The sequence below is a fragment of the Sus scrofa genome, chromosome 14, assembly GCF_000003025.6.
Source record: "Sus scrofa isolate TJ Tabasco breed Duroc chromosome 14, Sscrofa11.1, whole genome shotgun sequence".
In the NCBI taxonomy this organism is placed as follows: domain Eukaryota; kingdom Metazoa; phylum Chordata; class Mammalia; order Artiodactyla; family Suidae; genus Sus; species Sus scrofa.
In genome coordinates this window covers 10,299,239-10,371,327 of record NC_010456.5, presented here as the reverse complement: position 1 = coordinate 10,371,327, position 72,089 = coordinate 10,299,239, and the positions used below count along the sequence as shown (strand labels likewise).

General features: G+C 41.8%; 1 protein-coding gene across 3 annotated transcripts; it reads right to left on the bottom strand.

The window, feature by feature from the left end:
- Positions 25,639-52,640, bottom strand: BNIP3L (BCL2 interacting protein 3 like). Of its 3 annotated transcripts, none has more exons than XM_021072218.1 (6): positions 45,995-48,221; positions 45,080-45,263; positions 39,909-39,981; positions 31,458-31,561; positions 31,187-31,336; positions 25,639-28,408 (listed from the first exon to the last, which is right to left on the bottom strand). In XM_021072218.1, the coding sequence occupies exons 2-6, from the start codon at positions 45,241-45,243 to the stop codon at positions 28,360-28,362; spliced, it is 540 nt and encodes a 179-aa protein (XP_020927877.1). In that variant the 5' UTR covers positions 45,244-45,263; positions 45,995-48,221; the 3' UTR covers positions 25,639-28,359. The 3 variants fall into 3 exon arrangements, with proteins under 3 accessions (XP_020927877.1, XP_020927876.1, XP_001927627.1); XM_021072217.1 differs by lacking the exon at positions 45,995-48,221 and adding an exon at positions 45,642-45,965; XM_001927592.4 differs by lacking the exon at positions 45,995-48,221 and adding an exon at positions 52,438-52,640 and having other exon boundaries at positions 25,647-28,408.

Genomic DNA, 72,089 nt, shown 5'->3' with positions numbered 1-72,089 from the left:
AAACAGCACTGGGATTCTCACGAGGGGGTCTGAGAGCCAGGAAGAGGGGGCACACAGGCCCAGGAGCCCCTTGCTGCTGGCACTGGTGGTGCTGGAGCTGGGAGGGCGCCTCCCAGGCTCCGCCCTCTCAAGCGCCACTGGAATGTGTCCCCTGACCTCTCAGAAGCCCCAGATGACCCCACTTCCCTGGACCATACAATAAACAAGCGCTGAGGCACTTCTAAGTAGGGTCAGCTGTGTCCCAGCTCCAGTTTTGTCAACAAAATGGACTGATTTATAACTAACTTTAAAAACTGCTGCGATCAAGTTAGCCAGTTCTGCTTGTTTTCCTGCAAAGAAAGAAAGACACTTGAGCAGTATTTACAGTGGCTACCAGGAGGTCATGGGTGGGGGGGTGGGGGCATGTAGGGAACGTGCCTAGATGATGGATTCTTAAGAACAGCTGTCGGAGTTCCCGTCGTGGCGCAGTGGTTAACGAATCCAACTAGGAACCATGAGGTTGCAGGTTCGATCCCTGCCCTTGCTCAGTGGGTTAACGATCCGGCGTTGCCGTGAACTGTGGTGTAGGTTGCAAATGCGGCTCGGATCCTGCGTTGTTGTGGCTCTGGCGTAGGCCGGTGGCTACAGCTCCGATTCGACCCCTAGCCTGGGAACCACCAAATGCCGCGGGAGCGGCCCAAGAAATAGCAAAAAGACAAAAAAAAAAAAAAAAAAAAAAGAACAGCTGTCCATAAAATGAGCATCTCTTTAAGGTGAATGTGTTCAGAAATAACAGTCACTGACATTCACTGAGCACTCCCGGGCCCTGTTCCACGTTCCTTAAGGGCGTTAACTCGGCCAGGCCTCCCAGTAAGTCTACAAGGCACATATTATTATCCCTTTTCCTTTTCTTTCTTTTTTTTTTTCATTGTAATAAAATAGACATAGCATAAATTCTACCATTTTAACCATTTTTAAACATATTTTAAAGTGTACCCATAACCATTTCTGTGGCATTCAGTACACATTTTGTATACATTCTATTCCCTTTAAACAACAAATTCCCATTCCTCCTCCCCGCAGTTCCTGGCAACCACCATCCTGCTTTCTGTCTCCATGGGTTAGACTATTCTAGGGACCTCATACCAGTGGAATCCAGCTTATCTCACTCAATATAATGTCTAAAAGGCTCATCCATGTTGTAGCACAGGTGAGAATTTCCTTCGTTTTTAAGGCTGAATAGTATTCTGTCATATGCATATACCACTTTTTTTTTTTTTTTTTAACTTTAGGGCCGCACCGGTGGCATATGGAGGTTCCCAGGCTAGGGGTCGAATCGGAGCTACAGCTGCCGTCCTACACCACAGCCACAGCAAAGTGGGATCTGAGCCGTGTCTGCGACCTACACCACAGTTCATGGCAATGCCAGATCCTTAACCCACTGAGACAGGCCAGGGATCGAACCCACATCCTCATGGATACTAGCTGGATTCGTTTCCCCCATGCCACAACGGGAACTCCAATTTCTTTAAATTTATGGTGATTTGTTACCTCAGCCACAGGAAACCCATACGCAAGCCAGACGCATCAGTGTCTCTGGGCATTTGCACCACACCTGTTCCTTCTCCACCCAAACTTTGCATGGTCAGCTCTTACCTGTCTTCAATTATCAGCACAAGTTTAAGTCTTAGCTCCTCAGAGAGGCCTTCCCCAACCCCACAGCCTCTCTTAGTGGGAGTTCCCTCCCCACTTTCTATTCTATCACCAGATTTATTTTCTTCCTCGTACTCTTCACGAATGTTATTAATATTTATAGCTTATTTTAAATAAGGCAGTTATAACAAGACACATATAGTGAGATATAGTACACAATAAATGTCTATTTCTTATTTATTTCTTCCTGCTCTAAGCCATAAGAGTGAGAATCTTTTTTTTTTTTTTTTTGTCTTTGTAGGGCCTCACCCATGACATATGGAGATTCCCAGGCTAGGGTTGAATCAGAGTGGTAGCCACTGGTCTACACCACAGCCACAGCAACACAGGATCCAAGCCGTGTCTGGGACCTACACCACAGCTCATGGCAACACTTAACCCACTGAGCAAGGCCAGGGATAGAATCTTCGTCCTCATGGATGCTAGTCAGATTTGTTAACCGCAGAGTCATGGCAGGAATTGCAAGAGCAAGAATCTTATCTGCCTTATTCAGATGCTTGAACACCAGTGCCCAGAACACAGCTGTGTTAATGTCCATAGACCGGGTGGCTTCGACGGTACGCATTTATTTTCTCTCAGTTCTAGAGGTTGGGAGTTCAAGATCAAGGTGTCAGCAGGCTTGGTTTCTTCTGAGACTTCTCTTGGCTTGCAGACAACCACCTTCTCTCCATGTCTCCACATCATCTTAACTATGTGTATTTATGTCCTAATCCCCTCTTCTTAGAAGGACACCAGTCGCATTAGCTTAGGGCCCACCCACACGACCTCATTTTATCTTAATTATCTCTTCCAAGAGCCTATCTCCAAACACAGTCAATTTCTGAGGGACTGGGAGCTTTCACATATGGATTTTAAGAGGACACAACGCAGCCTATAACAACTGCCCAGCATATAAATGGGCAAACAACAAATGCGCTATTGGGTGAAGGAGAAAACTAAGAATATCAATAAAAAACAAATGAAGGAGATAAATTGGAAAAATCAAAAAGAAAAGCTCAAGCTCATAAAAATATGCCCTATCTCCCTAGCATCAAAGAAACACAACTTAAGCCAACCCAGAGATACTATCATTTGCCTCTCAAGGCAGCCAAGGTTAAAAAGAATGGACAATATCAAATGGCCAATCTGAAGAAGAATGGACAATGGCCACCTGTAGGCAGGTGAACACGGGAAACCGGTCCTTTGAAGTCTTGCTGGTGAGCGTGGGTATGGAACATACCTTCTTCAGAGCAGCTTAGCATGACATACTTTTCAAAGTACAGTGTTCTCAAGGGTGAGCAGACTTCCTTAAGGAAGTGTCCTGAAGGGTAGTTTTTTGTAGTTGTTGTTTTTTGCCATTTCTTGGGCCGCTCCCACAGCATATGGAAGTTCCCAGGCTAGGGGTCGAATCAGAGCTGTAGCCACTGGCCTACACCAGAGCCACAGCAACTCGGGATCCAAGCCGCGTCTGCGACCTACACCACAGCTCATGGCAACGCCGGATCCTTAACCCACTGAGCAAAGCCAGAGATCGAACCTGCATCCTCATGGATGCTAGTCAGGTTTGTTAACCACTGAGCCACAATGGGAACTCCTGAAGGTAGATCTTAGTCAAGGGATGGGAAAGAGGGGAGCAAAGGAGGCAGAGGTAGAAGCTTGTGTGAAGACCTAGAAGTCAGGAAGCACGGTGCCCTCAGAGATGAGGGACTGCAGGGAAGGCAGATGCCCAAGCTCACTGTGCCTCATACACCAAGATTCTCACGAACGTCACACCTTCCTCCCCAAATCACACCTATACCAACATCTACCTGCACATCTAGTGCATCATCTTGTTTTCTTTTTCTTTCCTTTCCTTTTTTTTTTTTTTTTTTTTCTGGCAACTCTATGGCATACAGAATTCTGGGCCACAGTTGCAATCCACACCACAGCTGCTGCAATGCCAGATCCTTTAACCTACTCTGCTTGGCAGGGGATTGACCCTGCCTCCTGGTGTTGCAGAGATGTCATTGATCCCACTGCACCACAGCGGGAAGTCCTTGTTTTATCTTCTTTTTTTGCCACACTCGTGGCGTATAGAGGTTCCCAGGCTAGAGTTGAATCGGAGCTACAGCTGTTTGCCTATGCCACAGTCACAGCCACAGCAATGCATATCTGTGACCTACACCAGAGTTCATGACAGTGCCAGATCCTTAACCCACTGAGTGATGCCATGGATCGAAACTACATCCTTATGGATACTAGTCAGATTCATTTCAGCTGCACTACACCAGGAACTCCCCATTGATATTTTTTAAAACTCAGTATTGTATTTATTCTGGAGATGACCGTTGAGTATATGGGTATTTATAGGACACTGTGTCCTTTTTAAATACGTCTCAGGAAAAAAATCTTTCAGGCGTCACTAATCAGAACTACACACTTGGCTTGTTTTAATTTTTTGGACTGTGTAAAGATGTATTGAATTGTTTCCCCCTTTGCTCTGGACGCTAGGATGCTCAGATCCAATTTTTTTCCACACTTCCTTTAATAAAAATATATCTTGGAAGTTCCTATTGTGGCGCAGCAGAAGTGAATCTGACTAGGAACCATGAGGTTTCAGGTTTGATCCCTGGCCTCACTCAGTGGGTTAAGGATCTGGCACTGACACGAGCTGTGGTGTAGGTTGCAGACACTGCTCAGATCCTGTGTTGCTGTGGCTGTGGCGTAGGCTGGTGGCTGTAGCTCCGATTAGGTCCCTAGCCTGGGAACCTCCATATGCAGCAGGTGTGGCCCTAAAAAGCGGAAAAAAAAAAAAAGTATATCTTTACAAAACATGTGTTTGGGGAAATTTTATTTGCTCTGACTTTACATTTTTTTTTCTCTTTTTCATCTTTCCAATTGATCTTTTATACTCATAAAGTTCTTTTTGAAAGGGGAAGGGAAAGAAATGAAAGAACCAGAGAGAGAGAGAGAGAGAGAGAGAGAGCTGAGACAACTCTCCCCAAACATGTACTTAGCAATCGCATTAATTATTTACATTACCAAATTACATTTACCTTCACCGAGGGACTCCTTCATATAGCATTCTCTGAAAGCATTTATATTTTCATTTGCTTTATTAAAAAAACAGTTCTCTATGGACATAGTATCTCTTCAACACTTCTGCTATGTGAAGTGAATTTTTTCTGTATTTCAAAGTAGGGAAAACCACCCATATCCAGCAAAGTCTGTAACATGAACTCAGCCACATGCTGCACTTGGTCATGATCGAACTCAGCCCACTTGGGCTTTTCCCTTTATTTATTCTAGCTGGCCTTGTTACTAAGTGTTGCATACATGTCAGCCCCTGTTCTCTTATATGTATAGTTCTTTTAATCCTCACTATGAAGAGACTGAGACCCAGAGAATTTATATGAGCACTTATGAAACCCAAGTCAACGGCATGAAGACAAGAATTCCTCTCGCCACTGCCTAGGCTTTTGCTGTCACATTGAATCCTTCATTCTTTGTCTTTTGTCCTTTTAGAACCGTACCCATGACATATGGAGTTTCTCAGGCTAGGGGTCAAATCGGAGCTACCGCTGCCGGCCTACACCACAGCCACAGCAATGCCAGATCTGAGCTGCGTCTGTGCCCTACACTACAGCTCACGGCAATGCCAGATCCTTAACCCACTGAGCAAGGCCAGGGATCAAACCCAAAACCTCATGGTTCCTAGTCAGATTTGGTTCCACTGTGCCACGACGGGAACTCCTGAATCCTTCATTCTTAAATAATCCCAAATATATTCTCAGTGGTAATTAGCAAAAACAGGCAGTTTATACCTATGCAGTTTCCCCCAATATACACAAGGGACTTTTAACTGTGTTGTGTTATCTTACCTAATGTTAAGTCATTTCCAGGTAAAAGTTGAAATTTGTTGTTGTTGTTGTTGTTGTTGTTGTTGTTGCTATTTCTTGGGCCGCTCCCGCGGCATATGGAGGTTCCCAGGCTAGGGGTTGAATCGGAGCTGTAGCCACAGCTACACCAGAGCCACAGCAACGCGGGATCCGAGCCGCGTCTGCAACCTACACCACAGTTCACGGCAACGCCGGATCGTTAACCCACTGAGCAAGGGCAGGGATCGAACCCGCAACCTCATGGTTCCTAGTCGGATTCGTTAACCACTGCGCCACGACGGGAACTCCCTGAAATTTTAAACCCTGATCACTTCCCACTCATTTAGGGTGGCTACTGTAAAAAAAAAAAAAAAAAATCCACAGGAAATACAGGTTGGGGAGGATGTGGAGAAAGTGGAATGCTTGCACACTGCTGATGGGACTGTAAATTGGTGCAGCTGCTGTGGAAGATAGTAGGAAGGTTCCTCAAAAAATTAAAAATAGAACTGCCGTGTGACCCAGCAATTCCGCTTCTGGGTATCTATCCGAAGGAATTGAAAGTGAGGTCTCGAAGAGCTATTTGTACACCCATGTTCATAGCAGCATTATTCATAATAGCAAAGAGGTGGTATCAGGGCAAGTATCCGTTGACATTTGCATGGATAAAGAAAATGTGATATGCATGAATCATATCACATTTGAATATTATAATTGAATATTATATAGCTTTAAAAAGAAGGAAATTCTGTCAGTGCTACAATATGGATGAACCTTGAGGACATTATGCTAAGGAAAGTAAGCCAGTCACAAACAGTCAAATATTCTATGATTCTACATGCTTGCAGTACCTAGAGTACTCAAATTCATTAGGACAGAAAATAGAAGGGTGATTGTGAGAGGCTGGGGGTCAGGAGAAATGAAGACAGAGCGTTTAATGGATATGGACTTTGTTTTCTAGGATAAAAAATTTCTAGAGATGTTGCACAACAAGCATACACAGTGAACACTACTAACCCATACACTTAAAGAGGGTTAGCCTGACTCAAAATGGATCATAGACATAAATGTAAAATGTGAAACTATAAAATTCACAGTAATATGACATGAGGAGAAAATCTACATGGCCTTAGGCTTGATGGTGACTTTTTATTTTTGCACTTTTTCTTTTTTTGGCTTCACTTGCAGCATATGGAAGTTCCCTGGTCAGATATTGAACCCATGCCACCACAGAGACAAAGCCAGATCCTTATCCTGCAGTGCCACAGTGGGAATTCCTTGATGGTTACTTTTTAGATACAACACTGAAGGAACTATCCTTGAAAGAAAGAATTAATAAATGGGACTTCATTAAAATTAAAGTATTCTGCTATGTGAAAGACAATGTCAAGAGACGGAAAAGACAAACCACAGCCTCAGAGAAAATATTTATCAGACGCATATGATAAAGGACTGTCAACCAAAATATACAAGGACTCTTAAAACTTAGTAAGAAAACAGGAGTTCCCGTCGTGGCGCAGTGGTTAACGAATCCGACTAGGAACCATGAGGTTGCGGGTTCGGTCCCTGCCCTTGCTCAGTGGGTTAACGATCTGGCGTTGCCGTGAACTGTGGTGTAGGTTGCAGACACGGCTCGGATCCTGAGTTGCTGTGGCTCTGGCGTAGGCCGGTGGCTACAGCTCCGATTCAACCCCTAGCCTGGGAACCTCCATATGCCGCGGGAGCGGCCCAAGAAATAGCAACAACAACAACAACAAAAAAGACAAAAGACAAAAAAAAAAACTTAGTAAGAAAACAAAAAGCCAATTTAAAAATGGGTCAAAGACCTTAACAGACATTTTACCACAGATGATACACTGATGACAAATGAACACATATAAAGATGCTCCACATCGTATGTAATTAGGGAAATGCAAATTAAAATAACAGTGAGGACTTCCCATCATGGCTCAGTGGAAATGAATCTGACTAGTATCCATGAGGATGCATGTTCAATTCCTGGCTTCACTCAGTGGGTTATGGATCTGGTGTTGCCATGAGCTGTGGTGTAAGTTGCAGATGTGGCTTGGAGCTGCTTGTGGTGTAGGTGATCAGCTACAGTTTCGATTGGACTCCTAGCCCATGGAAATTCCATGTGCCTCGGCTTCAGCCCTAAAAACAAAAACAAAAAACTAAAACAACAGTGAGATACCATTGCACAACAATAAGAATGGCTACAACCCACTGACAACCTCAAATGCTGTAAAGGATGTGGGGCAACAGGAACTCTCTCATTCATTGCTGGTAGGAATGCAAAAATGGTGCAGCCACTTTGAAAGACAGGTTGGCAATTTCTTTCTTTTTTGTTTTTTTGCCTTTACTGGGGACGCTCCCGCGGCATATGGAGGTTCCCAGGCTAGGGGTCTAATTGGAGCCGTAGCCACCGGCCTATGCCAGAGCCACAGCAACACGGGATCCGAGCCGTGTCCTCGACCTACACCACAGCTCACGGCAACGTCGGATCCTTAACCCACTGAGCGAGGCCAGGGATCGAACCTGCAACCGCATGGTTCCTAGTTGGATTCGTTAACCACTGTGCCACAATGGGAACTGTGAGGTTGGCAATTTCTCACAAAACTAAACATACTCTTAGCACACAGCCTGTCAGGTGTGCTCCTTGGTGTTTAACCAAAGGAGTTGAAAACTTATGTCCACATGAAAAGCTGCACTCAGATGTTTATAGCAGGAGTTCCTGTTGTGGTGCAGTGGAAATGAATCTGACTAAGAACCATGAGGTTTCAGATTCTATCCCTGGCCTCAATCCGGGGGCTAAGGATCTGGCGTTGCTGTGGCTGCAATGTAGGCCAGCAACTGCAGATCTGATTTGACCCCTAGCCTGGGAACCTCTACATGCTGCAAGTGTGGCCCTAAAAAGCAAAAAAAAAAAAAAAAAAAATTAAAAAAAAGAAAAGAAACAAAACAAACAGATGTTTATAGCAGCTTTATTCATAATTATCAAAACTTGGAAGCAACCAAGATGTCATTGAGTAGGTGAATGAACAGATAAATTCTGGTATATCCAGATAATGGGATTTTATTTGGTGCTAAAAAGAAATGAGTCATCCAGCCATGACAAGACCTGGAGGAAACTTACATGCATACTACTGAGTGACAGAAGTCACTCTGAAACGGCTACGTTTGGTATGATTCTGGTTTTATTTTATTTTTATTTTTATTTATTTTTATTTTTTTTTTGTCTTTTGTCTTTTTGTTGTTGTTGTTGTTGTTGCTATTTCTTGGGCCGCTCCCGCGGCATATGGAGGTTCCCAGGCTAGGGGTTGAATCGGAGCTGGAGCCACCGGCCTACGCCAGAGCCACAGCAACGCGGGATCTGAGCCGCGTCTGCAACCTACACCACAGCTCACGGCAACGCCGGATCGTTAACCCACTGAGCAAGGGCAGGGACCGAACCCGCAACCTCATGGTTCCTAGTCGGATTCGTTAACCACTGCGCCACGACGGGAACTCCTGATTCTGGTTTTATGATATTCTGGAGAAGGCAAGACTTCATGAAGAAGGTAAAAAAAGACCACCGGTTGCCAAGGGTTAGGAGGGGAGGGAGAGAAGACCAGATGGATGATGGAGAATTTTGGGGGTAATGAAACTATGATACTGTAGATATGGATCCATGTTATTATATATCTGTCAACACCCATAGAATGTCCATAACAAAGAGTGAACTCTAATGTAAACTACGGACTTTGGGTGACCACTATGCTCAGTCTAAGTTCATTGATTGTAACAAATGTATGGCTTTACTGGAGTCTGTTGACATTGAGAGAGGCTTGATAGAGGAGGTCTCCTTACCTTCCATTCCATTTTGCTAGGAACCTAAAACTGCTCTAAAAAATAAAGTCAATTAAAAAGCAGTAATTTAAAAATGGTTGCAATGATACATTTTATGTTGTTTTACTGAAATTAAAAAAAAAAAAAAAAAAAAAAAGGAGTTCCCATTGTGGCTCAGTGGAAACCTGACTAGTATCCATGAGGATGTGGATCTGATCCCTGGCCCCGCTCAGTAGGTTAAGGATCCAGCGTTGGCACAAGCTTCCATGTAGGTTGCAAATGTGGCTCAGATCTGGCTTGGCTGTGGCTGTGGCGTAGGCCAGCAGCTGCAGCTCCCATTCGACCGCTAACCTGGGGACTTCCACATGCCTCGGGTGTGGCCCTAAAACAAACAAACAAACAAAGAGACACTCAACGAGGAAACTTACATGCACACTACTGAGTGACAGAAATAAGTTTACAGGAGTTCCCGTCGTGGCGCAGTGGTTAATGAATCCGACTAGGAACCATGAGGTTGCAGGTTCGGTCCCTGCCCTTGCTCAGTGGGTTAAGGATCCGGCGTTGCCGTGAGCTGTGGTGTAGGTTGCAGACGCAGCTCGGATCCCGTGTTGCTGTGGCTCTGGTGTAGGCCGGTGGCTACAGCTCCGATTCGACCCCTAGCCTGGGAACCTCCATATGCCGCAGGAGCGGCCCAAGAAATAGCAAAAAAAAAAGACAGAAAAAAAAAAAAAAAGAAATCAGTTTACATAAATGGGATTATATCAGATATGCTGTTTGGGGGCCCTGAACTTCCACGTCTCTCGCCTTCTTCTGTGTCACATCCATTACCACACCTCTCACTAGTCATTTTTCTCCAAAGTCGTAGCGCTTTTCACTCTGTATTTACATATGTATGTGTATATATAAATGAAGGTGAACACTATCAAATAAAAACAATAGTATTTACAGACTGCTTTGCATCACACTTCTCACTGAACGATACTTCATGGAATTCCTTGCAAGACATCTGACGTGGTCCTAATTTATGGGGTTTTTTTTTTTCCAGTTTTATTAAGATGTAATTGACATTCAGCCCTGTAGAATTTTAAGGTGTATAGCCTCACAATTTGACTTGCGTACATCATGAATTGACTATCCCAATAAGTTTAGTGAATATCATCTCATATGAATATAAAAAATTAAAGAAATAGAAAAAATGTTTGTCCTTGTGATGAAAACTCTTAAGATTTTACTCTCTTAACTATTTTCATATATAACATACAGCAGTTTCATTATATTTATCATGCCTAGTACCGATTTATCTTTTTTTTTTTTTTGTCTTTTTGCCATTTCTTGGGCCGCTCCTGTGGCATATGGAGGTTCCCGGGCTACGGCTGCCAGCCTACACCACAGCCACAGCAACACAGGATCAGAGCCACGTCTGTGAACTATACCACAACTGCTGACAAAGCCGGATCCTTAGCCCACTGAGCAAGGCCAGGGATCCAACCTGCAACCTCATGGTTTCTAGTCGGATTCATTTCTATTGCACCACAGGAACTCCTAAAAATTTCTTTTATTAAAGTTGATTTACAATGTTCTGTCAATTTCTGCTGTACAGCAAAGTGACCCAAAGTGAAAAAGATATGTTCTTTTTCTCATATCTTCCATCGTGTTCCATCACAAGCAGTTCAGTCTTGGCAGACTGTACAGTTCTAGAAATTTGAAGCTTTCATCTAGGTTGCCCATTTTATTGGCGTATAATTATTTGTAGTAATGTCTTATGACTCTTTGTATTTTTATGGTATTGGTTGAACTCTTTTATCATTTCTGATTTTATTTATTTGAGCCTTCTTTTTTACTTGTTAAATCTTGTTAAAGGTTGGAGTTCCCGTCGTGGTGCAGCGGAAACGAATCTGACTAGGAACCATGAGGTTGAAGGTTTGATCCCTGGCCTCACTCAGTGGTTTAAGGATCCAGCCATGCATGAGCTGTGGTGTAGGTCGCAGATGCGGCTTGGATCCTGAGTTGCTGTGGCTCTGGCGTAGGCCAGCAGTTGTAGTTCCGATTAGACCCTAGCCTGGGAACCTCCATATGCTGCGGGTGTGGCCCTAAAGAAAAAGCAGGAGTTCCCGTCGTGGCGCAGTGGTTGACGAATCCGACTAGGAACCACGAGGTTGAGGGTTTGATCCCTGGCCTTGCTCAGTGGGTTAAGGATCCGGCGTTGCCGGGAGCTGTGGTGTAGGTCACAGACGCGGCTCGGATCCTGCGTTGCTGTGACTCTGGTGTAGGACAGTGGCTACGGCTCCAATTAGACCCCTAGCCTGGGAACCTCCATATGCTGCGGGAGCGGCCCAAGAAATGGCAAAAAGACAAAAAAAAAAAAGCAAAAAAAATCTTGCTAAAGGTTTATCAATTTTGTTTTATCTTTTCAAAGAACTAGTTCTTAGTGTCGTCGATCTTTTTTTTTTTTTTAGTCTTTATTTCTGCTCTGATCTCTATGATTTCTTTCCTTCTGCTAACTTTAGGTTTTGTTGTTTTTCTAGTTCCTGGAGGAATAAGTTTAGGTTGTTTGAGATTTTTCTTGTTTCCTGGGATAGGCTCATATTTCAAGATAAACCTCCTTGTTAAAGCAGCTTCTGCTGCATCCCATAGATTTTGAATTGTTGTGTTTTCCCTTCCATCTGTTCCTGGGTTTTTTTTTTTTTTTTTGTCTTTTTGCCTATTCTAGGGCCGCTCCCGCGGCATATGGAGGTTCCCAGGCTAGGGGTTTAATCAGAGCTGTAGCCACTGGCCTACATCAGAGCCAGAGCAACTCCGGATCTGAGCCAAGTCTGCGACCTACACCATAGCTCACCGCAACGGAATCAACCCACTGAGCAAGGGCGGGATCGAACCCACAACCTCATGGTTCTTAGTCAGATTCGTTGACCACTGCGCCACCATGGGAACTCCTGTTTCTGGGTATTTTTTACTTTTTTTTTTTAGGGCCGTACCTACAGCATATAGAGGTTCCCAGGGTAGGGGTCAAATGGACTACGCCACAGCCATAGCCACACCAGATCCAAGCTGCATCTGTGACCTACAACTCAGCTCATGGCAACGTCAGATTCTTAACGTACTGATGGAAGCTAGGCATTAAACCCGAATCCTCATGGTTACTAGTTGGGTTTGTTATCAATGAGCCACAACTGGAACTTCCTCTCTGGATGTTTTTTAAATTTATTCTTTGATTTCTTCAGTGATCTATTGGCTGTTTAGTAGCATATTGGTTAGCCTCCATGTGTTTGTGGTTTGGGGTTTGTTTCTTTTTTTCTTGTTTTTTTTTTTTTTTTTTCCTTTTTAGGGCCACACTTGAGGCATATGGAGGTTCCCAGGCTAGGGGTTGGATCAGAGCTACAGCTGCCGGCCTACACCACAGCCACAGCAATGCAGGATCGGAGACTTGCCTGCGACCTACACCACAAGTCGCGACAATGCCGTATCTTTAACCCACTGAGCAAGGCCAGGGATCGAACCTGCAATCTCATGGTTCCTAGTTGGATTCATTGCCACTGTGCCACAATGGGAATTCCTGGGGTTTGTTTCTTGTGGTTGATTTCTTGTTAATAGTTGTTTAACATTCCAAGATGTGGGTGAAACATCACTGTTCAGCCATCTCTACTTACAGGCCTTCACATAGTTAAGTTTAGGCCTCTACAAACACCACTGGTTAAACATGCCTATACTCAGGTCATTACAAGCTTGGAATTTTTTTTTTCCCATGGGATAGATTCTCAAGAGTCAGATTCCAAGGCTGAAAGTTATATGTATGTCAAATGTTAATAAATGCTGCCAGATCCTCTCCCAAAGACTCCACCATTCCATTTTTCCTCTCCGCCTTTCTTGTAATGAGAAAGCTTTTCAAAATTTTTGCCAAATTGACAGATATAAAGTAGTAACCCATGTTTGCTTCAATTGCAATTTTCCTGATCACTTATAAATTCGATTTTCTTTTGTTTTTATTTAGCTTTATTTTATTGAAGTTTTTCATCTACGCAGTTCAACAGAGTCAGCTAGGGACCTCTGAATGACAATGGCAGATCCAATACACTCATCTAATTCTGTTGCCTCCTGAAATCCTATTAAAATGACAATGAAGATGTATTTCTTTTTATTTTTTTTTTGTCTTTTGTCTTTTTGTCTTTTTGTTGTTGTTGTTGTTGTTGTTGCTATTTCTTGGGCCGCTCCCACGGCATATGGAGGTTCCCAGGCTAGGGGTTGAATCAGAGCTGTAGCCACCGGCCTACACCAGAGGCACAGCAACGCGGGATCCGAGCCGCGTCTGCAACCTACACCACAGCTCACGGCAACGCCGGATCCCTCAACCCACTGAGTGAGGCCAGGGATCAAACCCTCAACCTCATGGTTCCTAGTCGGATTCGTTAACCACTGCGCCACGACGGGAACTCCAAGATGTATTTCTTAAAGAAACTCCCAAACAGTATTTGATTTTTTAAGCAGCCTGGTGGTATTCATGCTATTATTTTGTATATCTTTTTTGACTGCCCCACCGCATATGGAGTTCCCAGGCAAAGGATCAGATCCAAACTGCAGTTGCAACCCAAGCAGCTGCTGCAGAAATGCCAGATCCTTAACCCACCCTGCCTGGCTAGGGATTGAACCTGCGTCCCAGCACTCTGAAGACGCCATGGATCCCGTTGTCCCACAGCAGGAACTCTTTGCATATCTTTTTATATGTAAAAAATACCACATTTGTAAAAAATCTGGGGTATGTACATTTTTTAAACAAGAACATTATTCAGTCATAAATAGGAATGAAGTCCTAACACACATGACAATGCAGATGAACCTCAAAATGTTATGAAAGAAGCTAGAAACAAAAGGCCACATGTTGTGTAATTCCATTCATACGAAATAGATGGGGAGCAACTGCTTTATGATTACAGGGTTTCCTTTGGGGGTGATGAAATGCTTTGGAGCTGGACAGAGATAGTGATTGGACAACCCTGTGGATGTACCAAATGCTGCTGAATCGTTCCCTTTAAAAGGATTAATTGTATGTTATGTGAATTTCTTCACAATGAAAAGGAACAGTCTAGGGAGAGCAAGGGGGAAGACACCATTGGAGTCTTCAGGGGTTCAGAGCTAGTCATGCGGTGGGTTCGCTGAGCCAGGGAGGCTCTGCAGGGAGCATCAGGGGCAGAGCCGGGCAGACCCTCTCCCAGTTGGAGTTGGCCGAGCCTGCCCCAGGGCTACTCTGTGGACATCGGAGAGGTGGGGGAGACCCTGATATTTGTCTGCTGGAGTTAGGAAGAGAAAATGAATACAGATCCAATGCCTCCTGAGAACCACCCTAAGAAAACCCTATGCCCAGCAGCAGAGGCCACCAGCCACGTTGGCTGAAGTCATGCCAAGCCAGGGAGAGGTCCTGGCTCCTGGCCACCTCTGGCCAGCAGCAAGTATGAGGTCATTTAGACCAGATCGCTCCTCCTCTGTCTCCCTCCTTTCCCGGAAACCGGAGCGGGGGTGAAGGGCGTCCCCAGATGAGCACAGTGTAGAGGACGGATGATGGGAAGAGATGGGTTTTGCCTGACCTTAAGGGGTGTTTTACAGTGGATCTGACTGGATTTTTCTTTTTTTTTTTTTTGCTTTTCAGGGCCACACCCCATGGCATATGGAGATTCCCAGGCTAGGGGGTCACATTGGAGCTACAGCTGCTGGCCTACACCACAGCCACAGCAATGCCAGATCCGAGCCACTTCTGTGACCTACACCACCGCTCATGGCAATGCCAGAACCTTCACCCACTGAGCAAGGCCAGGGATCGAACCCACAATCTCATGGCTCCTAGTCAGATTCACTTCTGCTGCACCTCTACAGGAACCCCCCGATCGGATTTTTAATAACTGAAGCAAGTGGGAAATTATGGAATCTGCCCATGATGTTGGTTGAGAAGGAGCATGTGGTCCAGTGGAGAAAGAAGAGGCAAGAGTGAAAGAGTCATTTTTTTTTAATTAGCAAATAAACAGAAAAAATAAACATGGCATTTTTTTAATGCCAAGAGCAGTGGACAGATTGATACCCATGATTTCAAGAGCACTAGGGGGAAGTGTGCTGCATTTTTATTCAGCCCTGCTGGTCATACTGGACACATCAGAAGCAGTGAAATTCAGTCTGTCCTGTTGCTCAAATGACAAGTTCAATACAAAAGGAAGACCTTCAGAGTTCCCATTGTGGTTCAGCAGGTTAAGAACGCGACCAATGTCCGTGAGCATGTGGCTTCAATCCGGACCTCGTTCAGTGAGTTAAGGATCTGTCGTTGCCAAGAGCTGTGGTGTAGGTTGCAGACATGGCTTGGATCCTGTCTTGCTGTGGCTCTGGTGTAGGCCGGCAGCTGTAGCTCTGATTAGACTCCTAGCCTGGGAACCTCCATATGGCCCTAAAAAGACAAAAAGACCAAAAGGGGAGGGGCTGAAAGGAGATTTGAAATCCTGTCTGCCTTTAAATAAGGGATATTTGAGCATTAGAAAGAAAGCTCTCTGATGCTTAGTGATGCATTGTGCTGAATGTTCTAGCAGCATCTTCCAATGTACTAATTCTCTCTTTAGTCCTTGTTTATCACTCATCCTGTGTCTTTTTCCAGGGACTGTGGAATTCATTCTCAAGTGATTCTTTTTTCTTTCTCTCATATCCATTTGATTATGTTTTGTTACTGCAAAATTCAATTTATAATTTTTAATGGATGCTATTCCTCCATCTATCTCCTTGAGGATCCTAAACCTGTGTAACTCATGGTAAAACAATAAATGCTTACATAGCCCTTCTGTGCCAAATATTGTTCTAAGCACACATAATGTATCTATACAGTCTCACCTAATTACAACAACCATCTAAGGAAGGTACTGTTATCCTATTGTACAGGTGAGGGGACACAGGTACAGGAAGATAAGTGAATTGACCAAAATCCACAACTAGCACGTATCAAACCCAAGCTGTCTGGTTCCAGTCTGACTTTAAGATAAGTGAATTGACCAAAATCCACAACTAGCACGTATCAAACCCAAGCTGTCTGGTTCCAGTCTGACTTTTAATTATTATGCTATACTGCCTCTTAAAACAAACAAACAAAAAACCCTACAAAAAACAAAAGAGCCCTGCCATTTACAGAGATTTTGCACCTATTTTCATAGCAGCATTATCCAAGGGCTTAACATGAGCCCTTTGTCCTGAGGCAACCCAGGTGTCCATCAGCATACAATGGAATATTATTCAATCTTGAAAAGGAAGGAGATTCTGACACAGGTTACACCTTGGATAAACATAGAAGATGTTATGCTAAGTGAAATAAGACAAGTACTGTCAAATTCATAGAGACAGAAAGTAGGATAGTGGTTGCTAGGGGGAGGGGAGGGGAAAATTGGGGAGCGTTCACTGGATACAGTTTCAGCTTGGGAATATGGAAAATTCTGGAGATGGATGGTGGTGATGGTTGTACAACAATGTCAGTGTATTTAATGCCACTGAACTGCACACTTAACAATGGTTAAGATGGTAAATTTCATGTTATATATATATTCAAACACAATTTTTTTAAAACTATCTTTCCTTTGCATTTCCTCTGGAACCCATCTTCTGGGGGCTGTTTATGCTGGCAGCTTTATTTGAGCAGTAGGTATGTCTGTGCTTTGCATGGTCTGCAGGCTCCCATGAGGCTGGAGGTCTTTGCAGACTACACTGTACAGGGGCCTTCCTGCCTGTGTGGTTCATAGAATCTCCCCCAGGGTGACTGTAGAGATGGCCATGGGCCTCAGGAGCAGCCAGGCTGCAAGGCTGGGTCAGTCCTCCCTCCACCTCCCTTTCTACCAGCCAGGGCTGCTGCAGTGTCCGTAGGAGCCGGCCTCAGTGTTCTCTGCCCAGCAGGTGCCAAGCTATCTGGAGCTGGCTGACCTTGGCCCTGCGTGGACCACTGTGGAACAATGCTACTGCCCATCTCTATCCAGCTCCATCACCTGCTTTTGAACTAGAGCCCGCGAGGCCGGCAGTTTTCACCTCTGCTTATGGGTCTCCATAGAGATGTTTATCCTGTTTGGAGTTTGGCTTTGGCTTTACCTCAAAAAAAAAATTTTTTTTTAAATCTATTTGATTTGCTTAGAACAGATTGGAGAGAGCTCATTAGGACACCATCTAAGCCAATAAATGTTGTTTGTAAAATGATATCTAAAAACACATTTGTAATTTCATCCAACACTTGAAAGCACACACTGCAATCCCACTATAATTATTAAATCAATGTTAATTTCCTTCGCTTGCTCCCATTTTTTAAAAAAATGATTTTGTTGGGTGACTGCGATAAGCATTCAAAACCACCATTGACTGAGGTTGTTTCCAGTTTTCTAATGAGGATTTTGTTCTTTAGGTTAAGGGTAATATGAATGAGAGGAATTCCCTTGTCAGGAGATTAAGGAACTGGCATTGTCACTGCAGTGGCTCAGGTTACTGCTGCGGCATGGGTTCCACCCCTGGCCCAGGAACTTCCATGTTCTATGGATGCACACACCCCCCCCCGCCAAAAAAAAAAATTATGAATAACACAAGGATGTGAGAATTTGGAGGGTGGGTGATTGTGGTAGTGGTGATATAATTATATGCATTTGTCAAAGCTCTAAGAACTGTATACTGAAAAGTTTTACTTAATGTCAAATCAGCCTAAATTTTTTAACAGAGAAAAACAAGTTTACCCAGTAAGGATAGCTTTCTCCGAATTATAGTTTTGACCCAATTATGAAATACAACATCTCTTTGAGCGCCTCCCAAATACTCCACTCAGTCTCTGGAACAAGCAGGGCTGACTTCGCTGGAGAGTTTGGGAAAAAGATATTTACTTTTCAAAGTCCCTCTCAGCCAGAGAATATCAGTGGCCTCTTCTTCTCCCGGGCTCCTTCTCTGTCACCTAGGGATCTGACCTATACACTCAGCCCAGTTCCGCTGCCTGGATTATGAAGAGCTGCCTGCCTTGTGCTCTCAAATTCACATGCTAGGCGCAAGTGCAAGGTGGAGGTATTTGTAAACATGACTTTAAAAATCACTTTATAAGTAACATCAAATGCTATCATTTACATGTGGAATCTAAAAAAAGGACACAATGAACTTCTTTGCAGAACAGATACTGACTCAGAGACTTTGCAAAACGTATGGTTTCCAAATGAGACAGGTTGGGGCGGGGTGGGAGGATGCACTGAGAGTTTGGGTTGGAAATGCTATAAAATTTGGTTGTGGTGATTGTTGTATACCTATAAATGTAATAAAATTCATTGAGTAATTGAAAAATAAAAATAAAAAAACACAAAACAAAACAAAAAAGTAGGAAGAAACTTCCAAAATCATGTAAAGCTAATTTTTCCTAGGCATGGTGTCATTATAGAATTGAAAATCAGTAAGGACAGATCTAAAAAAAAAATTCACTTTATAAGGAGTTTTGGTTATGACACAGCAGGTTAAGAACCTAACTAGTATCTATGAGGATGCAGGTTCAATCCCTGGCCTCGCTCAGTAGGTTAAGGATCAGCAACTGTAATTTCCCTATGCCACAGGTACGACCCTAAAAAAATAAAATAAAATAAAATAAATATCACTTTATAAGGAGTATTCATTGGTTTAGTGTTGTTTGGTGCTCAGAAAAACTGCCCCTCCCCTTGGGGAAGGTGCTATTCATTGGCCTGATGATGTCATCAGGGGCTTGGAGGAGTGGGTCCCCGGGAAACATCCCAGCAGCTTCGTCCTGCTCAGGGCTGTGGATCTTAACGTGCCAAGAAAAAATCGAGCAAAACCCTGCCTGCTTGTATCTATTTGCATCTCTCATTTATCTTGAACTTCTTTTTCTACCAGATCCTTCTCTTAGGTATTTAAATATGCTCAAATCTGCTCATCTTTTTTTAAAAAAATCCTCCCTCAAGTCCCTCTCCCCCAGTCACCATCCTATGTCTTTCTTCTCCTTCCTGACCACGTGTTCCAGAAAGGGCTGTCCCCACTGCTCCTCCTCCTGCTCCGCAAAGCTCTCTCCTTGAGCGCCCATCCCCAGCCATCTCCCTACTGGGCCGTGCTTCCCATCAGTGTTTCCATGTGGATGAAACCGCCAAATGCTCTGCAGTCCCTCCTGTAAACTGATCTTGAAACAACACTGGGCATCAAGACTCCACAAATACGCTCTTCTCTCGGTTCCCACGCCTGGCTTTCCTCCATCTCCCTGGCTCTTCCTTTTCAACCTGGAGCCAAACTGGGTCATTAACCCTCTGTGCCACAGTAGGAACTCCCATTTATTTATTTTTCATTGACATCTTTTTTTTTTTGGCTGTAGAATAATGTAGGCTCTCAGTTCCCAGACTGTGGACAGAATCTGAGCTGCAGTAGTGAGCACCAGTCCTAACCACTGGACCATCAGGGAACGCCTCACCTTACATTTAAATGGCAAAAATCACCAAGGTAGACCAAAATTTGGAAAATATCACATTAAGTGATGTTGGAAATTCCCTTAAGACTGTGCCCATTGCGTTAATACATGATTGCTTCTCCCAGGAGAAAAAAAAAATCACATCCACTGCAGAATAAAAGGTTGACCCAGCAACCAGGTGTGTTATGGAAAGGACAGTTCGCCTGGAGCTAAGGGTCACCAGCGTATAGACTAAAACCTAAAGGGATTCAGAGCTGTTCTATGAGCACCAATGTGGGAGAGATCTGGGTCATTTATTGAACCTAGATTTTCTCTTCTGTAAAACCAAGAGAGGAACTACCTCCATGGGCCATTGTAAAGATTAAAGAATGTACGAGCATAGCAGGGAATAAAACACGGTCTTGTGTTGAGCCCTGGTTCAGCCCCTGGCCACAGTGAGACCTCTGTATAGGTCAGGGTCTATACACAATGTGAGCTTTCCGAGTTCTCGCCGTGACACAGTGGGCAAAGAATCCTACTGAAGCGGTCCAGGTGGCTGTGGAGGTGCAGGTTTGATCCCTGGCCTGGTGCAGAGGGTTATAGTGTTCAGTGTCGTCATAGCTGAGGCGTGGATGGCAACTGTGGCTCAGATTTGACCTCTGGCCCAGGAACTTCCATATGATGTGGGTGTGGCCATAAAATTAAAAATAAATACATATGAATGTAAGAGCTCAAGATTCCATTTCTGGCCCGTGCTACGTCCTCCACCAACGTTTCCATATTTCCTTCCTCTTTCTGCCCTCATTCTCTTTCTCCTCGCTCCCCACCCCAAACGCTGACTTGTTTAGTAAATCTCGTGGCTAACACGGCAGTGTTTCAGAAGCCAGCGATACCGACAGTTTCTTCACATTATTCACACCCTGAATTACACCCCACCCAAAATATGGATCCTTTGGCAGGAACATCATAACATGTATAAAGGCGCAGATGATATGAAAATTTCACTTTCAGAAATGGTTGAAACATGTATGGATTTTCTTTTTCAATTTATTCATGATGCTGAACTCAGTGATGCCCAAATGGATGGCTTGAAGCTTAAAATCTATCTATACATGAAGCTTGTTAGTGTTGCCAAATGTAACAAAATATGCCACCCATCCTGCAATACTGCCCAGGGTTTGCTCTGATTCTGTTATTTCCCACATCTACCATTAGGACAGTTGATGGAGTGTCCACCGTGGCTCAGTGGTTAAGAAACCTGACTAGTATCCATGAGGACGTGGGTTCAATCCCTGGCCTCGCTCAGTGGGTTAAAGATCCAGCGTTGCCGTGAGCTGTGGTGTAGGCTGCAGATGTGGCTTGGATCTTGCATTGCTGTGGCTGTGGTGTAGGCCAACAGCTGTAGCTCCGATTGGTTTTGAAATTGGTTCCTGGCTGGGAAGCTCCATATGCTGGGAGTGAGGCCCCAAAAAAGACAAAAAATAAATAAATTAATTAATTAGTTAATTAATAAAAAGTCTCATGTGGAGTTCCCTTTGTGGCTCAGCAGGTTAAGAACCTGACTGGTATCCATGAGGATATGGGTTTAATCCCTGGCCTCACTCAGTGAGTTAAGGATCCTGCTTTGTCACAAGCTGCAGCATAGGTCGCAGATGTGGCTTGGATCTGGCATGGCTGTGGCTGTGGTGTAGGCTGGCAGCTGCAGCTCTGTTTTGACCCCTAGCCTGGGAACTTTCATATGCTGCAGGTGCGGCTATGAAAGGAAAAAAAATAGTCTCACGAAATTTTGCCATTTCTAACAGCAGGGATGGACTGGGAGAGCATTATGTTAAGTGAAACAGAAATAGGGAAATACGGTATGATATCACCTATGTGAGATATCACTGATGAGTAAAAAAATACAACAAACTAATGAATATAACAAAAAAGAAGCAGACCATAGATCTAGAGAACACACTAGTGATTACCAGTGGTGTGGGGTAGGAGCGTAAGAGGTACAAGCTATTAGGTGTAAAATAAGCTACAAGGATATTGTACCACATGAGGAATATAGTCAATATTTCATAATAACTATAAATGGAATACGACCTTTAAAAAAGTCTCAGACTTGCCACACCTTTCTCTGTAGGCTGAATTGTAGTGGTAAGCAAACTATTTCTGATGCGATCTGTAGCTCTTCTTCCCTCACCCCAAGTTTCTGCCCTTATATCACTTAGGCAAACTTCGAATTTGCATATCGAAGTCTAAGAATTGATCAGCAGCATTACCATCCATTAGCACTTATTCAAAACCCTGGGAAACATGCTCAAATGCTCTTTTCAGTTATTTATGGATTTGCCATTGCCACTGACTTCTGATTGAGCTCCGTTGGGCCTCTCAACTGGAAGAAAGCTTTTGGGAAAACAGTTTTTCCTTTTATTTGCATTTACAAACTGACACACTTCATGAGCTTTAGATTTCTGTTTCTTGAGTTTTTTTATTCTGTCTTTTCTAGGGCTGCACCTGTGGCACATGGAGATTCCCAGGCTAGGGGTCTAGTCGGAGCTGTAGCCGCCAGCCTATGCCACAGCCACAGCAATGCAGGATCCGAGCTGCGTCTGCAACCTACACCACAGCTCACAGCAACGTCAGATCCTTAACCCACTGAGCAAGGCCAGGGATCGAACCTGCAACCTCATGGTTCCTAGCTGGATTCGCAAACCACTGAGCCACAACAGAAACTCCCATATTTGTGTTTCTAAGTAAGACATAACAATAGAGGAAGTAGAGACGTGGTATTCTTTACAAATTGTACTCCCCTCTCCAAAGATTTTAATGATTTTATAATTAATCTAGCAAAGGGCTTAAAACTTGAACTACACATCCTTCATGGAGCAGAGGTATGGTAAGTCATCCTAGGGCTAAAACAGGTAAAAGTTTAAGTATCAGGAATGGAGCTTACTAATTTATTAAAGATTAATCATTTGTGATTTGGAACCCTAGCTCATCTACCCGTAGACTTTATAGTTTTTCCTCTAGCATTCTGGTTTGTTATCTGGTTTGTTTACCAAGAGACATAAAGGAGACACTCAGAAAAACGTACACTTTCCTGTTCCACTAGTAAAGTAATACTTATAAGAGGTTCGCAATGCCTATACCTAATTCGGCCATCCTCAATCTGCTTTTTAGACTGAAGTGTAATTTATTGACAGCAATTACAGAATTTAAAGGTCACAAGAGATCATTTAGTCCAATCCGAGACAGCTGAAATTCCAAAAGCATCAATCATGCTGAAATGTGGTGGTGCCCTGTTCAGACTTTCAGCCTGCTCAACATCAAGTTCACTGGGGAAAATGCCAGGAGCAATGAGAAAACTCCAAGACTCTTAGCTTTAGTTCTGGTTCTTTTTTTTTTTTTTTTTTTTAAACATTTTATTTCGAAGTGAACATATGATCTTGATTTCAATTCCTTTTTTTTTTTTTTTTTTTTTTTGTCTTTTTGCTATTTCTTTGGGCCGCTTCTGCGGCATATGGAGGTTCCCAGGCTAGGGGTCAAATTGGAGCCGTAGCCACCGGCCTACGCCAGAGCCACAGCAACGTGCGATCCGAGCCGCGTCTGCAACCTACACCACAGCTCACGGCAACGCTGGATCGTTAACCCGCTGAGCAAGGGCAGGGACCGAACCCGCAACCTCATGGTTCCTAGACGGATTCGTTAACCACCGCGCCTAGTTCTGGCTCTTTTTAGATCAGGAGATATTGATGGAAAACAATCCCATCTCCTTCAGCATCCACCACCATCCGCATCATCAAAGACCTCGTCTTCTTGGAGAACACAGAGCCATCAGATGTGGATTTTCTCAACTGACTGCTCCTTTGCTCCTAGCCTCTTTTCATCTTTTCTCACTTACCTCTATTTCCTATGAAAAACGTCTGTGAATTTTAAATGGTCCTGAAAGCCCACTCCCCTTTTCCAAGGTTAATGTCCCCTCTGAGTCCTTGATACATCCCACCTAGTCCCCTCAAGGTCTTACCCCTTTACTTACCTGCTCCTTCATATCTTCTTTTTTTTCTAAGGGTCATACCCACAGCATATGAAAGTCCCCAGATTAGGGGTTGAACCAGAGCTACAGCTGCCGGCCTACACCACAGCCACAGCAACATAGGATCTGAGCCTCGTCTGTGACTTACACCATACCTCATGTCATCTACGGATCCTTAACCCACTGAGAAGGCCAGGGATTGAACCTGAATCCTCATGGATACTAGCTTAACTCCCTGAGCCACAATGGGAACTCCTTGCATCTTTAATATTTCCCTTTGTGCTTTCCTCTTAGCCTACAAACTACACCTCCTAACCCTATACCCCAACCCTAGCAAACTATCCTACCATCCTGTCTCCTCTTGGAAATCTTCCCTCTAATTTTTTTCATCTCTGAATTTACCGAGCAAAGCCAACACTCCCTTACTTGTTATTCACTCCTTGACCCTCTCATCCCGGACTCCTCTTTTGCTCCTACAGAAAATACTCTTGCAAAGATCAGTAGTGATTCAACTGCCAAGTTCAAAACTCTTCAATTCACCTTCCTCAGCCACTAAATGGGTCAGGATAGGTCACCGCCTCCTCTTTTGGGGGAGGGGTGCTTCTCCTACTACACTATTAGCTACTCACCTTTCTGAGCTTCCGCTCAGTCTTCAAGGGCTGCACTTCACTGTGTTTTGCTGACTCCTTTCATCTGCCCTCATGGTCACAACCTCAAATATGATACATGATACTCATGCATGTATGTCTCTCAGCATGCTTCATTTTTACTCCAGACCTTTCTCCTGAGCTCTGGTTCTAAGAAGTTGTCTGCTGGTTACGTTCAAACTAGGTCAAATGTATTCAAAATTGAAATCATCTCACTCTCCACCGCTCCCCCCCTCCACTCCTCCTCTGGTCCTTACTTTCTTGGTTTATGGCATCAATAAATATGCAGGCCAAGGAAAAAAGAGATCACGCGTGCCTTCTTCCTCTCAACGATTTCACTATGGACTCACCTCTACCTTGCCCGCCCACCTCTCCCACCCCTAGGGCAGGGCCCCACTCCTTCGTTACAGAATTTTGTCTCCTGAACTCCACCCAAAACTTAAGTCTTCATTTCCCTGCCTTTTCTTTTTCTTTTTAGGGCCACAGCTGCGGAAAATGGCAGTCCCCAGACCAGGGGTTGAATTGGACTGCAGCTGCTGGCCTATGTCACAGCCACAGTAACTTGGGCTCCTTAACCCTCTGAGTGAGACTAGGGTTTGAACCCATATCCTCATGGATACTAGTCCATGGATACTAGTTAACCCGCTGAGCTGCAACAGGAGCTCCATTCATTTCCCTGCTTTAAATAACCCCCTGAAACGTACCCCACTGTTCATCCAAGTAAGTTCAACCCCTCCAAAGGGCACGCAGACTTCAGTCGGGTTCAACATGACGCTTCATCTTTTGGGTCCTCTCTACCCGTCATGTTTTCCAGCTGCAGTGAGCTTCGTTATTTCTGGAATGTCTTTTCACATGTCAGTTCCTGCCATTCCCGTTATGGGCATGCTCTTATCACTCCCTTGTGCATTTGCTGAACACACCAGCCCTTCCATTGAGCCCTCCTCTGTGGGCGATGTCCTGCGAGCTCTAGCAGAACAAGGGTTCTGAACTGTTACGGCTCCACCCTAACTCATCGACAATAAATAACTGCAGGGGGGCAGGGGCGGCGGTCTCCCCAAGAGCAGTTGCCTCAGGAGAGCAGGAGTACCATTTACTCCGTGTGCTTGGCACCCTGGTAGGTCCTCCAGCGTCCGAGAACCTCGGTGATGGAAAACTGGTGGAGATCCGGGCCTCATCTCAACTCCCAGGCAACACACAGGACATAAAATGATATACTGACAGAGTTTTGTGAGAGCTTTAATGGCACAAAATGTTGGTAGCTACAAGTTATACATGTAATTGTAAACTGTATATGATGATACAAAGTGCGAACTAAATAGATGAAGAATGCATAATCACTTTGGCTCAGTTAATTCCAATAATTTCAACAACTGGTTCGTTTGAAAATTCATCTGACTGGCTAGGTCTTCCGTTTTCATTTTTTAGACAGTAAATGTTTTTGCTGCAATCAAAGTAACTTGCTGCACTTTTCAACGTGCGATTTTGTGCAGTTTTGCTCTTGATTATATTTACAAATGTTTTAAGCCAGTTTCCATCAAACATAAGAAAAATGAAGCCTGTCTTTTCGTCCCCAAATTGTAAACAGGTGTAAAGCTTTTTAAACATTAATCTTTAAAATGTCAACTGTTAATTGTTGAGTTCTCCTTTCCAATGACACAATCTATTTCCATTCAACACAAATCTGGGTAGGAACATAAACATTTCTCCCATACATTAGGGTTATCAATAAATACGGCATGATTTCATCTTATGATTAAGTCCTACTTGTGATCATGCGTTCATGTTTTAAGCAATTGTCCAAAATTTCACAGCTATTTTAAGAAAAGGGGCAGGACTAAATTTATTTTCCATGTTGAAAAAATTCATACATATACTCAAATTCAATCACACCCTGAAAGGATTACTACTGCATTTCAAAAGAAAGCAATGTGTTGCCTGTAAAAAACTGCTTTTTCTGTTAAGTATAGTTTTACTTTCCCCTCCCATGATACAAACTGCAGTGCAAACTGTACATTATAACAGTTTAGCTATTTAGTTCTCTTTACCAGCCTTTCCAATTTTATTCAGGCTTTTAAAAAAATCAATGGGCCACCAAATTTACTTCCTTCCCAAAGAAATTAAAATATGAAGATTTGAAATAAATAGGTTTTAGAAGGCAAATCAAGTGTTATCAGATTTGCGTATAAGACAGAGAAAAAGGTATGATAAAAAGATGTCCAAACGTATTTAGACACCAAAATCTACAAAGAAAAAGTAAATGAATTCAGAATACTATTTGGATATATCATCTTTCTTAAAGATAGCCAGCTATATTCTTGAATAAAGAGTTAGAAATAATTTTTTTTGTTTAATCTGTTATTTTCCACTATAACACATCAACTTTATAAAACTTGATGTGAGGGAGAGAAGAGTTAGTTTCTGCAAACTAGCAAACCTGGTTGTCACGGTGCTTTTATTCAAGTCAACCTGATACTCCTTATTGGCTGAATAGAGAGACTGCTAGTTTTCAAATTAACAATGGTTCTCTAAATATTCAACAGTAATGTCTATACCATAAAAAGTAATTATTTATATATAAAACATAGAACAGTATCCTTCAGAGTCATGCTATGTGCTCATAAATCCAATAAACCTACTTGAAATAATCCATAACCCTGAAACTTTCTAACAATTTGGTCCTAAGGCTTCACATTTGAAAAACGAACACAAAAAGTGTATCATTAGAGGAAGTTGCTGAGTGTTCTGGAAATTCAGGGGTGAACAAAACTGAAACGATGGCTACAGGGGGAGATGGCCAGCGTCTGCAGACTCAACAGGGGATCGCCCTCGGGAAGGGTGTACAGTAAAAACCAGGAAAGGGGCGAGCAGAATGGCATCTCTATGGAACTCTGTCAACTGTTCCCACAACCCAAGTTTGGTTTTCAAAGTTGCCCAAGTGCTTGGAATAACTCTGAAACAATTATCTTCAGAGTTTAAAGGCTTTGGAGTGTAAGTGATGCTTCCTGAAACAAGAAGCCAGTACTTATACCACATATTGGGACTCATTCCAAAGCCTCTTAGGAAACAAAGTAAAAAAAAAGGAAAGAAAAAACTTAAAGTCAGGAAAAATTCACATGCACTGAATAAAGACGTAAAAATACCAAATGCACACAAACAAATCCCCAAGACAATTTCATAGATTTCTAGGCCTGAGACATTCCTTACCAGAAATAAAAGATTCTACACCATAGAAAAGACAGCATTATAACATACTAGTATTAAAATCTGCTGATGTATTTTGGTTCTTCTATTTCACACCTATCTTTTATATAGCCTGCCTCCTACAAATTAAAAGGCGCCATTAAGAGGCTTAGACAGAAAGTGGCTCCAAAGCTGGTTTAAAATAATGTTTTATTGCCCAGGATATTTTTTTCCTTGTGTCTTGTTTTTGTTTTCTTTTTTAATAACTATAAAGTCAAGCTCAGGGAAGCTTGCCTTTGTCTAGAAAAACAAAACAACTAAGCTTTTATACATCATTTGCTCACCTGATCTTGTTTTCCGAGAGAGATGGGAGTTACCTTGCAAGAGTAAAATTTATACCATGAATGATGCAGGTCTAAGTCTGGTGGTACTAAAAGGAGACAACAGCACTGTTGACAAAATCATAATCTGCTGGTGGCATTTGCGGAAAAGAAGCCCTTGCAAATTTCTAAACAACAGGAAACTCTGTTAGGAAATTCTAAAGTGTTTTACAGGCCAAAAAGGGAATGAGGTTAGTAAAATGCCTCAACAGAGTCTGAATAAAATACTGGATTTGAGAGTTACTGTAACTTGGATATGTAAAAACTGGGTGGTCGGTTGGGTCATGCTTACAATGGTCTCAAGTTCAAATAAACTACTGCGACAATACACCACTTCACAAGTCACACGCTTTCCCAGGGGCTCTTCTTTCCCTCAGTAGGTGCTGGCAGAAGGTGTACTCAGTCGTTTTCCAATGTAGATGCTGAAAGGAAAGAGAGTGCATGTTTCATCTGTGTCAGCTGTTCTATACCAACCAGTCCACAGATTGAACTGCACTCACAAACTAATGTTCAGTCCTTGTAAAAGGGCACAGTTCCTGAACACCCTGAAATCATCCCTGACTTACTGAAAACTAGTCACCAGCCAGCTCAACTGGTTTCATATGATTGTTTACCCCCTGGGCAGGACTGGACAACAGGGGCAGTGATTAGACAGAAACAAAGCCAGAGAGCCCTCCAAAGAGTAAACGACAGCCAACCTCCTCTGAGAGGGACAAAAACTTCTACTGATATTTCCGATAAAAAAAGCAGAGTAATACACCAAATTATAAAGCTGCCAGTGCTTTTATTATTTTATTTGTTTGCTTTTTACGGCCGACTGTGTGGCCTATGGAAGTTCTCAAGCTAGGGGCCAAATCAGAGCTGCATCCCCAGCAACACGGGATCTAAGCTGCACCTGCGGCCTACACTGCAGCTCACAGCAGTGCAGGATCCTTAACCCACTAAGGGAGGCCACGGATTGAACCCTCATCCTCATAGATACTAGTCAGGTTTGTTACCACTGAGCCACAATGGGAACTCTCAAGCTGCCAGTGTTTTAAAGGGTTTTTACTAACAGTTGAACTCCTAAAGATTAAGAGGCTAATTTTACTTTTCCATGCAGAGTGTTTTATCCTTCAATAACATAGGCAGAAAGGAAGTTAAGGAAAATACGGAACCAGCCCCATCCCCAGTGGAATATAACCAACCGTACTTTTTAAAATCCTTTTCTCTACATGCAACAGTTACACTTACACCAGCAAGAGAATCACTCTGAGGATTCATAAAAGGAAGAGCCACTCCGAGGTACAAAAGCTGACTAACCGCCTGAGGGCAAATGAACTACTGCCTAGTCACTACTGCGGGGGAATGTGAACTGCTAGCCCTGCCTCCACACCAACCCCACACACACTCACACACTCCCTCCCTCCACAAACACCTTCTGTTCTGCGTAAGGTCACAACCGTGACTGACTCTCCCATATGTTGAACTCTTTAAAAGGAATAGAGGAGTTCCTGTCGTGGCGCAGTGGTTAACCTGACTAGGAACCATAAGGTTGTGGGTTCGATCCCTGGCCTTGCTCAGTGGATTAAGGATCTGGTGTTGCCGTGAGCTGTGGTGTAGGTTGCAGACGTGGCTCGGATCCTGCGTTGCTGTGGCTGTGGTGTAGGCTGGCAGCTACAGCTCTGATTCGACCCCTAGCCTGGGAACCTCCATATGCCATGGGTGTGGCCCTAGAAAAGACAAAAATAAATAAATGAATAAATAAATAAAGTACAAGGATAGAAGAGATGGTGTATCTTTTGTGTATTACATACAGAAAACGACCCACTGGCATGCTTAAAGGGAATAACAGATTATGTCTTGAAAAAAAATTAACAGCTGCTAGTGTTTAACCCCTAAAATATTTCAAATATATATTTCCTCAATTGTCCAAATCAAGGGAAAAAAAATTTGGAGTTCCTGTCGTGGCTCAGTGGTTAATGAATCCGACTAGGAATCATGAGGTTGCGGGTTCAATCCCTGGCCTTGCTCAGTGGGTTAAGGATCTGGCACTGCCATGAGCTGTGGTGTCAGCTGCAGACGTAGCTTGGATCTGGCGTTGCTGTGGCTGTGGTGTAGGCTGGTAGCAACAGCTCTGACTGGACCCCTAGCCTGGGAACCTTCATATGCTGTGGGCACAGCCCTAAAAAGGACAAAAGACAAAAAAAAAAAAAAAAAAAAAAATTAACAGACATCCCTGAAAAATTAATGCGTTACAGATAAATGTGGGGTCAATTTTAGAAGAACAAACAAACAAAAAATGCTAAAAAAAAAAACAAAAACAAAACAGTATCTCCAACCAACTTTCCAGTTTTCACTCAAGGGCTAGTCAATAAAATATTTTCTGATTTTGGAAAAAGAAACATTTACATCTTTAGTGTGTAAACCCCAACTTTACACACTAAAGATGGTAAGATTTAGCTAATCCTGAGTAATTTACAAACAAGAGAAACAAAACCCCAAAAGAAAAATACAGAAGAGCCCACCTAAAAATGATTATTTAGGGGATTAATATGAACGACTTATTTTTAAGAAAAAAACCCCTACTATTAAAAATATTTTATGGAACAGGTATCCCCTGCTCTTCAAAAGTCAGCTTTATGTCACTTCACTAGGTAGATGAGACCTATATTAGTCCCTGTTTTTGCTGAGAGAAATTTGAAGAGAATTTTTACTTTTATAAAAAAAGGTGAAAAGTAAAAACAGCATTTAGCACTGGTCTTGCAGCAGCTGTTACAGAGGCAGTGCCCCCCCGCCCCCCAGCAGTGAGGGTGGCCCTGCCAAGCTCCTTCCAGGGAACCACTCAGCATCTCAGCATCCAGCCGCCAGAGCTCTGAACTGAGTCTGAGAGCATCTGTGCTTAACCCGCAAGTAAATTCTCTGCATCCGTTAGCAAGGTGTGCCCTAAGGTTAATTGCCTCTTTGCTTTACGTCCTTTCGGCTTATGGAAGGTTTCACAGGAAAGCTTGACTTTTAGAGAGCGGGGCTGGGCGTGGGGAGAACTTTATATACCAACAGTACATCAACCTTTAACAATTCTTTGAAGTGCACCCCATTTGTACTAAAATATTAAAAGCACAAACAAGACAAACTGCTTTTACATGTATTTCTTACATCTGGACATAAACGTACATGAAAAAAATGAATGCAAGAAACTTCAAGTGCTGACAAGTACTTACCCTAGCCCCAAAGCCAAAACATGAGAGAGGAAGAGAGATGGAATGAACACCTTAAGAAATTCTGCGGAGAAAATCCCCCCTTTCTTCATGGCTCCACTTTTCCTCATGCTTAGAGAAACGGAACGTTTAGGGTGCCTGAAGTGGAACTCCCTGGGGGAAAGAAGTGCAGAGGCAGGTTCAGAAATGCATTTGCTGAAAATGTCTTGGGAATCAGCATGTCCACACTACACCCACTGTGTCCACCTCTGAAAAGAGACATGTACCGACTTACTTAGGTGGAATGTTTTCAGGTCTACTGGACCAATCAGACACCCAGTCTACGCTTTTCTTCAAAGCATCCACTTCTTTCTCTCCTTCTACAACTTCTTCTTCTGACTATAAAGAAGAATTCACACTTGAAAAAAGGAAAAAAGGAAGGCCAATCCTTCCTACTACAAAAGATACATCTAGACAGAAAATATACAAAAGCCATAAGCTTGTGCATCAATAATTTTTATTAAGTATGTCATTTGCCTAAAAAGGCTGACAAACGATCTAAGATCAGAGTATTTGGTATCTTAAAAAAAGACTTGAGTTTCACTGTTGTTATATCTACCCATAGAAAATGAACCTGAAACTTGAAGTGTATCTCAATTCAAAAAAAAGTAAATGGGAGTTCCCGTTGTGGCGCAGTGGTTAACGAATCCGACTAGGAACCATGAGGTTGAGGGTTCGGTCCCTGCCCTTGCTCAGTGGGTTAAGGATCCGGCGTTGCCATGAGCTGTAGTGTAGGTCGCAGATGTGGCTCGGATCTCGTGTTGCTGTGGCTCTGGTGTAGGCTGGCGGCTACAGCTCCGATTAGACCCCTAGCCTGGGAATCTCCATATGCCGAGGGAGCGGCCTAAGAAATAGCAAAAAAACAAAAAAACAAAACAAAACAAAAAAAAAGACAAAAAAAAAAAAGGAAATGGATCCAAACAAAGTGTACTTTGGGTTATGTTAACAAAAGTGTGGAAAACACTGATAATTGTTGAATCTGAGTGAAATGTATATGGAGGGCAACTGAACTATCCTTTTTACTTTTGTATATATTCAAATTTTTTCATGATAAAAATAAAAGGGAACATATCAGGAAGTATATGTTAACAAATATAAAGTGATGGGAGATGTGGGAAGAAATAAATAATAGTATTTATTAAGCATTTCTTGAGAGATAAGCATCAGTCTAAGCACTTTATATGCATTAACCTCTACCTTACAGTAACACTGTAAAAACAGGAACTATTAATGCTCTATTTTGCAGATGAGGAAACTGGGACATTAAGTAAGTAACTGCCTAAGGTTCCATAAGTAATAAGTAGCAGGGCCAGTATTCACACCCAGGTCTGTCTTTGGAACTTCAACTTTCTTTTTGTCTTTTTCAGGCCGCACCCACGGCATATGTTAAGTTCTCAGGCTAGGGATCAAATTGGAGCTACAGCTGCCAGCCTACACCACAGTCACAGCCACACGTGATCTGAGCCAGGTCTGTGACCTACACCACAGCTCACAGCAATGCCTGATCCTTAACCCACTGAGCGAGGCTGGGGATCGAACCCTCATCTTCATGGTTACTAGTTGGTTTCACAACCCACTGAGCCACAACAGGAACTCTCCAGAACCCCAAATTTTTTTTTTTTTTTTTTTTGGTCTTTTTAGGGCCGCACCTACGGCATATGGAAGTTTCTAGGCTAGGGACTGAATCGGAACTACAGGTGCCGGCCTATACCACAACTACAGTAATGTGGGATCCGAGCCACATCTGTAAGCTACACAGCAGCTCCTGGCAACGCCGGATCCTTAACCCACTGAGTGAGGCCAGGGGTCGAACCCACATCTTCATCTTCAGGTTCGTTACCACTGAGCCATGATGGGAAATCCTTGGAACCCCAATTTCTTGGGCTGCTCCCAAGGCATGTGGAGGTTCTCAGGCTAGGGGTCGAATCAGAGCTGTAGCCACTGGCCTATGCCAGAGCCACAGCCACACGGGATCCAAGCCGCATCTGCCACCTACACCACAGTTCACGACAACGCCAGATCCTTAACCCACTGAGCAAGGCCAGGGACCGAACCTGCAACCTCATGGTTCCTAGTCGGATTCGTTAACCACTGAGCCACGATGGGAACTCCTGGAACCCCAACTCTTAAGCATTAGGTCTTACTCCCTGGAAGGAGATTTTTAAAAATAAATTGTTATTCAAATTTTCTAAGGCTGGAGCTCCTGCGGTGGCTCAGTGGAAACAAATCTGAATAGCATCCATGAGGATGCAGGTTCGATCCCTGGCCTCGCTCAGTGGATTAAGGATCCAGCATTGCCATGAGTCGTGGTGTAGGTTGCAGATGTGGCTTGGATCTGGCGCTGCTGTGGCTGTGGTGTGGGCCAGCAGCTATGGCTTCAAATTAGACCCTTAGCCTGGGAATTTCCACAAGCCATGGGTGCAGCCCTAAAAAGACAAAAAAAAAAAAAAAAAAAAAAAAAAAAAAAGAGAAAATTCCAAGGCTTATTCAAAACCGCTTAAGCCAGCAGTTTTTTATGAGTAGTTTATTTAATACTGAGTAAGAATTTGAAATCTTTCATATCAAATAAATAAAAAAGAAATCCTTTTTTCTTGCTAATGACAACCTAAGTTATAGGCTAAGTAAGAACAATCCAAACTTCCAACAGCTTCTCTTTCAACAGAACCCACAGGGATGCGAAATTCCTGAAAAATGAAATAGCATTATTTATTCAGGTTTAAAGAATTTGATGTTATGACCTCAAACCGAAGGGTCTCAAAAGCTATGAATTATTTTGATTTTGTTTGGAGAGAAGTCACTCTTTGACTCAAGCTTTCACTCCTTTCAGTAGGTAGTTGTGAAAATCTATGATACAGCTGCCCCAGGAAGGTAGCTTCAGAGAGTCTCTAGACAGAGAGAGTCCCTTTTACTGTCAAATGGTAAGTAAGATCACTGTAGATTTTTGCCACTCTGGTACCCTCATTCTTATTTAGTTCTGCTGGACTTGGCAAATTCCACTGAATGACACAATGTAGCCTTTGGGATTAAGCCTGTTCCACTGGGTACTGAGATTACTCAGAATCATGAACTGGCTCTGTGGAGTATATCTGAAAAACTCCTAAATCAAAAACGATAAAGTGTTAACAATTTACTTATAGACCAGCTTCTGTCACACAATATCTCATGATATTCAACACATTGCAGATCACTTCTGTTTCATTTCCATCTTTGGTCTCAAATTCTCTCTCTAAAACTGCTCCAAGATTTTAGGTTTAAATTTGTTAATAAGGTAATATTTCACATTTTCCAAGAGAATGAAAACATAATAAAATTTTATGCTAATTTTTAAAGATGGTGATCTTTGGAGTTCCCATCGTGGCGCAGCAGAAACACACCCGACTAGGAACCATGAGGTTGCCGGTTCCATCCCTGGCCCTGCTCAGTGGGTTAAGGATCCAGCGTTGCCGTGAACTGTGGGGTAGGTCGCAGATGCAGCTCAGATCTGGTGTTGCTGTGGCTGTGGTGTAGGCCAGCAGCTGTAGCCCTAGGAACCTCCATATGCTGTGGGTGTGGCCCTAAAAAGCAAATAAAAAAGATGGTGATCTTTGAACTATTTTTTTTTTTTTAAATCTTAAATCAGTTTAGAATGCTTAAGGATAAGAACTGTAAGCTCTCCTCATTCACCACTGCTCTGTGATTCCTTTTATTTATTTATTTTTTTGTAGGCCATGCATGTGACATATGGAAGTTCCCAGGCCAGGGAGTGAACCCATGCCACAGCAGTGATCTGAGATACAGCAGTGATGACGCCAGATCCTTAACCCATTGTGCCACCAGAAAACTCCCATCAATCTTAAATTCAACACTTTTAGGTTTTATTTATATTTTTATGGCCCCACCCATGGCATATGGAAGTTCCTGAGCCAGGGACTGAATCCAACCCGCAGGTGTGATCTATGCTGCAGCTGTGGCAACATTGGATTCTTTAACCCACTGTGCTGGGCCAAGGATCAAACCCACACCTCCACAGTGACCTGAGCTGCTGCAGTCAGATTCTTAATCCACTGTGCCACAGTGGAAACTCTGCCAGTTTTAGGTTTTAAATTGCCTTCTGATTCTTGGACTTTTGGAATATGGTAAAAACGTACTTAATCTTATTAAGAAATATTCATGCCTTTAACCAAATCACTAACCCTCATTCCACATGTACATCTATTCTGGTCATTTTAGCCTTTTGTCATGTGGAAGTCCCCTAGCTTCTAATCACTTACATTTTCCTTCTCTGGCCCAGCTCAAGCTCTCTGAGGTCTCTAAATGAGGATATTAAACTATATACTGTGGTACAGATAAACCACAGCTTTATAAGAGGGCAAAGACGACATTTTCAGTTTGCATCATTTTCCAACGATACACAACCCTGTGCTGGCCTCTCTGGTCCCAGAAACACCCTATAAAAATGCCTCCAAGAGATAATCCACAGTCTATTTTCTGCAACAAAACTAAGGCTCTTGAGGACCATCATCCTAAGACTCCAGTGGGAACCATCTTTTCCCTAAATGCACTGCAGCTCAGGCTTCCTTGTACCACAACTCACTAGACATGTTTTACCACGACCCTAAGAGCTCTCCTGAAATCAATCCCATTCACTGACTTATTTTAGTAGAAGGAACAGGGGTCACAGGCTCAGACAGCCCTGGTTTCAATCCTGGCTCTTATTACTTACTTGCTTTGAGATCTCAGACAAGTAACTTAAGACAAAGCTTCACTTTCCCCATGTGTTCACAGGGATATCACTTCTTTCACTGGACTAAAAACACCAAAATAAATAAATAAATAAATTTAGCACCTGTAATATCTCTAATAAATATTACTGCCTTTCCTTCCTCCTCCTAGAAAAGGTTAAAAATGTCATACAGTCCTCATGTAGACATATAAAAGTATTCACTAAGAGCAAGTATCATAACAGTCCTTTGTTACTGTTTTTAACTGTTTCCTAACCCTAATCTTGCTTCTCATTCATAAAAAAACCCATCCTCCCAAAGCCTAAAGTAATTAATTTTTCAACGATCATTTCTTCTGTTGAGAACAAGCAATGTAAAAGGCTTTTTATTTTATTATTATTATTTTTTTGCTATTTCTTTGGGCCGCTCGCACGGCATATGGAGGTTCCCAGGCTAGGGGTCGAATCGGAGCTGTAGCCACCGGCCTACGCCAGAGCCACAGCAATGCGGGATCTGAGCCGCGTCTGAAACCTACACCACAGCTCACGGCAACGCCGGATCGTTAACCCACTGAGCAATGGCAGGGACTGAACCCGCAACCTCATGGTTCCTAGTCGGATTCGTTAACCACTGCGCCACGACGGGAACTCCGTAAAAGGGTTTTTAAAAGCTTAATTACACCTATTGATTGCTCCCTTACTAAAAGTCTTACTCTAAAAGATAAAATGGTTTTCTTTTCTTTTTCTTTTTTTTTTTTTTTTGTCTTTTTAGGGTTGCACCTGTGGCATATGGAGGTTCCCAGGCTAGGGGTGAAATTGGCCCATGCCACAGCCACACCAGTGCCAAATCTGAGCTGCATCCGAGACCTACACTACATGGTAATGCCCGATCCTTAACCCACTGAGCGAGGCCAGGGATTGAACCCATGTCCTCATGGATACTGGTCAGGTTCATTACCACTGAGCCATGATATTAACTTCCTAAAATGTTTTTCGTAGAGGAGTTAGACAGCTTTTCAAAAAACATCAGCTGATTTAAACTGACTGATCTTTTAACATTGGTTATCCAGTACTTGATGATACCCAGTGTTCTCTTAGGTTCTTGAACAGGGATCACAGGAGCAATCCTATCACAGTCTGACACAGAGGCCCTGACCTTCCATTTTCTCTCTTGAGTCTCACAAACTCCTTTGGAATTCCAGGATGGATGCAGTCAGCTCTAAAATGCCCTTGAAATTTAGTTCTCAAGTGAGTCTAATTGTACACCTGCCACCCCATGAGCCAGCACAGTTCTTGCCTGTGTTATTAGTTATTAGGTAGATTTTTTTGGGGAAAAAAGTATGTGTGGAGGGGGAGAGAGGTCTAAGGTCAAAAAGGCTTGGGAAACAAGGAACATGGAGGCAACTGTACTTCACCATTTTACGTAAGGGCCTTGAGCATCTGTGGATTATGGTACTGGGGCCGGGGGGTGCTCCTACAACCAATCCCTTGAGGATACTGAGGAATGACTGTCCTTAGTTTATTTTTTACTTTTTTGGTCTTTTTGTCTTTTTAGGGCCGTACCTGCGGCATATGGAGGTTCCCAGGCTAGGGGTCTAACCTCAGCTGTAGCTGCCAGCCTGCACCACAGCCACAGCAATGCAGGATCCTTAACTCACTGAGCAAGGGCAGGCATCGAACCTGTAACCTCATGGTTCCTAGTCAGATTCATTAACCACTGAGTCACAATGGGAACTCCATGTCCTTAATTTGTTTGTTTGTTTATTTAGTTGTCTTTTCTCAGGCCGCACCTGAGGCATATGGTCGTTCCCAGGCTAGAGGTCTAAATGGAGCTACAGTTGCTGGCCTACACCACAGCCACAGCTATACCAGATCTGAGCCTCATCTTCGACCCACACTACAGCTCATGGCAACGCCGGATCCTTAACCCACTGAACGAGGCCAGGGATCAAACCTGCAACCTCATGGTTCCTAGTCGGATTCATTAGCCACTGAGCCATGACGGGAACTCCTCCATGTCCTTAGTTTAAATCAATAGGTTTCTTTACTGCAGTAATTGTCAGAGCCTTTAATATGCTACTATGCACTGTCGGACCACTGGGGTGGGCGGGTGAGCGAGCCCAGGGCTGAAGTATTTCCCATTTATTTGACTTCAGAACTATCTTATGGAGCTTTACATTGAGCAAATGTTCCTCAAAACACATTTTGGAAAACGTTACCCTGGATTCTCAACTTCTCTGTTCAAAAAACAATGTGAATGGAGACATCTTCCTCAGGCAAGACCATAGCAAAGCATCAATTTCATTTCTCCATTTTGGAATTTCCTAGTATACTCTATTCAACGGACACTTTATATGCTGCACTCTTTATTGGCTATAGCCACCACACATGACAAAACTGACCTACATAAGTGAGCAATTCCACGGTTCCAGTCAGACAACTCCCTGCAGGACAGACTTGCTACTGCAAGCTTCTCTACAGTGTAAAGGTCATCACAAAATACCATTAGTATTCGGGCCCATAGATTTTCTAGATTTCAGAAATCAGCACAAATAAAAGCACAGCAGGGAGAAAGTGTGCAGCCTCCAAAACAGAATACTGAGTGGATCCAAGGTAGCGTGCAAAATATTTCCCATGCAAAGGGATTCAAGACACTGTACAGAGAGAACCCCACAAAACAAAGTTTTCGTTAGCATTCGTTTAAACATTCATTCAATATATATTCTTCAAGTACCTTAACACAGGAGAAAAAGACAATGAATTTGCACTCTGACACTTGCAGGTGATCTGACACATCAATAAATTCAAGGGCTGGCTATGGACACTATAAATCACTAACAATTATTTATCACAAGTTTTATAATAAAAACCTTTGCAAGCTTTTCATACTATATCCATCTACACTGCCAACAATGTCAACTCCTGGTGAACTATATTTCTTTTTTTTCTTTTTCTTCTTTTTAGGGTTGCACCTGCAGCATATGGAAATTCCCAGGCTAGGGTTCAAATCAGAGATGCAGCTGCTGGCCTAGGCCACATCAATGCGGGATCTGAGTGGTGTCTGCGACCTACACCACAGCTCACGGCAATGCCAGATCCTTAACCCAATAAGCAAGGCCAGGGATCCAACCTGTGACCTCATGGGTAGTAGTCAGGTTTGTTACCACTGAGCCACAATGGGAACTCTGTGACCTACATTTACCTTCCTTACTTTAAGGAACTCTGCATAATATAGGTGAATTTTATCTCAAGCTATGGAGAGTCATCTCAAAAGTTTTTGATTTCAGGTGCAAAAATGTTTTCACACCTGGTACCTGGTTCTACAACAACTTCCCTTTTCATTTATTCTGTGACCATAAATAAGACATTCTGTGATGGTAAATAAAACATGTGTCTCAGTTTTCTATTTATAAACTCAAGAAACCAACCTGGAATATTGGAATGATACATTAGGGACAAGAATTTTCCAATTCTTTTTTTTTTTTTTTTGTCTTTTTTGCTATTTCTTGGGCCACTCCTGCGGCATATGGAGGTTCCCAGGCTAGGGGTCCAATCAGAGCTGTAGCCACCGGCCTACACCAGAGCCACAGCAATGCGGGATCTGAGCCGCGTCTGCAACCTACACCACAGCTCACGGCAACGCCGGATCCTTAACCCACTGAGCAAGGGCAGGTACCGAACCCGCAACCTCATGGTTCCTAGTCGGATTCGTTAGCCACTGCGCCACGACGGGAACTCCAAGAATTTTCCAATTCTTTTAGGGTGATAGGACCCAAAATTCTTGCTTGTAAAGGAGTACAATGACAACCATATCAGCATAAGTAAATTCCAACACCAGAAACCGAATAACTTAAAACTGCTTCGAACTATTTCTTTAGTCTTCATACTCTCTACTACATATTTTAGCAAAACAGCTTTTGATAGAGAGTTGCATTTTTCCTAATTATCTACTGTAAATGAGAAAAATAAATAAACATACACACACACCTGAGAGCTATGGTCCCTGCTGGTGTGCATTTCCACATCAAACATGATCTGCCCGTCTTCTTGTGGGGAAGGGCTAGAAGAGATATTAGCCATTAGTTTTAATTCTCATTTTGTCAAATATATTAGCTTCTACTGGAAATCAGAAAATTAAAAGTTACAGTAGTATGGCTTTGAAAGCAGCAAATCAGAAAGTATACCATAACCCCATGTAAGAAAAAAATGAAATTGATCATTCTTAATTCCCCAAATGTTCTAGAATTTTTCAGTGGTGATAAATTCCTTTGCAATAGAAATCTGCAATAGAAATAGTACCTAAAGACACAAGATTGTCATTCTTTTCCTTAAAATCCTTTCATCATTAAACAATTCACCACCAGTGGTCCTCAAGTGGGAAAACAGCCCTTAGAGACTCTTTCAAAGAGTCTTGGAGGTTAAAATTGTTTTTATAATACTAGTATGATTTACTTGCCTTTTTCATTCTCATTTTCTCAGGAGTGTACAGTGAAATTTTCTAAAGGCTATATTACATGTAATTTCACAACAGAAAGAATGCAGAAGCAGATGAGAAGCCAGTTGTTTTCTACTAAGCTAGATATTTAAGAGATTTATATCAATGTAAAGCACTGCCACTATTCTTACTAATTTTTTTTGGTTATGGAAAATAATTACTTTTTGTTTAAAAAAGTTACTTATGTTAAAATGTAACAGGTTTAAAGTTCCCGTCGTGGCTCAGTAGTTAACGAATATGACTAGGAACCATGAGGTTGCAGGTTTGATCCCTGGCCTTGCTCAGTGGGTTAAGGATCTGGTGTTGCCATGAGCTGTGGTGTAGGTTGCAGAAGTAGCTTGGATCCCAAGTTGCTGTGGCTCTGGTGTAGGCTGGCGGCTACAGCTCTGATTGGACCCCTAGCCTGGGAACCTCTGTATGCTGTGGGTACAGCCCTAGGAAAGGCAAAAATACAAAAAAAAAAAAAAAAAAAAAAAAAAGTAACAGGTTTATTATTGTTGAATAAATGAATACGTATTTTTAATGTTCCCAGTTTTCTTACACAGTAAATATCAAAATATATAACCCATGGAAACAAAAGATCTTTGGGGTCTCTAGCGGTTTTTACGAGTGCAAAGCAGTTCTGAAACCAAAAAGTTTGAAAATCGCTGTTTTACTTATTTCAAAAATAGTGACTCTGAGATATTTCAGTCAATTATATAAGCCTACATATGAACGTATAACCTTTAACAAAAAGTGCAAGATATATTCCCAGGGAGTTCCCATCATGGCTCAGCAGAAATGAATTTGACTAGCATCCATGAAGACACAGGTTCGATCCCTGGCCTGACTCAGTGGGTTAAGGATCCAGTGCTGCTGTGAGCCATGGTGTGAGCCATGGTGTAGGTTGCAGACTCGGCATGGATCTGACGTTGCTGTGGCTGTGGTGTAGGCCGGCAGCTGCAGCTCCAATTTGACCTCTAGCCAGGGAACCTCCATATGTTGCAGGTGCAGCCCTAAAAAGATTTAAAAAAAAAAAAAAAGATATATTCCAGGAACTATAACAATCTATAGATCAATTTTTAGAAAAAAACAAACATAATTACCAGCTGTACTTGATACAATAGATGAGTACGATGTGCTGCTATTCTCAGCTTTATCAATGATTCCTTGTATAATCACAGCAAGTCACTGGATCTTCCACTACCCATCCACCCCCCAGTGTAAACTCAATTGAGCACGAATAATGTTCCAGGCTTAACTTGCCCCAAGGAACAGAGAGTAACTATTAAAGTTAGCAAGAGCATCTGTACAATATTAACATATAGAGATGCTGGTGAGACTGACGGGAAAGTAAGATCACCAGGAATGTTTCAGACTGATCAGGCCTTGGAAGTCTTGGATTATAGACATAGGAGATTCTAAAATGGGGATAGGAAAATCGAAAAGCTGCTTCCATATCAAACCACCATATTAATGTATTGAGAAAATTTTTGTCTTGAACAAGAAATCTCAGGCTCTAGAGCACAGGAACAAAGTAGAACAAGGTACTCTTTTGTCCTTAGTTTACTGCCGTTATGCTCGTAGTGCTGTTGGATTCACAGCCAGAGATGAAGGTAAGGGCCAGCCTCGCACAGCCATGACCAGGTCAGGGCAGGAGAAGGACCAAGCCATGAATCCAGAGAGGCCTGGCTCTACTTTACAGTCTTCTTACCATTAGCAGTGAGCTAACTTCAAAAAATACTCAACCCTTTACTCATAAACCGTTCCTAACACTTTGGAATACATTATTATCCTGGCTCATGGTAGGATTAGCCAGGGCTCTTTTAAAATTGCCTCAAGTTCTGACAACAGAATGAGAATCTCTAGGGATGGGTTCTGTGCACGGGTCTTTTTAAAAGCTCCCTGGGTCAATCTACTGTGTAGGTTGAAAACTCCAACAGGCTGGAACACAAAGCACGACACATAGGGGTTATCTTCCAACAACCACCACCATGAGGAAAACAGAACAATTTTTAAGCTGAAAATATACCTAAATTAGCTTTGGGACTAATATCCAACAATCCTCAAACATTTCCACCCACAAGAAACATTTCTTAACAACTTCAAATATAGAGATGCTGGCAATTCAAATGATGTGAATTTTGAAGACATTTAAAAAAAAAAAACAAAAAAACCTGTTTTTAACCACACCCGAGGCATGCACAAGTTCCAGGGCCAGGGATCAAACCTACGCCACAGCAGTGACAACACTGGATCCTTAACCTGCTGTGCCACCAAGGAACTCCTTGAAGACATTTAAAAATGTTAACGTACAGTTTCTGTTGTGGCTCAGCAGTAAGAAATCCAACTATTATCCATGAGGATGAAGGTTCGAAGCCTGGCCCTGTTTAGTGGGTTGAGGATTTAGCGTTGCCATGAGCTGTGGTGTAGGACTCAGACAAGCCTTGGATCCCGAGTTGCTGTGGCTGTGGTGTAGGCCAGCAGCTATAGCCTGGTTCCACCTATAGCCTGGGAATGTCCATTTGTTGCGGATGCAGCCTTAAAGAGCAAAAACAAACAAACAAGTAAATACAAATTCAAAAAATAAAAATATTAAAGTGTGAGATATCCCAGGACAGTCTTACTGAGTCAGAGTTCTAGGCCTCCGCTGGGGGGATGACCAGTAACTCAGAGCCTGAAGATGCATAATTATTGAATAGGAAAGTGTTCAGAGCATCTGCCAGACCTCGATTTACATGTTTAGAAGCTGAAACAAGATTATGGGAAGGTGAATTCGCATTCAGTCACGAGTATAACCGCAACCATAAATGACATAAGATGACCAGAAAAACAAGCGGGTGACCTCCCTACTCAATGACGGCACCAAGGGAACAGGTTCAAGGACACACCGGTAGTGATGACCAAGGGTCATATACTTGAACATACAATAAAAGCCTTATCAACAGGCCCATAACAAGCAGAACACTTCAGAAAACCATCAGTGAGTCCCACATCATAAATGTAACATGATATAAATTTGATTCTCAAAAGCCAGACTACTGCTGTAGTTACTGGAATCAGTGGCAAGCTGCTCAGAGAAAAGCCCATCTGCTCCGCTTCTGCTCATGACAACAGCCATCCCTGGCTCTTAAGAAGCACAGGGACAAGTGAGAGATGAGCTGGGGCGGCGGGGGTGCACAGTGTGCCACAGAGCCGTCAGACCAGTCCTCTGCTGCCTTGGTAACATCAGTGTATCGCAAGTCACGCAGGAACTTCCAACATGATTTAACTCTTGAGTCTCCTTTTGTACTTCTTCTGATAAGTACTAATATGTGCTAGAGACACAATTTTTATAAAGTATAAAAATATTTGGGGAGTTCCCCTGTGGCGCATCAGGTTAAGGATCCAGTGTTGTCACTGCAGTGGCTCGTGTGGCTGCTGTGACAAGGGTTCAATCCCTGGCCTGGGAACTTCGACATGCCGTGAGCACAGCCAAAGAAAAAAAAATACTTGGAAGAAGAAAAATAGCTGTTATCCTATCGCCCAGAGATAATCACTTTGTACGTTTTTGTATGTTTCCTTAATGCATTTCCTGTGCATTTGCGTTTTCTACGTGGCCAATATCAGTTAACTCTTAATTAATCAGAAGATTACCCAGAACCCCAGAATGTTAAGACTATGGCTGTCAATGGTCTAAGTATTGTTCAACATACCACTATGCCAGTTAATACGCAGTCCCTCTGGAAGAAAGAGAAGCTTACAGTGAAAAGCAAACTAACAACTCAGGTTCATTCTCCTTACACACATATTCTTAACTTTCTCATCATGGGCCACCCTTAATTAGAAGAATTAGTTTCCCCAAGCCAAATATGGACAAGTGAGGTCTGAAATAAAACCTCCTCTGAGCTCTGAGGAAACACACAGCCTTCGAAATCAACTCTCTTTACAGACCCTTGGTTGGTGCTTCTACTATGCAAATACTGCTGAAACTCGAATCAACCTGTAGTTCCTATGACTCATTTACTGAGTGTCTACTATATGCCAGCACCATTGCTGTCAAGGGTACAGGAGAGGAAATGTGAGCCCTGCCCTCAATCTAGAAGGAGGACAGAGACAGAGAGTACTGTACTCGAGGCAGAAAGAGATCTCTGAAAGGACAAAGGAAAATGGGAGAAAGAGTAATTCTAAAAGCAAACATTTATGCCATTGACTTTTAAATTGGTAAACATCTAAAAATGACACAATCTGAATAAAGAAACTGATTTAATCTAAGGAAAAAGTGCGCACTCGTCTTTTCAATTGGCTGTCTGATGTAAATACACACATTGCAAGAAATCAGGGGTTGTGTTTTCTCAAATGAAGATGTAAGCAATATTTATTTATTTTTGCTTTTTAGGGCCGTGCTGGAGACATATGGAAGTTCGCAAGCTAGGGGTTGAACAGGAGCTACAGCTGCCAGCCTACATCTCAGCCACAGCAATGTGGGATCCAAGCCAGATCTGCAACCTACACCACAGCTCACGGCAACACTGGATCCTTAACCCACTGAGCGAGGCCAGGGATCAAACCCAGGTCCTCACAGATACTAGTTGGGTTTGGTACCGCTGAGCCATAATGGTAACTCCAGTTTACTTTTCCAATGGGAATTAACCTTGTGACCCATCTATTTTCTGAATTCCACCAAAACATGGATCTCACTTACCTGTCACAGTGGGAACTGCCTCTGGAACTACTCTGTCCAGATTCGTGTTGTGCATCCAAAAGAATCTTCTCCATGTCTCCATTGTGGATAGAGGATGAGGAAGGTACATGTTCTAGCCCCCCATTTTTCCCATTGCCATTATCATTGCCATTGCTGCTATTCATGGGTAGCTCCACCCAGGAACCTGTTGGGCAAGTCAGATAACTGCAGTTAACCACAGCAGAACCGAAGTCTCTCATGTGCGCACAAGATGTGAATATGGTGGATGCAGATAAGAATCCTGGCTCGCCTCAAACCAAATGCAAAAGGATTCTAAAGAAAATAAACAAGGGGCAACAAAAGTCTAAAAATCTATACAGTTCTGTTCCTGAAAGACCTCATGCAATCAACCAATTTAGAAGAAGCTGGAACTCTGAAACGAGTATCTGAGAAAATGTGTCTTTCAGCCCATTTCCTCTCCGGCTATATACCTTAGTGTCTATACAAACAAAACTTTACTGAAAACTTTTAGGTCGCTTTTCAAAAAACAAACAGCTACTTTATTACCAGACAGGCTACTTACCTTTAATATTTTAGTTCCTTTCTTTTTTCTCCATAGTTCATCTCAGCTTTTTAATTGTATCCTCTCCATCTGGCTTAGAAACTTCATAAGGTCTCCTAAGTACTTTAACAACTGTGCTCTAGTCAGCACAAACCATTGAGAAGCTCCCAGAAGGGGAACTGAAATTTAATCATAAACATTTCAATTTGGGCACAAGTCTGGAGCATAAAATGAATGCAGCTGGCTCTTCACTAAATCAGGTGCGAATGCAGAAAGACTCTGAAAAAAGCTTTATCCCTATCCCACAAATTAATATCTTCCTTTCCTTTATACTTCACTCTTTCTGTTCTCCTTTCTCTAAGCACTAAACATACCTTGCAAAGATGTCTTTTCTCTCTTCTCTCCCACAGGTTCCCACCTTCTAGGGTTTTCATTAAGTCTCGCGGGTTTGGGGGAGAACACCACGCATCTGCTACAGACAACACTGACGTTTTTCTCAGTCGAACAGTCAAAGAGGGTGGAGCCACAGGAAAGGGGACGTGGCCCTGGTAACTTGGATAGGTCTTGAAAATCCTGGCTCCATGAAGCTGCTGAATATGTGAAGGTACTTTCATTTTACTTGATTTATTTATTTATTTATTGTCTTTTTAGGGCCGCACCTGTGGCGTATGGAGGTTCCCAGGCTAGGGATCGAACTGAAGCTGTAGATGCTGGCCTGCACCACAGCCACAGCAATGCCAGATCTGAGCTGCATCTGTGACCTACACCACAGCTCATGGCAATGCCGAGCCCTTAACCCACTGAGTGGGGCCCCAGGATCGAACCTGCATCCTCATGGATGCTAGTCGGATTTGTTCCCCCTGAGCCACGATGGGAACTCCAGGTACTTTCATTTTAGTAAGAACTGACAACAGTGGCCAAGAAACCAACTTCGCGCCAACAACAACAAAAAAGACAGTGGTGTCATTTTCCCATAATTTCCATTCCTTACCACAAATTTTGCTTTAGGAAACCAGGATGGTGGAGCTATTCTTCTAAATTGCATGCAGAAGTGTTAGAGTTCTGTGGCTGAAGAGTCTTCCATCAGTAAATCAGAATAATTACCAGAACAGGTCACACCCTAAAATGTACTCTAAATGAGGTGATGGCTAATTCTGATCCAAAAGTGAAGTCAACATCACCCATCTGAAGGAAAAGGTCAAAGGTAGTCCTGGCTGGAAATCTGACTCTCCCACTCACTATGACTTTCTGAGCTTCAGTTTCCTCATTTGTAAAACAGAGACGATAAGCTAGTACCTTCCTCCCAGGGTTGCTGTGAAAATTAGAGGAACACAAGTACACTGCCTTGTAAGCAGGAGATGCTCAGTGATACACCAGTTAAAAGAATTGGTATTTGTAACAGGCTTAGAACAGTATTTGCTCCATAAAAATGAAGTTACCCCTTCCTTTCTGTCCTTCCAAGGGGGTCCCAGTGACTGTCACTTTCCCATTGTCACCACCAATTCTTTGGGACTGTATGTCAAACAACAAAACTGCATGGCATCTCCCTGGTCTCCTGTACACACACAAAAATGGACCCAGACTACACAGAACTCCAAATGGATTAACACATTCAGCTGGCAAAGCTAAGATCTACCACTGAAGGTCATTTAACTAAATACTTGGAGTGCCTCTGGAGGGTATAAGAAATGTACCAAAAGCATCCCTACATTCATAGAGCTCTGCAAAATATTTTAACCAAAATGAGTGACAGAGAGAGGTATATGATGAACAAACTGTTTTTCTACTCCCTCTTTCTAGGACTGTCACACTTACTTTAAAACAATGGGACCAGTTCTTCCTGCGGGCAGAAGCCCAAAGAGAAAAATAAACAAACAAAATGCCAAAGCTGCTCTGGCAGAAGAACTAAGAACCGAGGAGTTCTCGATGGATCTCTGCGAAGCTGGTCTTCTCTAAAATACAACTCATGTTCACTTGAAGCAGCTGATCAAAGTGATCAGCAGCAGGCTGTAACAATAGCAGATTTTTGAGACTTTGCTTTTCTGGACTTCCAAACCCACAGCTTAACTGCTACTTTCTGCATTAAATAGATGTAAGCAATCATAGCGTAGGAACTTGAGGAGACAAACCCAGAAGAGCTTAGTAAAACTGATCTCCAATTGCCTTACCACCCTGTGGCGTAACTGAGGGCACCTCTACTCGAGGCAGACACTATCTATCCGGCATGTACTTGGTAAAGGCGCCAAGAGCACAGACTGAAGCCAGACCTCCCTTATACCATGTCCGGTTGTCACAGCCTCTAGAGGTCACTTAACCTCTCTGGGTCTCAGTTCTCTCATCTGTAAAATAGGTACAGTAACTCCATCTACCTGGAGGTGGTCGAAAGGTACAAACTCCCAGTTAGGAGACAATAAATCTTAGGAATGAAGTGTACAGCACGGTGACTAGCATTATAACTGTATTGCGTATCTGAAGGAAAAGAAAGTAGATCTTAAAAGTTCTCATCCTAAGTTTTTGTAACTCTGTGGTGATCACTTCTATATATATATAGAATCATGATCTTGTCCATCTGGAACGAATATAATATTGTATGTCAATTATATCTCAATTTTTTAAAAAGGCCAGAATGGCTGCCCATGCATAGTAAAAAAGAGAAAGAGGAAAAAAAAAAGCTTCTACCTCATAGCACTGTGGGAGGATGGCAGGAATAAAGCACAAAGAAAAGTAAGAAAAGTCCCTAGAATATGAAAAGTGCTAAGTGTTAGTTACTCAAATGATACTCAGTACCTTTTCCAAATTTTTCTTATTACAAAATTAATGTGTACACTGAACATGTAAATATCAGCACATGAAGTGAAAACTAAGACCTCTCCTCCCAACCTCTCATTCCTACTCTGAAAGGAAACTGGTTTTAAGCTTCATATGCAGACTTTCAGAGGATACATTCAATGAAATAGTATTCTGTGTTTTGCTTTTGTTTTTACCAAAAAAAAAAAGACTTGTACAGCACACATTTATCTGTAAACAGTTTCTTACCTAACAACTTGTCTTTCAATGTCAATATGTATCGCCTTACTTCATTCTTTTGAACTGCACTGCATCCCATCATAAAGATATACCATACTTTAACCATTATCCAAATGGTAATGGTTAATCATTACTCAAATGATTGTTTCTAATATTTTGTTATTACAACTAGGACTTCCGTGAACATTCTGGAGGGTAATCTGGCAATATCCATTAAAAGCCTTAGGAAGGCAGATTTCCTTTAACTCTTAATTCTCTTCCAGAAATTTCACCTATAGAAATATACAGTGCTGCAGAGAAAGTCAGTACACAGATATCCATTAAGAGTTTACAATGAGCTTTATCTTTTGAGTAAATGGGGAAAAAAGCAAACTGGTCTTTCTCAATAGATGAACTCCACATGCCTTTTTCTCATCACTTACTTCATTCCTGATTTATAGCCTCAGAATTTCTTGATGTTCTAATTCTACCAATCCTCCAAAGTCCGTTTTTCTTTGGAAAGGAAAGACGGCAAAATATGAGGACTGTGCTGTCCAAGCAATGCAGAGTAGAGAAAAATCGCAGAGTGAATTTTCTTCCTAATAATCATGCTTTAAAATTAAAAACCAGAAACTCGATTATATCAAAAGACTATTTACAAACTAAAAACAATTCTCTTAGGCCAGGTTGCATATAGACACAAAACATGAGATATTTTCTGGTTAAGACTGAGAGTTGCTAAGAGGATTCAGAGCACGTGCCTACATTCTGTAACACACCTGTGGTTCATCACGAAGGCTGGTCCAGTAACGGTGATTACATTCACAACCGTATGCCATATTCATGCTTTATAATTTTATAATCACCAGTTCAATCCTCTTGCATGAAGGGGAGTGGGGGGAAGGGAGAAAAGGAAAAAGTATTTCTCACTCTCTCCCCAAGTTTTCAAGGTCCCACATGTAACTCATCCTAACTAGGGAGTGAAACATGTCATTACGTCTTATCTTCTTTCCTCAAAACCTTTATTTCATCTCAAGTACCTGATGCTGGAATCTGGAATGAGAACAGTCACTAATACTCTTCTCAAAAAAGGTTGACCTTCTTGCACAAGTACCTGCTTATACACCACTTAGGTGTTCAAAACAATATCATAAGGCATTGAAATTTCATGTGTCATGGCCTTGAAAGCCTTCTTGCCATCCTGGGGAAGCAAGTGCAACACAGTAGATGCTTAAAAAGATAAAAAAGGGCTGTAATTCCAACATGCACAAATTATTACCATAATTTTCCTTATATTACTTACTGAATTTTATGACATAAATTCCCAATACAAATATTTGTAAGTGACCTGATAGTTTTCTCTAGAATAAAACTATCAACTGAAAAATGTCCTTTTAATTTTGGAAGTAGTTCAGATATTTGTCCACTAATTTGTAATGAAAGTGAACAGTTCCCTTACAAGGATAAACTTTTTAAAAAAATCAAAGAAAGCTTTCATTATTCCAAATATTTCAATAACTTGCTATTAAAACTCTGCTTTGACCCCTGCACTAAAGATAAAATCCCAAGCCAGAGATAATCTGTACAATGAGTTCATCTCCTGTTTTTTTTCAGAGTTGTGCAACTTTACCCAACAAAGAACTTCAACTTATCAGCAATTTGGATAGTATTAGATGCCTGAATAAGTTGTTCTGCTCAGTGCCCAAAATCACTTGAAGGAATCAATAAGGCTTGTTTTTGTTCAGTCTAGTGTTGTATAATGAGCTAAAAAAACAGTAAAAGGCATGAGGAAAGTAATGAAATATGGCACTATCTAAAAGCTTTTCAGTAACATTGAAAAGCAGCTCACCCTAGCTTAAATAAAATACTTTCTATGTAGCAGACTTCCCAAAATGTGCAACATTTTGATAGCACACACAGGCTGAGTGTTCTTCCACTTCTGTAAGACTGAATACAAATGGAGCAGCAACTGATTGGCCAAGGACATCAAACATAGGTCTGTCAGGACATGGAGAAAAACCATCCCATATAGCTCATCCCCATTTTCCTGTCACATGATCAAAAGAAAATAAAAATCCCTTCACTTTCTGTGAAATTGTGTATACATATTAACCAAATAACCAACTTGTATCATAGGAAAACTGGAATACAATTAGGAAACAGTGTACTAAAAAGAGACAGATCAGCAGGCTACCTCTAAATAACAGGTAGGGTAACAGAGAATAAGAAACACACATAATCAGGGGATAGTGGGCCCCTGAAAAGATGTGTCCTGAAAGGAATGCCAGACGGGGTGAAAGTAAAACCTCCACTTTAGGACATAACCTGCTGTGAACATGGACAACACACTTTACTCTAGGCCTCTTTCTCTACCAGTAAATAAGAGTAGACAGTTACCTCTAAAGTTTCTTCTCATCCTAAAACCACATCCTTCTAAAAGAGGAGGCTAAAAACTGGTAAGTAATGTTAAAATGCATATTCATATTTGAAGCAAGTAATGTTTAAAGACACAAACATTAACCCTAATTTACTGTAGGAATTAATATATAAACCTTACGTTCTAGAACACTTCAAAAAGTTTTTAAAAGTCAACATTTAAGGAATTATCCATCAGAAGGAGCAGCAGCAATAAGGAATGAAAACATCTTGAAAATACTCAAATTCTATCCCCATCTTGTGAGGACAGGAACTCGCTTCCCTAAAATTTTTAGGCCATGCTGAAACACCTCCCTAGGATGAAAGATACTTAAGTGCCTTTGAATGTCATTTAAGCATCCAAATGATTTTTAAACGACTTCATCTGGCCATATGCTAACTGTCCCAACCACCTCTTCCAGGAGATGAATTACAGGAAGGTTAGGCAAGAACCTTTCCAAGACTTGCAGCCAGCTTTAAAGACAACTGGAAATAACCTTAGGACGTGATGTCTAAGCACCAGGATGTTAGGAAAAGCAACTGTAGTTGGTCGTAATTCGATACTGCCCTTAACTTTCAACTGCCCCGGTGTACGAAATTCATTGCCCCAGTCACTGTGATTTGTGCGATCTTGGATGGTTCAAGAGCTGTTCATAATCAGGTTTACAGGGCAAATAACCTCATCGTTTAAAAAAAAAAAAATTACTTGAGCAACTCTGAAACCTCTCAAAAAAAAAGTATCATAGCTTCCTCACCCCCCCTCACGTGATACAAGTAACCACTAAATTACCAAATAATTTTCCTAACCAGTCTGTGCTAACAAAGGGACGCAACAAGAGGGCTCACGTTCCGAGCCCTGGAGGGAAGGCCGACCCAGTGAGGGGTGGTCACCGGGCCTGGCCCAAGCTCCGCTGCACACTGGACCACCCGCCAGTCCCTCGGTCGCCCCCTCCCCTAAAACCGGCGCCTGCGTCCATCCCCCGGCGTCCCCGTCGCACGTCCCCATCCCTGCCCACGTCCCCTAGGCGGCCCGCTCCGCCCACCCTCCCTCCCCGCGCCCCAAGGCCCGCCCCTCCACGCCCCGATTGGCTGCACTCAGGGGCTCACCACAGGTGCGATCGGCTCGACCCCCTGATCTTCCCACCCACCTACCCTTCCCAAAGGCGAACCCAACAGCCCATCACCCAAGAACTCAGAAGGGAAAAGAGAGAGGTCAGGAGGAAGATAAGAGCAACTCCTCCTGACGGGTGATGGGAGCTGTCAATCACCCGCACATCCTCGACCTCGACCAATGGGCTGCCTTCTTTTCCCGCCCCCAGCGCGGAGCTGGCGGCGGCGGCCCGAGCAGCTCCTCCTCCCCCATCCCCTTTACCGAGCCCGCCGGGCCAGCACTTACTGTTGAGGCCGGCTGGCGGGGGCAGAGACTGTTCACCTTCCTCACAGTTGTTGTTGTTGTTGTGCAGAGGAGGCGGCTGCTCTACTAAGTGAGACATTGTCAGGCGGCTGGAAGAGCTGCGACCGCAGCAGTACCGTCTCTGGTTCTCCGGCAGCAACACAACAAGCCGAGTCCCCCGCCCCCTTTTCTGCGCCTGCGCAGTCCCTCCCCCGCCCCTGACGTCAGGGCCCGCCCCAGCCACGTGATGACAACACAACTGGCGACGGGGCGGGGCGCAGGCGTGCCCAGGAGAGCCACGGACTTGGAGACGCGCGAGTCACGGTGACGCCCGCGCCAGGAATGAATTCTTGCATGTCATTTGTATTGGCCGGATGGAGTGAGGTATGCGGCTGGAACCAGGATAGAGGATGGGCACAAGTGTGTCATGAGGAAGTGCAAGGCGCTCAGGCGCTGGCGCCCAAATCTCCCACACCTACAGTATCAACATTGTTTTATCCAATCTGTGAGCATTTCTTTTTTAATATCTGTAAGGACTCAGTCAGTAATAGGTATTGTGCTGACACAAAGAAAGCAAAAGAAGCCCTGGTGCCTCCCCGTCGTAAACCTAAAATAAAGCTGGTGGAACATTGACACTCCAGGCAGGGAACAATAAAGGCAGGCCAGACTTTCTAGTTGTTAAATAATGCAAAAATTTTTCATTACAGACCCCACGCAATCTTTGTTTTAAAAAGATGGAAAAGTTCAGGAAAACATAGAGAAGAAAACAATCATCCACATTCCATCACTTAACAATTTCTAGGACATAACATGGGAAGCCATGTTTCTTATACGTGAGTGACAGTAAACTATGTTCCAGAACACTCGCCCTGCTTCGTATCTCCATGACTTGTCGTTTCCTTGGTCTCATTTATGTGTGGCATTTATCTCAGCCTATCGCTTGTCCTTTAACCCTGTTTCATTCCTCAGAAGTTAAAATTTTCAGGCAATCACATCTATTATTTTCATATGCCTTGGGAACACCCTCACAGCAAGATACTGAATCCAGTCCCTATATATTTTTATAATTTTCTTATAGGTTTAATTTTTGTATTTATACCCTTAATCCATCTGAAATTTATTTTTATGTGTTGTGAATTGCTTAACTTCAGTTGTTCCCAATTGACCCAACAATATTAATTTTTGAGTCATCCTTTTCACACCAAAATGGCACCTCTATCAAATTCTAAATGAGTCCATTTCAGGTTTCTCTACAGTAGCTCTATCAGATAAATATTAGAGAAAGGACCTCCTTTTTTGTCTTTAAAAATTTTTTCATGACTAATTACTCTTCAGATGAACTTTGGGGAGATAATCGACATATTTACAAAGTTGTATACCATTCAGGCTGATATCCCTCCTTATTCTATCCTAAGTTTTTTAAAATGTTTGTATTAAAGTATAGTTGATTTACAACGTTGTGCCAGTTTCTGCTGTCAGAAAAGTGACTCGGTTGTACATATAAGTACATTCTTTTTTATGTTCTTTTCCATCATAGTCTGTCCCAGGAGATTGGATATAGTTCCCTGTGCTGTAACAGTAGGACCTCATTGCTTTTCCATTCCAAGGGTAATAGTTTGCATCTACTAACCCCAAACTCCCAGTTCATCCTTCTCCTTCCCCCTCCCTCACCTTGGCGACCACAAGGCTGTTCTCTAGTCTGTGACTCTGTTTCTGTTTTGTAGATGGGTTCATGAATTTTTTAAAAAGATGTTCTTCAAGGAGTTCCCGTCATGGCTCAGCAGTTAACAGAACCCAAATAACATCCATGAGGATGCAGGTTCCATCCCTGGCTCTCACTCAGTGGGTTATGGATCCAGAGTTGCTGTGAGCTGTAGTGTAGGTCAGTGGCTACAGCTCAGATTGGACCCCTAGCCTGGGAACCTCCATATGCTTTGAGTGCAGCCCTAAAGAGAAAAAGGGTGTGCTTCAAAAAGGTCGTAAACATTTCTTCATCTTTTTATACTCATTTTTTTTTAATGAGAAAGTTTCATTTTCTATGGTTTAAATAGATAAAATTGAAATTACTTTTTTTTCTCTTAAGGAAACATCCAGACCTAGTGCTTTTTCTAGGGGGAGGGGTTAGCTCTGTTTCTGTAGGATGTTACCTTTATTCCTTATATTGTGTTATATGTCCTCTCTTTTCTCAGGATTATGTTAGGTAATGGTTTATATCTGTTTTATTGACTTTTTATAATCTAATTCCTTCTCTCTCTCTTTCTCTCTCTCTCTCTCTCTTTTTTTTTTTTTTTTGCATTTTAGGGCCAAACCCACAGCATATGGAAGTTCTCAGGCTAGGGGTTGAATTGGAACTGTAGCTCCTGGCCAATGCCACAGCTAGAACAACTTGGGATCCGAGCCACATTTGCGACCTACACCACAGTTCACGGCAACGTTGGATCCCTAACCCACTGAGCAAGGCCACAGATTGAACCTGCATCCTCATGGACACTAGTTGGGTTTGTTTCCACTGTGCCACAATGGGAACTCCCTCTAATTCCTTCTTCCAAACTGTATTATTCTTAAAGCCTTTTTTATCAGATTAATTGAGATATACTTCACATACCTTACAATTAATCCATTTAGAGTTCACAGTTCAATGTTTTTGTTATATTCACAAAGTTGTGCAGCCGTTAATCTAATTTTGAACTTTTGTCACCCCAAAAAGAAACCCTGTGCTCATTAGTTGTTATGTTTCCTCTTTCCTAACTACTTATATCTGATGCTTATTTCATTTTTTTTTTATTTAGGTGTTTGAGAATTTTTCCCTGGTTAGAGTATATTTTTGTACTATTTCAAGTTTGGAGTTTTTGTTTTTGTTTTTGTTTTGTTTTTTTGTCTTTTTGCCATTTCTTGGGCTGCTCCAGAGGCATATGGAGGTTCCCAGGCCAGGGGTCGAATTGGAGCTGTAGCTGCCAGCCTATGCCAGAGCCACAGCAACTTGGGATCTGCGACCTACACCGCAGCTCATGGCAACGCCAGATGGTTAACCCACTGAGCAAGGGCAGGAATCGAACCTGCAACTTCATGGTTCCTAGTCGGATTCATTAACCACTGCGCCACAACGGGAACTCCTGGAGATTTTTTTCTTAGGTTTTCTTTGAAACCTAATATGTAATTCCTTTTTTAGGAATGTTTTATGAGTATTTGAAAGAAAGTATAGTTTCTGTGTTCAGGGCAGCAAGTTTGATGTATCTAATGGAACTACCTTAATAATAATGTCATATAAATTTTTTATATTTTTCACCTTTGTATGTCTCGTGGATTTCAATTTATATTTCCCATTCCTAATGTTTCTATTTCTTCTATCTCTTTTGTTATGGTTGATGCTTCATTTATTTGATACATAGATATTCATAACTATCATTATGAATTTGTCATAATTTTGTCCTCAGTCCAACTTTGTCTGATATTAAAATCATAATGCTGATTTTTATTATTGTTATTATCCTTATCTTGTTTAGTCCCAACATTTTTTAATAGTTCTACCCATTCTTTTAAGTTCCTTCCGTTATAAATCACTTCCTATTTGGTGTGCCGCTTGATAACTGCAAAAAAGTAGTCTTTGCATTTGGGTCTAATCAGAGTTTCTTTTTCTTTTAATAGAGCAATTTAACACATTTATTAAGAGTTTATTTTTTAATTATATATTTTTAAATTTTTACTGAGTAGATATACAGTGTTGTGTAGTTATTGATAGTTGGGATGTATGTGGATTTAATATTGTCATTTTATAACATGCTTTCCAGTTAATACCTTGAAGCATCTTTCAATTTGGGCCTATTTGTTTTCCAGTGTATTTCATCGTATAACCTAGAAATTTAAAGTTGTGTTCAGTCAGTCCTTTTTATAACTATGTATTTGTATAATTCCTCAATGTCTCTAGTTGGTTTCTTTTGATGCTCCAAAAGGAACGATAGTGAGCTTAGTAGAATGCCTCTTCTTCCTCCTTTCCCTCTACTATCCCCCCTCGCTTTTTTTTTTTTTTTGGCAGCAACCCACCACTGCAGTGACAACAGTGGATCCTTACCCTGCTGCACCACAAGAGAACTCCTATTTATATATTTTGGAGATTAATCCCTTGTTGGTCACTTCAATGGCAAATATTTCCTCCCATTCTGTGGGCTGTCATTTTGTTTTGTTTGTGGTTTCCTTTGCTATGCAAAAGCTTTTAAGTTTAATTAGGTCCCATTTGTTTATGTATGTATGTATGTGTTTATTTATTTAGTCTTTTTAGGGCTGCACCCACAGCTTGTGGAAGTTCCCAGGCTAGGGGTCGAATCGGAGCTGCAGCTGCCAGCCTACGCCACAGCCACAGCAACACCAGATCATTAACCCACTGAACAAGGCTGATAATCAAACCCATGTCTTCATAGATACTAGTCAGGTTTGTTACCACTGAGCCATGATGTGAACTCCCTATTTTTTTCTTTTCATTACTCTAGGAGGTGGATCCAAAAAAATATTACTACAGTTTATATCAAAGAGTGTTCTTCCTATGATTTTCTTTTAAACATTTTATCTTACATTTAGATACATTTTGAGTATATTTTTGTCTATGGTGTTAGAGAGTGGTCTGATTTCATTCTTTAACATATAGCTGTCTAGTTTTCTTAGCACCACTTATTGAAGAGACTGTCTTTTCCCCACAGTATATTCTTGCCTCCTTTGTCATAGATTAGTTGACCATAGGTACATGAATTTATCTCTGGGCTTTCTATCCTGTTCTACTGATCTATATTTCTATTTTTGTGCCTGTATCATACTGTTTTGATGACTATAGCTTTATAGTATAGCCTGAAGTCAGGGGGCATAATGCCTTCTGTTTTTCTTCCTCAGGATTGCTTTGGCTATTCAGGGTCTTTTGTGTTTCTGTAAAAATGAAAAAAAATCTTTGTCCTAGTTCTGTGAAAAATGCCATTGGTAATTTGATAGGGGTTGCATTGAACTTGTACATTGCCTTCAGTAGTATAGTCATTTTGACAATGATTCTTCCCATCCAAGAGCATGGTATATCTTTCCATCTATTTGTGTCATCTTTGATTTCTTTCATCAGCATCTTAACAGTTTTCAGAGTACAGGTCTTTTGCCTCTTTAGGTAGGTTTATTCCTAGGTATTCTTTTAGATGGAGTGGTAAATGGGATTGTTTCCTTAATTTCTCTTTCTAATATTTCATTTTAGTGTATAGAAATGTGAGATTTCTGTGTATAAATTTTGTACCCTGCAACTTTACCGAATTCATTGATGAGCTCTAATCTAGTAGTTTTTTGGTAGCATCTTTAGGATTTTCTAGGTATAGTATCATCTCTTCTGCAAACAGTGACCATTTTACTTCTTTTCCAATTTGGATTCCTTTTATTTCTTTTTCTTCTGTGATTGCTGTGGCTAGGACTTCCAAAACTATGTTGAATAAAAGTGGTGAGAGTGGGAGTTCCCATTGTGGCTCAGTGGTAACAAACCTGACTAGTAACCATGAGAATGCAGATTTGATCCCTGGCCTTGCTCAGTGGATTAAGTATCTGGCATTGCCATGAGCTGTGGTGTAGGTTGCAGATGCAGCTCAGATCGTCGTTGCTGTGGCTGTGGCCATGGCTGTGGCCAGCAGCTGCAGCTCCAATTCACTTGGGAACTTCCATATGCTGTATGTGTGGCCCTAAAAAAGAAAAAAACAAGTGGTGAGAGTGGACATCCTTATCTTGCTATTGATCTTTTTTTTTTTTTTGGTCTTTTTGTCTTTTTAGGGCTGCACCCATGGCATATGGGGGTTCCCAGGCTAGGGTCTAATCAGAGCTGTAGCTGCTGGCCTATGCCAGAGCCTCAGCAATGCCAGATCTGAGCCACATCTGTGACCTACACCACAACTCACAGCAAGGCTGGATCCTTAACCCACTGAGCGAGGCCAGGGATTGAACCTGCATCCTCATGGTTCCTAGTCAGATTCATTTTCGCTGAGCCATAATGGGCACTCCTTATTATTGATCTTAAAGGAAATGCTTTCAGCTTTTCATCATTGAGTATGATGTTAGCTATGGGTTTGTCATATATGGACTTTATTATGTTTAGGGAGGTTGCCTCTATGCCCACTTCTGGAGAGTTTTTTTTATCAGAAATGGATGTCAAATCTCATCAAAAGCTTTTTCTGCATCTATTGAGATAATCATATGGTTTTTATTCTTCAGTTTGTTAATGCAGGGTATAACATTGATTGATCTGCAGATATTGTAAAATCCTTGCTTCTCTGGGATAAATCCCACTTGATCATGGCATGTGATACTTTTAATGTATTGTTGGGTTCAGTTTACTAGAATTTTGTTGAGAATTTTTGCATCTATATTCATCAGTAATATTGGTCTATAATTTTTTTTTTGTGGTATCTCCGTGTGGTTTTGGTATCAGAGTGATGGTAGCTGCATAGAATGAGTTTGAGAGTTTCCTTCCTCTGCAGTTTTTTGGAGTAGTTTCAGTGGGAACTCCCTGTTGGAAGTTTTTTAAGTCACAGTTTCAATTTCAGTACTTGTGATTGGTCTGTTCTTATTTTTTATTTCTTCCTAGTTCAGTTTTAGAAGTTGTACCTTTCTAAAAGTTTGTTGTTTTTTTCTAGTTGTCCATTTTATTGGTATGTAGTTGCTTATGATCCTTTGTATTTCTGTGGTGTCAGTTGTAACCTCTCCCTTTTAATTTGCGATTTAACTGATTTGAACTCTCTCCCCTTTTTAAATTGATGAGCCTGGCTAAAAGTTTATCAGCTTTAAAGGTTTTTAAATCAGTTTCTAAAGATTTACCAATCTATTCAAAGAACCAGATTTTAGATTCATTGATCTTTCCTGTTGTTGTCTTCATCTCTATTCTTTTTATTTCTGCTCCGATCTTTATAATTTCTTTTGTTTTACTAACTTTTTGTCTTGTTTGTTCTTCTTTTTCTAGTTGCTTTAGGTGTACGATTCGGTTATTTGAGATTTTTCTTGTTTCCTGAGGTGAGATTTTATTGCTATAAACTTGACTTTCAGACCTGCTTTTGCTACAATCTATAGGTTTTGGATTATCATGTTTTCTTTTTTATTTGTCACTAGATACTTATCGATTTTCTCTTTTATTTATTCAGTGATCCTTTGGTTGTTTAGTAGCATATTGTTTAGGCTCCATGTGTTTGTAGTGTTTATAGTTTTTCCCCTTGTTTTGATTTCTAATCTCATAGTGTTGTAGTTGGAAATGATGCTTGATGTGATTTAAGTTTTCTTAAATTTACTGAGGCTTGCTTTGTGGCCCAGAATGTGATATATCCTGGAGAATATTTCCTATGTATTTGGGAAGAATGTGTATTCTGTTACTTTCATATGGAATATTCTATAAATATCAGTTAAGTCTCTCTGGTCTAATGTGTCATTTAAGGTTTGTGTGTCCTTCCTGATTTTCTATCTGGATGATCTGTTCATTGATGCAAGTGAGGTGTTAAAGTCCTCCACTCTTACTACATTACTGTTAATTTCTCCTTTTATGGCTGTTAGAGTTGCCTTATATATTGAGGTGTTCCTATGCTGAGTGCATATATATTTATAATTGTTTTATCTTCTTCTTGGATTGATCCCTTGATCATTATGTAGTGTTTTTTTACCCCCCTTTTAGGGCCATACCCATGGCATATGGAGGTTCCCAGGCTAGGGGTCAAATAGGAGCTACAGCTGCTGGCCTACACCACAGCCATAGCAACGCAGGATCTGAGCCACATCTTCAACCTACACCACAGCCCATGGCAACACCAGATCCTTAACCCACTGAGCGAGGCCAGGGATAGAACATGCAACCTTGTGGTTCCTAGTAGAATTTGTTTCCTCTGGGCCATGATGGAAACTTTTGTAGTGTCTTTCTTTGCCTCTTAAACAATCTTTAAAGTCTATTTTGTCTGATAAGATTATTGCGAGTCCAGCTTTTTTTTTTAATTTCCATTTGCATGGAATACCTTTATCCATCCCCTCACTTTCAGTCTGTATGTGTCCCTAGATCTGAAGCAAGTCTCTCGTTGATAGCCATATATACAGGTCTTTTTTTTTTTTTTTTAATCCAGTCAGCCTGTATCTTTTTGTTGGAGCACTTAATCTGATTCCATAGTTACTGATACATGTGTTCTTTTTTCTTTTTCTTTTTGTCTTTTCTAGGGTCACACCCATGGCAAATGGAGGTTCTCAGACTAGGGGTCGAATCAGAGCTGTACCCCTGGCCTGTGCCAGAGCCACAGCAACACAGAATCTGAGCCACATCTGTGACCTACACCACAGCTCATGGCAATGCTGGATCCTTAACCCACTGAGCAAGGCCAGGGATCAAACTCACAACCTCATGGTTCCTAGTTGGATTCATTAACCACTGAGCCACAAAGGGAACTCTGATATGTGTATTCTTATTGCCATTTTGTTATTTGTTTTTATAGGTCTTTTTTCTTCCCTTCCTTTTTTTTTTTTCTTTTCTCACATTATTTGATGATTAACTTTAGTGTTGTGTTTCAATTCCTTTTTCTTTTTCTCTTTTTTTTTAATTACTCAGTTTATCACATTTGTAGTTGTATAATGATCATCACAATCCAATTTCACAGGATTTCCATCCCACAACCCAGGCACATCCCACCACCCCCCAAACTGTCTCCTCCAGAGACCATAAGTTTTTCAAAGTCTGTGGGTAAGTGTCTGTTCTACAAAGAAGTTCAGTTTGTCCTTTTTTCAGATTCCGCATGTCAGTGAAAGCCCTTAATGTTGGTGTCTCATTGTATGGCTGCCTTCACTTAGCATGATAGGTCCATCCATGTTGCAAAAAATGCTGGTATTTCGTTCTTTTTAATGGCTGAGTAATATTCCATTGTGTATATGTACCACATCTCTTTGATCCACTCCTCTGTCGATGGACATTTAGGTTGTTTCCATGTCTTGGCTATTGCAAATAGTGCTGCAATGAACATCAGAGTACACGTGTCTTTTCTAGTCATGTTTTTCTCTTGATAGATGCCCAGGAGTGGGATTGCTGGATCAAATGGGAGTTCTATTTTTAGTTTTCTGAGGAATCTCCATCCTGTTTTTCACAGTGGTTGCACCAATTTACAATCCCACCAACAGTGTAATAAGGTTTCTTTTTCTCCACAGCCTCTCCAGCACTTATTGTTTGTTGGCATTTTGATGATGGCCATTCTGGCTGGCATAAGGTGGTACCTCAGAGTGGTTTTGATTTGCATTTCTCTAATAATGAGTGATGTTGAACATCTTTTCATGTGTTTTTTGGCCATCTCTATGTCTTCTTTGGAGAATTGTCTGTTTAGATCTGCTTTTTTTGATGGGGTTGTTTGTTTTTTTGGTATTGAGCTACAGAAGGTGTTTCTAAATTTTGGAGATTAATCCCTTGTCAGTTGATTCATTTGCAAAGATTTTCTCCCATTCTGTGTGTTGTCTTTTCACTTTGTTTAGGGTTTCCTTCGCTGTGCAGAAACTTTTAAGTTTGATTAGGTCCCATTTGTTTATTTTTGTTTTTACTGTCATGACTCTAAGAGGTGGATCTGAGAAGATGTTGCTGTCGTTTATGTCAGAGAATGTTTGGCCTATGTTTTCCTCTAAGAGTTTTATAGTGTCTGGTCTTATATCTAGGTCTTTAATCCATTTGGAGTTTATTTTTGTGTATGGTGTTAGGGAGTGTTCTAATTTCATACTTTTCTATGTGGCTGTCCAGTTTTCCCAGCACCCCTTATTGAACAGGCTGTCTTTTCTCCATTGTATATTCTGGCCTCCTTTGTCATAGATTAGTTGGCTGTAGGTGTGTGGGTTTAATTCTGGGGTTTCTATCCTGTTCCACTGATCTATATGTCTGTCTTTGTGCCAGCACCATGCGGTTTTGATGGTTGTTGCTTTGTAGTATAGTCTGAGTCAGGGAGCCTGATTCCTCCAGCTCCATTTTTCTTTTTCAGAATGGCTTTGGCTATTGTGGGTCTTTGGTGCTTCCAAACAAACTTTAAAATATTTTGGAGTTCCCCTCATGGCTCAGTGGTTAACGAATCCGACTAGGAACCATGAGGTTGAGGGTTTGATCCCTGGCCTTGCTCAGTGAGTTAGGGATCCAGCGTTGCTGTGAGCTTGTGGTGTAGGTTACAGATGCGGCTGGGATCCTGCATTGCTGCGGCTCTGGCATAGCCAGCAGCTACAGCTCTGATTGGACCCCTAGCCTGGGAACTTCCATGTGCCTCGGGAGCGGCCCCAGAGAAGGCAAAAAGACAAAAAAAAAAAAAAAGAAAAAGAAAAAGAAAAATTTTGTTCAAGTTCTGTGAAGAATGTCCTTGGTAATTTGATAGGGATTGCATTGAATCTGTAGATTGCCTTAGGTAGTATAGTCGTTTTGAAACTATTAACTCTTCCAATCCAAGAGCATGGTATGTCTTTCCATCTATTTGTGTCATCTTTGATTTCTTTCATCAGTGTCTTAGAGTTTTCAGAGTACAGGTCTTTTGTTTTTTTAGGTAAGTTTACTCCTAGGTATTTTATTCTTTTGGATGCGATGGTAAATGGGATTGCTTCCCTGATTTCTCTTTCTGATCTTTCATTGTTAGTGTACAGAAATGCTGTTGATTTCTGTGTATTAATTTTGTATTCTGCAACTTTGCCAAATTCATGGATGAGCTCTAACAGTTTTCTGGCAGAGTCTTTAGGGTTCTGTAGGTATAGCATCATGTCATCTGCAAATAGTGATAGTTTTGTGATAGTTTTACTTCTTCCTTTCCAATTTAGATTCCTTTTATTTCTTTTACATCTCCGATTGCTATGACTAGGAATTCCAAAACTATGTTGAAGAGTAGTGGCGAGAGCTGACATCCCTGTCTTGTTCCTGATCTCAGCAGGAATTCTTTCAGCTTTTCACCATTGAGAATGATGTTAGCTGTGGGTTTGTCATATATGGCCTTTATTATGTTGAGATAGGTTCCCACTATGCCCACTTTCTAAGGGTTTTTTATCAGAAATGGGTGTTGGATTTTGTCAAAGGCTTTTTCTGCATCTATTGAGAGGATCATATGATTTTTATTCTTCAGTTTGTTAATGTGGTATATCACACCAATTGATTTGCTGATATTGAAGAACCCTTGCATCCCTGGGCTAAATCCCACTTGATCATGATGTACAATCCTTGTAATGTATTGTTGGATGTGGTTTGCTAGTATTTTGTTGAGGATTTTTGCATCGATGTTTGTCAGTGAACCTGGCCTGTAGTTTTCTTTTTTTGTGGTATCTTTGTCTTGTTTTGGTATCAGGGTGATGGTGGCCTCATAAGATGAGTTTGGGAGTATCCCTTCCTCTGCAATTTTTGAAATAGTTTCAGAAGGAGAGGCGTGAGCTCTTCTCTAAATGTTTGATAGAATTCGCCTGTGAAGCCATCTGGTCCTGGACTTTTGTTTGTTGGAAGTTTTTTAATCACAGTTTCAATTTCCGTTCTTGTGATTGGTCCATTCATCTGTTCTATTTCATCTTGGTTTAGTCTTGGAAGATTGTACTTTTCTAAGAATTTGTCCATTTCTTCTAGGTTTTGATTTTATTGGCATATAGTTGCATATAGTAGTCTCTTATGCTCCTTTGTATTTCTGTGATGTCCATTGTTACTTCTCCTTTTTCATTTCTAATTTTATTGATTTGAGTCCTCTCTCTTTTTTTCTTGATAAGTCTGGCTAAGGGTTTATCAATTTTGTCAATCTTTTAAAAGAATCAGCTTTTCGTTTCATTGATCTTTTCTATGGTTTTATTTGTTTCTATTTCATTGATTTTCTGCTCTGATCTTTATTCTGATTTCTTTCCTTCTACTAACTTTAGGTCTTGTCTGTTCTTCTCTCTTGAGCTGCTTTAGATGTAAAGTTAGCTTGTTTATTTGAGCTTTTTCTTGTTTTCTGAGGTGGGCTTGTATTGCTATAAAGTTTCCTCTTAGAATGGCTTTTGCTGCATCCCATAGGTTTTGGAATGTTGTATCTTTGTTGTCATTTGCTTCTAGGAATTTTTTAATTTCCTCTTTGATTTCTTCAGTGATCCATTGGTTGTTTAGTAGCATGTTTATAGTCTCCAAGTGTTTGTGTTTTTTGCAGATTTTTTCTTGTTGTTGATTTCTAGTTGTATAGTATTGTGATCTGAAAAGATGCTTGGTATGATTTCAATTTTCTTAAAGTTACTGAGGTTGGATTTGTAGCCCAGGATGTGATCAATCTTAGAGAATGTTCCATGTGCACTTGAGAAGAATGTGTATTCTGTTGCTTTTGGTTGGACTGTCCTATAAATACCTCTTAAGTCCATCTGGTCTAATGCTTCATTCAGGGCCTGTGTTTCCTTATTGATTTTCTGTCTGGATGATATGTCCACTGCTGTAAGTGGGGTGTTAAAGTCCCCCACTATGATTGTGTTATTGTCGGTTTGTACTCTTAAGGTTGTTAGCAGTTGCCTTGTATATTGTGGTGAACCTATGTTGGGTGCATAGATATTTAAAATTGTTATATCTTCTTCTTGGATTGATCCTTTGATCTTTATGTAATGACCTTCTTTGTCCCTTAAAATATTCTTCCTTTTAAAGTCTATTTTGTCTGATACGAGTACTGCTACTCCAGCTTTCTTTTGATCCCTGTTTGCATGAAATATTTTCTTCCATCCTCTGACTTTCAATTTGTATGTGTCCCTAGAAGTGAAGTGGGTCTCTTGAAGACAGCATATATATGGATCTTGTTTTTGTATCCATTCAGCCAGTCTGTGTCTTTTGGTTGGGGTGTTTAGTCCATTAACATTTAAGGTAATTATTGATAGGTATGTTCTTATTGCCATTTTATTAATTGCTTTGGATTTGTTTTTATTGGTCTTTTTTCTTCCCTTCTTCTCTTGTTCTCTTCTCTTCTGGTTTGATGACTATCTTTACTGTTGTATTTAGGTTTTTCTTTGTGTATCAATTGTAGATTTTTGGTTTGTAGGTATTCTGAAGTTTTGATATGAGTCTATATGTATATGAGATTATTTTAAGTTGTTGTTCTCTTCATTGCAAGTTCATCTCCAGGGTCCTGCATTTGTATCCACCTCTTCTCATGATTTCTGATTTTGGTGGCATAATTGTGCATGGATGATTTTGTATCTTTACTGCATATATACCTTTACTGGTGAGCCTTGTCATTTGTGGAATTTTTGTTTCCTGTTGCTGTGTTTTCTTTTCTGCCTAGAGAAGTTTCTTTAGTATTTGTTGTAAGGCTGGTTTAGTGTTGCTGAATTCTCTCCACTTTTGCTTATCTGTGAAGGTTTTGATTTCTCCTTCAAATCTGAAAGAGAGCCTTGCCGGGTAAAGTCATCTTGGTTGGAGGTTTTTTCCTTTCATCACAAGTCATCTTGGTTGGAGGTTTTTTCCTTTCATCACGTGAAGTGTATCACGCCACTCCCTTCTGGCCTGCAGAGTTTCTGCTGAAAAATCTGCCAATAACCTTATCGGGGGTTCCCTTGTATGCTACTTGTTTCTTTTCCCTAGCTGCTTTCAAGATTTTCTCTTTGTCTTTAATTTTGGTCAGTTTGATTAATATGTGTCTCGGTGTATTCCTCCCTGGGTTTGTTGTATATGGTACTCGTTGTGCTTGCTGGATTTGAGTGAGTGGTTCCTTTCCCATGTGAGGGAAGTTTTTGGCTGTTATCTCTTGGAATATTTTTTCTGTCCCCTTCTCTCTCTCTTCTCCTTCTGGCACCCCTGTAACAGGGATGTTGGTGTGTTTACCGTTGTCCCAGAGTTCTCTGAGACTCTCTTCGTTTGTTTTCAGTCTTTTTTCTCTTTTCTGTTCTGGAAATCCGTAATTTCCACTAATCTGTCCTCTACCTCGCTTATTCGTTCTTCTGCCTCCTGTATTCTGCTGTTGGCTGCTTCTAGTGAGTTTTTTATTTCAGTGATTGTATTTTGCATCTTTTCTTGTTTAAGTTTGATATCTTGTATCTCTCTGCTCAGTGTTTCCTGTAAGTTATCCATCTTTGCCTCCAGTTTATTTCCAATGTCTTGCATCATCTTCAGCATCAACAGTCTAAAGTCTTTTTCCTGGAGGCTGAGCATCTCCTCCTCACGTAGCTGATTTTCTGGGGTTTTTCCTTTCTCCCTCGTCTGAGTTATAGTTCTCTGTCTTTTCATTTTTGTAGGTTTTTGGTGTGGTGACCTTTTTTACAGATAATAGAGTTGTAGCCTCTTTTACTTCTGGTGTCTGCCCCCCTTGTGGCTGAAGTCAGTGTGGGGGCTTGCTGTAGGCTTCCTGATGGGAGGGGCTGATGCCTGCCCACTGGTGGATGGAGCCGATTCTAATCCCTCTGGTGGGTGGGGCTAGTCTCTGGATGGGATTAGAGGCAGCTGTGTGCCTGAGGGGTCTTTAGGCAGCCTGTTTACTGAGGGGCAGGGCTGTGATCCCACCTGGATTGTTGTTTGCCCTGGGGCTTCTCAGCACTGACTGATGGGTGGGGCCAGATTTTCCCAATATGGCCACCTCCAGAGAAAGGCACCTGCTGAATATTCCCGAGAGCTTTGCCTTCAATGTCCTTCTCTCACGACAAGCCACATTCTACCCCTGTTTTCCCAGGATGTCCTCCAAGAACTTCAGTCAGGTTTGACCCAGATTCCTACGGAGACCTTGCTCTGCCCTGGGACCCAGTGCACGTGAAAGTCCGTGTGCGCCTTTTAAGAATGGGGTCTCCGTTTCCCCCAGTCCTGTGGAGCTCCTGTGCACAAGCCCCACTGGCTTTCAATGCCCGATGCTCCAGGGGCTCTTTCTCCCAGTGCCAGATCCCCACACATGGGAGTTTGATGTGGGGCTCAGAACTCTCACTCCTGTAGGTGAGTCTCTGTGAACCAGTTAGTTTCCAGTCTGTGGGGCTTCCCACCCGGGAGGTATGATGTTGTTTATATCACGAAATCACGCCTCCTACCTCTTGATGTGGCCCTCCTCTTTTTCTTCTGGAGTAGGGTATCTTTTTTAAGGTTTCCGGCCCATTTGGTTGAAGATTGCTCAGCCTTTAGTTGTGAATTTTGTTGTTTTTAGGAGAGAAGTTGGGCTCCAGTCCTTCTATTCCACCATCTTAATCCCATCCCTTTTTCTTTTTTGTGTGTGTATCTATTGTAGGTTTTTGCTTTGCAGTTGCCATGAAGTTTTACTTTTTTGGCTGCACCTGTGGCTTGCTGAAGTTCCTGGGCCAGGGATTGAACCAGTGCCACAGCAGTAACCAGAGATACAGCAGTGATAATGCCAGATCCTCAACCAACTTAGCCACCAGGAAACTCCCATCATGAGGTTTTGCTATAGTGATTTGTATATTTACAAAATTAAGTTGCTGGTTTCTTAATTTCAAATGTATTTTGAATATCCTGCATTTGTATTCTCCTCTTTTCACAATTGTTGGTTTTGATATTACATTTGTATGTGGATGATTTCCTACCTTTTCTGTATGTTTGCCTTTACTCATGAGCTTTCCCATTTGTAGTTGTATTGTTTCTCTTCTTTTCTCCCTCTTTTTTTTTTCTGCCTAAAATATTTCCTTTAACATTTATTATAAAGCTGTCTTGGTGATGCTGAATGTTCTTAGCTCTTGTTTGTCTCTAAAGCTTTTGATTTTTCTATCAAATCTGTACAAGAGCCTTACCGGGTAAAGTATTCATGGTTGTAGGTTTTTCTCATTCATCACCTTAAATATATTGTGCCATTCCCTGCTGACCTGCAGAGTTTCCTCTGAAAAATCAGCTGATCACCTTATGATGCTTCCTGTTATGTTATTTTTTGTTTTTCCCTTCTTGCTTTTTTTTTTTTTTTTCTTTTTAAGGCTTCACCTATAGCATATGGAGGTTCCCAGGCTGCAGATAAAATCTGAGCTGCAGCTGCTGGCCTATGCACAGCCACAGCAGTGCCAGATCCAAGCTGCATCTGTGGCATACACCACAGTTTGCAGCAATGCCTGATCCTTAACCCACTGAGCGAGGCTAGGGAGCCAATCCACATTCTCATGGATGCTAATTGGATTCTTAAGCCACTGAGCCACAATGGGAACTCCCCCTTCTAGTGTATTTTTAATTTCGGTTATCGTATTGTTCATCTCTGCTTGTTTTTTTTTTTTTGTCTTTTTAGGGCCACATCTACAGCATATGGAGGTTCCCTGGCTAGGGGTCAAATCAGAGCTACAGCTGCCAGCCTACACCACAGCCACAGCAATTCAGGATCCAAGCCTAGTCTGCAAACCACCACATAGCTCACGTCAACACCAGATCCCTAACCCACTGAACAAGGCCAGGGATTAAACCTGCATCATCATGAATGCTAATCAGATTTGTTTCTGCTGAGCCACAATGGGAACTCCTCTCTTTGCTCTTTAAATCTTCTAGTCTTTTTTATTTATTTTTTTTATTATTATTTTTTTTGTCTTTTGTCTTTTTGTCTTTTGTTGTTGTTGTTGCTATTTCTTGGGCCGCTCCCGAGGCATATGGAGCTTCCCAGGCTAGGGGTTGAATTGGAGCTGTAGCCACCGGCCTACGCTAGAGCCACAGCAACACAGGATTCGAGCCGCGTCTGCAACCTACACCACAGCTCACGGCAACGCCGGATCGTTAACCCACTGAGCAAGGGCAGGGACCGAACCCGCAACCTCATGGTTCCTCGTCGGATTCGTTAACCACTGCGCCACGACGGGAACTCCTCTTCTAGTCTTTTTTAAACATTTCTTGTTATCTTCTTCTCTGTCTCCATTCTTTTTCTGAAATCTTGAATCATATTTACTATCATTTCAGGTAGACTGCCTATCTCCACTTCACTTAGTTGTTCTTCTGGGGTTTTATCTTGTTCCTTTGTCTGGAATATATTACTCTGCTGTCTTATTTTGTCTAGCTTTCTGTGTTTCTGGGTTTCCATTGCACTGGCGGCAGAATTGTAGGTCCTCTTGCTTCTGGTGTCTGCTCCTGGTGAGTAAGGATGGCCTCTAGGCTTGTGCAGGCTTCCTTCTGTTACTGTCCTAGGTTAGTATAATTTATTGTTTATTTTCCTTTTTATGGGTTGTGTTTTATAGACTTTTTCTATCCCTGAACTTCTTTGGTTGAATTTCGGACATTGTGAATTTTGCTGTGTTGGGGCTGCTTGACTTCCATTCTGATAAATCTTCTTGAACTTTGTTCTGTGAGTCCATTAAGTTACTTGGGAACAGTTTGATTCGGGGGGGGGAGGGGTCTTACTTTTAGGATTTTTTTTTTCCAGTGGAGCCAGAACAGTGCTCAGTCTAGGGTTACCTATTTTCCACTAGGTGAGACTTTTCTGAGTATCTACTCCAAGCCCCTTCTAGCAGGAGCAGGCATGTTTCCAGCCCTCTGTAATCCTGTCCCTCTAATTCTTTCAGATGTGCCTTAACACAGCAAAATTCACAATGTTATTGTGTTTTTAGTAAGTTCCTCTGGTAGTGGTGGCAGTAGCAGAGGCAGTAAATCTGGGTGGCTGGCATCCTGCCCAGGTATGATGGTTCCCACAGTAGCAGCGCCAGGTACTCCCTCTGTCTTGACAGAATTGTATCCATGGGCTCTCAGCCTGAGAGCAGCAAGCACTTTGGACTCCTGGGCTTCTGCAGCATCAGAAGGAGTGTGTACTCCTGGCTTCCTGATATAAGGTTGTGTTGGCAGTTCCAAGAGCTGCCTCACCATTACAGAAATAATTGTGGGCTCTGGGTAACACCATTTCCCACCTTGCTTCTTCAGCCTCAGGCCTGGTAGTGTCTTCCTGAAATAACTAGTCTTTAGATAACTTGTTTTATATAATAAATTCCTTAAATTAAATTTTCTCAAGGTAGGTAGAGGAGGGATGGAGTGGGCATTTGGGGTTAGCAGGTGCAAACTAGTATATATAGAATAGATAAAGAATAAGGACCAACTGTATAGCACAGGGAACTATATTCAACATCATGTGACAAACTATCATGGCAGGGAATATTTACAAAGACTGTATATGTGTATTACTGAATCACTTTGCTGTATAGCAGAAATTAACACAAAATTGTAAATCAACTATACTTGGGTTAAAATTTTTTTCTCTGCAGTCTGTGATATTGCTTCAAATCATCTGCAGCACTTTCTGTTTTTCCTAACTTAACCCCCCTTGTTATAGAATGGTATAAAATAACAAGATTATCCTTTATTTTTTAAGGACTGTATCAGCATTACTCCCCTGATTTCTAGCATTGAATATTATCGTGGGAAACTCTGAAGTCAGTTTTATTATGCTCTCTGATTTATAATCTGGTTCAACATTTTTGCTAGATACTCAAGGGGATTTTTTCCTTCATCTTTGACATCCTTTAGCTTTATCCATATGTCTAGATATGGAATGTTCTGCATCAGGTTTTCCCAGATATCTGCATCCTTCTTTATAGACTTGGGTCTCATTTGTGGAAAATTTCCTTGAATCATTGCTTTAAATATTTACTCTGATACATTGTTTCTTTTCCAGATGCACAAATTAGGTAGAACTCATTTGTTCTACAGTTCTGAAGTATCTATCTCATCTGTTCTTCAGTATCTATTACACTTTTTGACTTGTTCTTTTTCTTTCCAATTACTATACTTTTTTTCCTCTAAATATTGCCTGTTATTGGCAGAATAACCTCTCAGGGCTGTCCTGGCCCTGATCCCTGGAACCTGTGTATATGTTACATAACATGGCAAAAGGGACTCTGTGGCTGTAATTAAGGTTAGAGGTTTGCAGACCTGGAGATTATCCTGGATTAGCTGGGTGGGCTCAATCTAATCACATGAGGACTTAAACACAGAGAACTCTCTCTTTAAAAAGAGACATGAGTCAGAGAGATTCCAAATCTAAGAAGGATTCAACTTTTTTTTTAAGCTCTGAGATACAAGGCCCCATATAGGGAGGGTTCTCTAGAAGCTATGGGAGGTCCCAAGATGACACAGGAAATAGGGACCCCCAGCCCTAACCTGCAAAGACTTGGATTCTTCTAGCAATCTGAATATGATTCCATGTGAATTCTTCCCAGAGTCTCCTGATAAGACCCCAGCCAGCCAACATATTGATTTCATTCTTGTGAGATTTGGAGCAGAAAACCAGCCAAGACCACCTGGAATTCAGATCTACAAAACCGTGAGATAATAAGTTTATGTTGTTTTAAACCTCTAAGTTTGTGGCAACTTGCTTGGAAGCAATAGAAAATGAATTTACTCTACATCATGCTTTAATGCAATTTATTTTAAAATGAACAGATCAAATTCATACATTGATTAAAATAGTGAAGGGATTAATTTGTAACTTTAGTTAACTATATCTTTTCCTTCACAGTCCAGTGTTGACATAGTGCATATTTTATTGCTGTTGTTCATATTTTCCACCAAAATATGTGGTCATCTTCTTGTCTATGGAATTTTTGGTTTTCTTTATAAATATGACTTTGTATTTAGGTGTCTAGATATAAAAAAATACAATAGGGAGCATAAGGTTTTGGTACAGAAGAGAATGGAAACAAATCCTAGGATCACCTTGGCTTTGTACTTGAGGAGAAGGCCATAGCAGGAGAGAAAATCAAAGAGGAGCATGGTAGACTTGATAGATGAAGAGACAGAGACCTGAGTCCAGGGAGGT

What these genes read in the sequence shown, in the direction of transcription:
- BNIP3L (XM_001927592.4), bottom strand. Translation starts at nt 52,534, where the DNA reads ATGTCTCACTTAGTAGAGCAGCCGCCTCCTCTGCACAACAACAACAAC. An exon ending in GGCAGTTCCCACTGTGACAG is followed by an intron (nt 39,982 to 45,079) that starts GTAAGTGAGATC and finishes TATCTCTTCTAG; the next exon opens with CCCTTCCCCACAAGAAGACG. An exon ending in GCAGGGACCATAGCTCTCAG is followed by an intron (nt 31,562 to 39,908) that starts GTGTGTGTGTAT and finishes TCTTCTTTATAG; the next exon opens with TCAGAAGAAGAAGTTGTAGA.